Below are 72,089 nucleotides of genomic sequence, written 5' to 3' on the forward strand. Positions count from 1 at the left end.
TTGCTGGTTTTTTATTCTTCCTAAACCAGCATTCATGGGGCAACTGAGTTTGCTTCACAACCAACATGTTTAACTTCAACACTCTGTCTTGGATGCACCTGAAATGTGGAGCTTTTCTCCCTCATTTTTTTTTAAACACATCGGAGTTGAAAATGTTAATTAACTCAAGAAATAGTGTGTCCCAGAGCTGAGGCCACATTTGAGATATGCTTTGACTCAAAGAGAGCAGTGGTGATAAGCTAGGTACTTAATTATCTCTGCTCCACTCTTGCATTTGGGTCCGATAACACTGACAGAATTAACAAATGTGTTTGGGGAGTGATATTCAAAGCAGGAGTATGTCAGCGGTTTTTTTTTCTTTTTTTTTTTTTACTTCATGTTAATCACACTTTTAAGTTTTGTATCAAATCAATACATTAGTTTCATTGCAGCTACGAAGACTAAAACACCTTCTTCTCTGTTTATACGAAACATGTTGCATACATTCAACATGGTCTCACCATCTGTCAATCCAGCACCTCAAATATCTGAGACCAGCTGAGGTGTCAACACCACTGTGGATGCTAACTGAATCTTAATAATGTTGCCTTAAGATTTTACGATTTTGGCATTGTTACGGCATTGTTTATATATACATATATATACATATATATATATATCCCCAGCTATGGGTTAAATAGTGCCACTGCCTAGTGGGTACCTCGGGAGAGGACTAGGCTACGGGAGTAAACCCCTACAGAAAATCAACATCTACAGTGCTGCTGTTATTTGTTTTTCTTGCCCTTTTGTATGTGTTTAAGTGGGAGACTTCTGCTGGCGTCGTGTGTGGCCTGTAGTAGCCGCCCCCCCCCGCCCTTCCCATCCACCCCTGTATGTCTGTGTTACGTTTATCTGCTGTCTTGTTTCACCGCCGTTTATTGTAAAGTGACTGTGATTGTTAGAAAAGCGCTATATTTTTATTTTATTATTTTTTTTAAACAGAGGGATTGAGAGAGAGAGAGAAAGAGAGATAGCGGCTCAAATACACATTTGAAGCAGCCTCACCCAGTACCAGTGTGGGAAGAGGGCGGCGTGAATTCTGGTTTGCAATGACCTCACCAAGTACCATCCATACAGTGTCTTTGTCCACATCTGCATCTAATTTTGTCTTCGTTTGATGGCTGGGAGAGCTGGCGCTGGATCGGCTGGGAGAGCTTGGTCTGCTGCATCCTGTGGGCCCAGGGACCACGGCCCTGCCTGGAGCTGTGCCCGAACCGGTAAAACCGAGGGTGGTCTGACAGGACGCAGAAGCGGGGCAGGCTAAGCTAACTGCTAGCCCATGCAGACCGGCAGTTCCGACAGTCATCCTGGCTGGTGTTCGTTCTCCTGGACAGTGATTTCTTTTTTTTGCTTTTTTTGGTTTAGATATATGTTTTAGTTTGGATATATGTGTTCTTGTAGTTCTTGTAGTTTTTAGATATGTGTTTTTGTCTTTGTGTTGCACTGCTGTGGGCTGGGGAAACGATGATTCGTTTTATTTCATTTGTGCAAGTGCATGAAATGAAATGATAAAGTGTTTCTGATTCTGATATATATGCATCATATATACATGCATACATATATACAGACATACAGACATACTTACAGACATACATATATAGCTTTATTCCTATATATACTTAGCTAAAGAAAGTCAGAGGGTTCACATGCTCATTTTTAACAAGATCCTGCTTCACACTAATACAGTTACACACATTTATACTTGGAAGCTTCCCAGAACAACAAAAGGCTTCTATTTTTGGACGCTGAGTTTGTCTTTGGATCAGTTTGGGAGTTGAGTGCTCTCCACAGCCACATCCATTGCAGTTTCTTAGGGCGAGGTGAGCATGACTTGTTCACTGTCTGCACATACCCTTCTCATTGCATTCCCAGCTCATTACATATTTAGGCTCAGAAATTTCTTGTAATAATGCTGAAAGTTCTGACACCCTAATCACAAACCTCCCTCATTAATGTCTTCATGCATTTGTGTCCGACCCTCTGGTAACAGTGCATCATGGTGTTCTTTATGGCGGGGGATTCTGACCTGTTTACACAGAGTCGATTTAGCATGTCATATTTCTCTGGATAAATTATGTGTGCACCTGCAACAGTGGGACAGGGATATGACTCCTGTTATATGCCGTTATCAGGCAAATGCATTTCTGCCAAACAAAACCATGCCCATGCTCATGTGGCAGACAGGTTTAACTATTTGTAGCAGTGAATAATTCTGATTATAATGACCCCTGATCAAAATAACCTTTTTTGTTGTGCTGATTAATTTCACCTCTGCATTTGAAAAATTATGCCACACGTAGTTGGGGGTTTTTTTTGCCATGAAATCAGCATTAATGGGTACTGTCAATAATTTATTATTGTGTTTATTGTTTTTTGGTTTTTTTGGGGGGGGGGTTCGGCCTATGGTATGTCCACCGCCTTAGCCTGCCATATTTAAATAACATCCTTGTAGGGTCGGAGGAAGCAGGGTGGACAGGGGGGACATGCCTCCTCCAATTTTGGGAACTTGTCCCCCACAATAATTGTACTTGGGGGAAAAAAGCTGGCTGTGTGGACTTGCAATCTGAAAGATGTGCTGCAGGAGGCAGGAATGCAGTCAACAAGTCATCTGTCATTTGAGTATTAAAGACAGTTGTAAGGCGGCCTACTTCAAGGTATTTTTCACATATGAACAAATAACCTTAACATCGTATTAGTATGAGCACTCTTAAAGATAATTCTGTTCTGTATTGGGATTCTACTACACTGCTCAAAAAAATAAAGGGAACACATAAGCAATGCAATGTAGCTCCAAGTCAATCACACTTTTGAGATATCAACCTGTCCAGTTAGGAAGCAACACTGATTTGTGAATCAATTTCACCTGTTGGTAAATTGTCTAATTTCCACCTGGCCACAGACCATTTGCCTGTCCTCATCTTTTCTGGCCGATCTTTGGTTAGTTTTTCATTTTGCTAGTGCCCTCACCACTAGAGGTGGCATGAGGCGGTATCTGCAACCTACAGAAGTTGCTCAGGTAGTGCAGCTCATCCAGGATGGCACATCAATGCGTGCTGTGGCAAGAAGATTTGATGTGTCTCCCAGCACAGTGTCCAGAGCATGGAGGAGGTACCAGGAGACAGGCCAGTACACCAGGAGATGTGGAGGGGGCCGCAGGAGGACAACAACCCCGCAGCAGGACCGCTATCTGGTCCTTTGTGCAAGGAGGAACAGGAGGAGCACTGCCGGAGCCCTACAAAACGACCTTCAACAGGCCACAAATGTGCAGGTTTCTGCTCAAACAGTGAGAAACAGAATGCATGAGGATGGTATGAGGGCCCGACGTCCACAATTGGGGCCTGTGCTCACAGCCCAACACCGTGCAGCCCGATTGACCTTTGCCAGAGAACATCTTGGTTGGCAGATTCGCCATTGGCGCCCTGTGCTCTTCACAGATGAGAGCAGGTTCACACTGAACACATGTGACAGACGTGAGAGAGTCTGGAGACGCTGTGGAGAACGTTCTGCTGCCTGCAACATCCTCCAGCATGACCGGTTTGGCGGTGGGTCAGTGATGGTCTGGGGAGGCATATCCTTGGAGGGCCGCACAGACCTCTACGTGCTAGCCAGAGGTACCATGACTGCCATTAGGTACCGGGATGAGATCCTCAGACCCATTGTCAGACCATATGCTGGTGCAGTGGGCCCTGGGTTCCTGCTCATGCATGACAATGCTCGTCCTCATGTGGCCAGAGTGTGTCAGCAGTTCCTGTATGTCGAGGGCATTGATGCTATGGACTGGCCTGCACGTTCCCCAGACCTGAATCCAATCGAGCACCTCTGGGACATCATGTCTCGTACCATCCGCCAACGCGATGTCGCACCACAGACTGTCCAGGAGTTGACCGATGCCCTGATCCAGGTCTGGGAGGAGATCCCTCAGGAGACCATCCGTCGTCTCATCAGGAGCATGCCCAGACGTTGTAGGGAGTGCATACAGGCACGTGGAGGCCACACACACTACTGAGCCTCATTTTGAATCGTCTTGAAGAATTTCCACAGAAGTTGGATCAGCCTATGTTCTCATTTTCCACTTTGATTTTGAGTATGATTCTGAATCCAGACCTTAATGGGCTAATGATTTTGATTTCCATTGATCATTCTTAGGTTATTTTGCTCTAAACACATTCCTCTGTCTAATAAATAAAGATTTTCAGCTGAAATATTTCATTCATCGAGGTCTATATTGTGTTTTTAGGTGTTCCCTTTATTTTTTTGAGCAGTGTAAAATGAGTTACTCTGATAGATTTTAACATAAGCGCTAATGTGAACTGTAGGCTACTAATGTTGGCTATAGCCAGCCATCTAGCTAACCTATCCTCCAGGTCAACTCAGGTCAAGTTCATTATCAAAGCCTGCCCCTTGCTCGAGTAAATGGTAAATGGACTGCATTTATATAACGCTTTTCTAGTCTACCGACCACTCAAAGTATACTTTACAGTGTATGCCTCACATTCACCCATTCACACACACATTCATACACTGATGGTGGAGGCTGCCATGCAAGACTCCAACCTGCTCATCAGGAGCAGTTAGGGGTTCAGTGTCTTGCTCAAGGACACTTCGACACGCTCTCTGGAGGAGCCGGGGATCGAACCAGTGACCTTTCAATTACTGGATGACCCACTCTACCTCCTGAGTCATGCCGCCCTGAACATGTTCTGATCTTTTTCAACCAACCAATTGCACTAAAAAATGTAATTTCAGTATTAATTTCAGTATTAATGCAGCCAATAATAAATTACAATAATAATAAGACTTGACATAGGAATGTGTGTTTAAAAAGTTAAGTGTGAGTATGCATTTGTCACACGTCTCAAAGTAAATGCACAACAACTCAAAGTTTAAGTAAACTAGCTTACTTTGCTCTAAGTATGTTGCATTATTGGAGAATGTTGATACTGCTAACAACAGTATACTACAATAATAGTTCTACTTACGTCCTAGGCGCACTCTTCGGGCTCTTCACTGTGTAAAGCCTTCTATTCTACTGCATAGTACACAGTAGTACACATGTCCATAATTACACACGGGCACACTTTGCATATTTTTGAACATACCTTATATCGTAGACTCAGTGCTCGAGTCGAGATCTTTGATATGATAGTGGTGAGATAAATAAGGGTCTGTGCGTGTGGGCCCTAAACTGGTTTGGGCCCCAATGCAGCGGCATTACCTGCATATATGGTAGTTTCGCCATTGAGTGTGATTCATGTAGGAAGTGTTACATTGGCCGATTGTTGGTTTTTAAACTTTTTTTCCTTTAATTTTTATTTTGTTTGAATCTCCCCTTGTTACTTGAGAAAAGTGCTATGGTTTGAATTCATTTGAATGCATTCCAGACAGACCATCTCTCAGACATGTCAAGTGGCAAGTGAGTTTGAAATAATGATTCCTGCTAGGACAGCCAGGTTCCCCCTTAATTAAGCTTGTGATGCTGAAAGGACAAGAGCTTTCAGGCTCACAGGTATTCTTCCAACCTTTGCTGCTCTTTTTACAACTCAGCCTAATGGTGTGTGGCACCCCCTTGCTTGAACTGAACCACTTATGTGCTGGTGGGAAACCTGGCTAGCACCCCACTTTCTGTGGCTGCATGCTAGCCCTTGGGGCTGTTGATCAACAGCTTCTTTCACGACTTTGAACTGACTATCCCAGTGGTTGGTGAACTTCCATCTACTTCAGTTGGCGCATAAGACTTTGGGCAGGCATTCACCACCTTCTCCAGAAAAATTATCTCCTTTGCCCCACATGAGATGCTGCAGAATGAACAAGCCTGCGGTGCCACCCCAGACACAGGAAGGGCTATGGTTTTCCTATGCCCTTGCAGCCGACCCAGGCAAAATAGTTTCATTGCAGGGTGTCGTGGCTCCTCCCCCTGGAGAACCATATCCTGGACTTGAACTTGAGGTCAAACAACAGCTTGGCAAATGCCTTAAAAAAGGATGTTCAAAGACAGCAGCTCCATGAGCTTTTCTATGACTTCCAACATATCTGGTTATGAGATAGCAATGATTGTGGCATCACAGAGCTCCACGTGGTGTGGGTCCCAACGGATCCAAATGTGCCATCAACATTCATGTGCCAGTACAAAATTCCCTTGGCTGCCTACGATTCCATCCAGGAAATGTTGGACACACTGCTGGAGAAGCAGATCATACGAGAATGCAACTCCACATACAAGTCACCCTTGTAGCCTGTGTTGAAGCCAAATGGCAAATGATGCCTGACCATCGACTACAGGCAGCTAAATAAACAAGTCCCTCTGTCTCGCTGGCCAATGAGCCATTTGGATCAGGAACTCTGGAAGGTGAGAGACACCAAATTATTTTCCACTGCCAACATGTGCAGTGGATTTTGGACCCTGAAGGTTGATCCAGCAGATCTATGCAAGCTGGCCTTTTCCTTTGCCAATCAGCATTTCACATGGAACCGGTGTCCACTTGGATACTCAAACTCCCCATCTGAGGTCATTAATTTCCTTTATAAGGTCATGAGTGATGCCGCAGCTCGCTGAAACTTGATCTATGTCAATGACCTTCTGATCCACTCACGGACCTTTGAAGCCCACCTGATCAAGATCAGACATGTGCTCAACCAACTCACCAATGCTGGAGTGAAAATGCCACTTATAAAAGGGCAGTGGTGTCACACCAAAGTTGTGTAGATTGGGCTACTTGTTGGTGCTTATTGCACTGAACCCCAGACAGTGAGAGTTCAGGCCATTCAAGATATAGATGCCCCAACCACCATCTCAGAGCTCTGAAGTGTCTTTGGCATCTGGAACTACTCCAGATAGTTCACTGACGACTACGCAGAGATCACCAGACCACTTACCGAGCTATTCTAAAAGGACAAAGTGTTTCAGTGGGGAAGCTCTCAAAATTAAGCTTTCCAAGAGCTGAAACAGAAACTCTGCTCAGCCCCGTGCCTCGTGTATCCTGACAAGGACAAGGAGTTCTATCTGGAAGGTAGCTTCTCAACCCATTGCCTAAGCACTGCCCTTATTGCATGTTCTCCCCGTGTTTGCATATTTTATGTATGACAAATACAGACGAGTCGTCACATGCACTAGTCATTCTCTGAGTAGCATAGAACGGAAATTTTCTGATTGCAGGAAAGCTCTGCTAGCTATAGTTTGAGCCATGGAACATTTCTGCAGTTACATTGGTGGTCAGAAAGTTGTCATAGAGACATGTTATCAGCCTGTCTCTTTATTGAACAGCCAGAGGTTAAGGAAAGGAAGCATGTCCAACAGCCACATTGCTGCATGGATGATGGCGCTAAAAGCCTATGATATCGAGGTAAAATACGCCCAGAACCACAGAATGGCTTTAAGCCAGGGCTTAGCAGAATGCCACCATTGTGATTGTGAAAAGGAACCAGAGTACCAATCTCTCCTCATCACCATCCCTTCTCTTTCTTGCAATCATTATCACTATGATGAAAATGTCTGTAAGGACCCTCCAAAGGTCTATGTAGATGAAAGAAAGCCACTTTATTTGACATTGTATTCTTACAACGAATTGTATTCTTACAATGAATTTTTTCTCTGCATTTAACCCATCTTTTTTGATGGTGGGAGGAAACCGGAGCACCCAGAGGAAACAGACATAGGGTGAACATGCAAACTCCACACAGAAAGGACCGGAGACAGTCTGGGGTTCAAACTTAGGACCTCCTTGCTGTAAGGAAACAGTGCTAACCACTGGGCTACCATGCTGCCAGATGGCTGCTCATTCAAACATGAGAGCAGGGTACAAGGAGGTGCAGGCTTTTTTTTTTTTTGGTGAATGGTGAGCCTGCCACCAAATGACTGCTGCAATAACAGCAGCCTCCCCGCGACCCTGAGAAGGATAAGTAGTTTGGATAATAGATGGATGGATTGGTGAGGTTGACACACCACAACAATACTGACTTGGGGTGAAGACAAGTCAGTATGCAGAGATAGCAGCAGTGCTCACTGTGTTGCAACAGGCCAGAAAAAAAAACAAAAAACAGATATTGTGCAGCTAGTCGTATGTTCCAACTCCATCTGTGCTCGCCAAAGTTTAATTTCCCATTTCCACACATGGAAACAAAATGGCATGAAAAATACCAGGAGCAAAGATGTAAAGCACTCTGAGCTTTTCCTGGCTTGTCACAAGAATGTAACAAATCATGGCATGACCATGTACTGGAAAAAGGTAAAGGGGCACTCTCAGACCCCAGGTCCCAATAAAACGGGCTGGCAAAGGCAGGAGCGGTGGATGGCCCTCTTTGGCAGAGTTGCGCAGTAAATGCTATTACTCGCTGACAGGCCAGGGAGAGTCGTGAAAATCCCAACTCACAGTTGCAAACAATCCGTCTATGCAGACAGCCTGGCAATGCTTACCTAATCGCTATGCAAGCAAGAGATCCAGTAGTTTGTAGCCGACCCCGAGAAGTTCCCCATTCCAAGACCCGAGCTACAACTGTCGAAGGACTTAAGCCACCTTCAGAACCTAAAGCTTTTTCGCGAAGATTGAGAAAGGACTGCTCATGTACATTCCCCATGGCCTGGCACCACACTGTTGGGTTGTCCCAACTGAACATAGGAGGGTCATGATGTTGCATGTTCATGACGCCCCATGTGGGGGCCATAGAAGCACAAACGCCACATACAAGACCCTCCAACCGGTAGTTTACTGGTCTTTCGTGATCACGGATGTAACCAAGTATGACAAAGGATGTTTAGTCTGCTGCCAGTTCCATCCATCTCAGCTGCTGAACCAAACCTCACTGCAAGTTAGAGGGATCGCCTTCCCTTGGTCCAACCTCTAAGTGGACTGGGTTGGCTCCATACCTAAGTCCTTGTGAGGTAACAGATACCTAGTCACCATCACCTGTGCGTTCACCAAGTAGATTTGGTGTCTACCAGCACCTAATGACACCGCCGAAACTATGGCTCGCCTGCTGGTGAACCATGTCTTCAGCTGTTGGGCCCTTCCCTTGTCCATTAACTCAGACAGAGGCACCCACTACATAGCCAGTGTGATGAAAATTTTGTGGGAGATGCTGAGGGTCAAGGCAAAGTTCCACATTGCCTACCACCCCTAGTCTTTTGGTCAAGTTGAATGCACTCATCAGACCATTGTAAGCATGCTCAGGAAGTATGTCAGCAGCAATTACAAAGATTAGGATGCAAAACTTCCCCTTGTACTGATGGCCATCAGGTCCACTCCACATCACACTACAGGAGTCACACCCTTTGAAATTATGACAGGCCAAGAGATGACTCTCCCACTGCATCTTGTGTACAGGCCAGAAGATGTGAGTGTAGCAAAAGCCTACACAGCACACCAATATGTAAGTGGACTCACAACCCCGTTATCAGTCCACTTTCTTTAACTGGCACTTGTAAATAAGACAGTAGTCCTGCTGTGTGAATAAGGATTTAGAATTTTCTATATTTTCTGCTTTTCCATGTTTTCTAATTCCAGCATTTATGTTAGAAGAAATTACTAATATGCTGTATGACAGGCTTATACTCTTTGGCAGTGTGGCTAACCCTATGCTGCTATTTTTACCCTGCAATTCTGTGGGTAAAGCGGTACTCTCCTGGGATATAAACAGGATTGTGCGAACAACCACCTCAAGTCATGAAAGCATCTGACTCTTGGCATTTACAGAAAAAAACCCAGATATATCTCAAAGTATGACAAGTGAGAGGAAGCGAATGGAACCTATATGCATTTACTCTGGACAGATCATGATAAAAGAGAAAATCAGAGGAAGAAGGCACTGTGTCTTGAGCTCAGTTTACCGTTTCCCCGGTTCAGTGGAGTGAGAAACAAATATGGTCTACAAGCTCTGTCTCTGCTGTCTGCAGGCTTACGTAACTTGTCTCAGTGTGTCTGTATTTAGGATCTGAATGTTAATTGTGTGTGTTTATGTGTGCACAATTATGATCCATACGCATATGTGCGGACGTGGTATTGACTCCCTGATTCTCTAAGAGTAACTACCAAAGTCATTTCCATGTCTGGGTGGATTGGAGGCTGGAGGTGCAACCTCCAACAGCAGCCTCTTTTATGACAAATTCATTGGATCTATGGATGTCTCCATTATTAATAATTCCAAATCTGATACTTTGCGCTCAGGATAGTCATACTTTTTGTTCTCAAATGCCACTTACGTGGTCAAAAGCTCATGGCATTTTCTCATCCATTCATTCAGAGATTTTGGAGAAATTCCAAAGCTACCTCTTACCTAAGAGGAAACGTATAAACCTTTGCCACATTATAACTGATGTGATAACTTTGACAGCTCTGCACTTACAAGTTACACGAGAATCAAATGGATGAGGCAGCAGTGGCTCAGGAGGTAGAGCAGGTCATCTGGTAACCGGAGGGTTGCCGGTTTGATCCTTGGCTCCTCCTTGTAAAAGTGTCTCGGTGTCCCTGAGCAAGACATTTGAACCCCCTAACTTCTCCCGATGAGCTGGTTGTTTGTTACCTTGCATGGCTGACACTGCCATCGGTGTATGAGTGTGCGCGTGGGTGGATGTGAAACATTAATTAATTATAAAAAAAGAGAAAAAAAGAAGTGCTTTGAGTAGCTGCTGCGGCTCGAAAAGTGCGATATAAAATGCTGCCCATTTACCATGGGGGACTCCACAGACTGACTAATAGATGGGGCTGTAGAATTCATTATTAGTTAGAATACATATATGCATCCACATTTCACAGTACACAATTCTGTGAATGACCATTTGATAATAATAGTAATAATATTAATAATGTGCTGTCCACAGTATAGGATAGCACTTTGAGCCTTGCCCTTTTGTTTCTGTCAGTTGAATCAAGAAAAAAACGTAATTTTTTATTGCACTCACCTCGAGAGGTAGGTGGCCGGGTAGTAGCTAGTTAAGCTATGACTAAGATATTGCTTTAAAACCCAACCAGTCCAAAATAAAGAATGTCATATTACATTAAGTGATGAGTACAGATTATTTAGATCAAATTAGTTTACCATTTCTCCAAGAGGTAGATTTCATAAGCAAATTGCTGAGGGTCCTTTCTGAGATACAGAGTACGGATATTACATTTGGGGTTGATGTTGTTGCTTATCTTTGTCTTTGTCTTCTTACATGACATTTTTATTTTAACCCTTCATTTCTGAGCCATCAATTATTATGTCAGAAATAAACGTACCACAATTTATCCCAGCGGCATTGATACAGATCAATATCAACATCTGCTGGAGGACATTGTGCGGTAATAGATGGGTAATTGCAGAGTACAATAGATACCATCGTTGTGTAATAATTGTCCACTTAACGTACCACTTTAGTATTTATGTTCACACTTCAGCAAGCTTATTACTATATTATTATAGCACTACACCAGTTGATAGAGCTAATCATTAACTAGACGATTAGACCAAATTATCAAATTAAATGATAATTTTGCCTGAAATTTAAATCCGGGGTTCTAGGTCTAAAACCATGGGATTATGGTATGGTGGGTCATTGTGGGTCACCCGTGACAAATTCTAAGCATATATGCACTGCAAGTTTATAGAGTGTGTGCATGTGCAGTGCTGAGTGAGAAAGCACATATACACAAAGGGAGGAGGGAGTGCAAAAGTGGGAGGGAAGGTGCAGCAGCGACAGTGGCTGGCTCGCACTCTCTGCAGTACGTAAGTGCTGAAGAGCACAGCTCCACTACACGGCACAGCCGCAGGGCTCCCACTGCAGCTCAGAGCAAAACCTACACACAACACACACTGAGCGAGAGAGAGAGAGAGAGAGAGAGAGAGAGAGAGAGAGAGAGAGAGAGAGAGAGAGAGAGAGAGAGAGAGTACTACAACACAGTTCACACAGACCACCAGAGGAACACACAGAAGACAAAGCAGACAGAGGAGGAGAACATAGGAGGGTTCAGTCAAATACAGTGGAGGTGAGACGAACTGGTTTGAGGCACTCCTGCTTTTCCGTGGACGTGCAGAACTTTCATTGCACGAGGCTCCTCACGCACTCCCTCTGGAGTTGTTTAATTATTTACCTTCTTCCTCATCTGTGTCTGTGGAACACATCTTTGCCTTTGAAAAGTTTAAGACAAAGGTCTTTTTTTCCCAATCAATACTGCTTCCTGTCTGGGCACTCTTGGCTATTTTTTGTGCCTGTTTAACCGATTAGACATCTGGACCTCACCGGAGCATGTGTGTCTCTTTAGGTGCGTAAGTGTCTTTCTCTGGCAGAGTGAATAAAATTTACTGGAGAGTTTGGTGACTTAACAGGTACTAACTTAACGGACTTGCTCGTTGTGTGTGCATGAATATAGAACTTCATTACAAGGTTTGAAAAACTGCAGGAAAAAAAAAATCCTAGTGACTCAATTGCATTGCAGTTACAAAACCCACTTGAGTTTTTGCCATGAGGACTACCATTGGTGGACTTTAATATTGCATATTGCAGAAGCAGTTCAAGCTTATTTCTGTTTGCAGTAAGGATCCTTGCAAACACTCACACACACAGGAGCCGCATTTTCTCAAGTGACATTCCTTTCTTCTTTGGGGCACCTGGAAAAGCCAACAATATTTGGAGTTGTACTGGAGGATACTGGACTGATTTCTCTGGTCTGAAGCCTCCATCCTGTCTGCCCCTGCCTTAACCTCAGGATGGCTGGCTGTACCAGCCGCTGCAGACAGGGAGTGCTCAAATTAATCCAGTCCCTGCAGAGACTGGTCTCAGGAACCCTCACAAAAGGTACTGTAACATCTAAACTCAGCCATATTGACTTTCACTTAAGTACCCATTCACGCAATTCATAGTTGTTGATAACTTGTGTTGTTGATGAAATACTGTGACGAAATATATGACGTTCCAGAAAGACAGGTTATGTCTACATCAGGTAGCCCCCTGCTTTAAAATCAACATGTGATGGTTACCTTATTAAATAAAAAGTATTGGAAGCCCAGAAGCAGTGGCACCTGTAGTTCAATAAACACACGGGACTTGAAACACCTACACGCCTGACATGTCAACGCAAATGCCAAAATGCCATGTTTAGTGATGCTGGCATGTTCAGAGTGTGCTGATTTGATTGGACGAAACAAGTAGCGTGCATGTGTACATTTTGCTATCAGTAAAATTTTGACATCTCTAATAGCTGTCAAACTCCCAGTGAGTTGAGTGCTTTGTGCCCAGTCCTTTTCATATGATTTTGATTGCTCTGGTTGGATGAGTACATTGCCAGACAGCATGTCAGCTTCCTTAATGCGTTTCATGGGAGGTGGGTCCCAAAGCTGTAAAAAATCTCTTCTTCTATACTATCTCATCCTTTCCTTTGTCAACTGGAAATTGCACCGCCATATTGCCAGCTTTTTTTTTTTTTGCGGAGCAGGCCAGGGAAACTGCATGAAACATCCACTGAAATATCCTTCAACAGATGAGACACAGGTGTATCCTCTCCGGGAAGTATTTTCTGTTTTGGGGGATGACTTCACTGAAATCACAGTCCATAGGATAAGAAAGAAGAAATTCCCGCACCCAGAATCACATTGCATCATCTCTTTTTTTAAATATTGATGATTCAGTGTCCCTTTTAGCACAGACCCCAAAATAGCTCCACAGACCTAAAAATGACATAGGACGGTCAAAGAAGAGCTAAGGTGCATACTGATGCTTGGGATGAGTCAAAGTTATGTTTGGGATATTTCAGTTATTGTCTATTTTTGATGATAAGAAATCACATTTATTGCACCTAATGGAATCCAGATTCCCCTATTTCCTCCTCTCCTGAAATGTTTTCCTCCTAGTTCTCCTGCAGGTTAGTTCCTCGTAGGAGAGGCATGGGAATGATGAATGGGAGTGAAGGACGAGTAGTGAATGCACATAGACACTCCTGCGCTTTGGGTTTTACTAGTTCTAGCCCTCTTTCTTCCTTGTTTAAATCAGAAACCATAGCATTACTATTAATATGTACGGATTGATATGTACAGAAATTGGTTTTTTTTATACCCCATTGATAAATTAACACAGGAAAAATAAAAGAAAAAAACTCACCAGGTATTGGAGTTTACTTGACAAACTTCCAAATATTTTACTCTGTCTTTTCAGGAGCAACACCAAGAGAATCATGTTGTTTTCTCCTCCTGGCGCTCTGTATACAGAAGAGCTGAGAGCTTATCTATACAGAAACAGTGGCTTGGCTCCATTTATGTAACCCGTCTAAAATAAACTGTGTTAGGGTCCATGAAACAGTGCTTTTTTTCTGCACAATACTGCCTTTTAATGTTTTGGGGACCTTTTTTCCAGTTGCACATATCATCCAGTACTCACAAGGCCCCTTTAGTCTAAAGGAGTTACATTTGGATTTTTCTCATGTGATCACCACGTGGAAAATTACTTCTGTATATTCAGCATAAGGTATCTTGAAACATAACATGGCATTTTATCTCATCGCACAATTAAACTGTGATATACATCCTCTCGGCTTTGAGATTGTTTTATTTAAAAAACTGCTAATCTTCCCCTTCCACCATCAACAGATTGCATAGCATATCATATAACTGAAAGGTAAAAGGTTGTTTTCCCAACAGCTAATGTGGATCTGTCAACACTGTTTAGTGCCAAAGTGCCCTTTAGCAAGACACCGACCCCCTGCTTAGTGCTTAGTCTGAACCACACAGGATAAATAAATACTTAAAGTGGGCATTACCTTGCATTTGTAAATCCAGTCATCTGCTCATATACCATGCTAGTTACTTCTAAATCTCACAAGCCACTCATCATTCAGGATTAACTGTATCACAGTTAAAGTCATTCAGGATCAAAGTGGACATGACTCAGTAAATCAAGTTAACATGATTTTCTTAATGTATCCCCACTCTAAACAATTTTAAAACAAACATGACAAATATAAGCACAAAAGGAAAAAAAGAAGCCTCATGATATCTTTCGTGCCAAGGGCACCACCATCTTGCAGTACTGTAACCTATGACGTCACAGGTTTGTTGCCTTGGCTGAGTTCAACAGATACAATGGTAGAGACAGTGAAAGAACAGAAGAAGACAAAATGGAGGCCAGCATTGTATTGCTCCTGGATGTAAAAATGAGTTCCACGGGGTTACGGCCAAGGACAAAACAGTCCATTTTCATAAACTGCAGCAGTACTGAATCATTTCTGTACTGTCAGAATTCTTCATTCTGTCAGATTCCAGAATACGCCCACTGTGTACTGATGATCTCACTCAGAAGAGATTGAGGATTAACCCGGCTGAATGTATGACCATCCAACATAAACTGTCTACACCACGGGGTTTTGACTGTGGTGTCCTAAATGTTGGTGACCTAACATGCTGCTCATCGTTGATTTAAAAACACACACACACACACACGTTACGTGTTCATGTGGCATCATATTGTCACGTCAGACTTCTCACACATATGTTGCATCACACTGGCTCCTTCACCGGAAGTATGTTACTGTTTCGTGTTCTCATTAATGACGCAGAGTCACTGATCTACAGTCGTCGGATATGTGAACCCGCGAACACCTAACATTTGGTACCGTCATCTCAGGCTAACAGCTGTGTAAACTACTAATAAGACAAATTAGCCCCTAGCTAACGGGTCTGACCCTTTAGTCGAGCGGTTAGTGATGTCGCCTTGTGGCGCAGTACACGCCGTATCGAATCCCGCACAGGCAAGAAAATAACCGGTTACAGCTGTTAGCATCAACTAGCTAACTCGAGGTTTTGCCTAGTAACTATGCTGCGTTCCAGACAACTCGGAAAGCGAGAATTTCCGACCTCCTAATAGGAAAAAGTAACGGAACGCCACTCAGAGTCGGAGTTCCTACTTATAAACTCGGGGCAAATCCATCTACCCCAACCTCATGGAGAAACGGATGTCTGACAGCTGTCTGGAGAAACAGTTGATGGCGGCGCGAATTCACATTTGCGGTGGCCTCCCCCAATACCGTCCATGCGGTGTCTTTGTCCACGTCTGCGTCTGAGTTCTGTCTTCGTCTGCTGGCTGGGAGAGCGGGGTGGGTTACGCTAACTGCTAGCCCATACAGACCGGCGGTTCCGACAGTCCTCCTGGCTGGCGTTCGGTCCCTTGGACAGTGATTTTTTTTGTTTTAGTTTGGATATGTTAGTTTGGATATGTGTGTTCTTTTAGGGTTTTTATGTTCTGTGTTTTGGTCTTTGTGTTGAACTGCTGTGGGCTGGGGGGAAACGGCATTTCGTTTCATTTCATGTACGCAAGTGCAGGAAGTGAGATGACAAAGTGTTCCTGATTCCTGATTCTTTACTGACGTCACAAAACAATGGCAGCACCCATTGAGGCGCAGTGTTAATGGTAAACTATTGTAACGTGCATGGACTTACACTATCAACAAAGGCAACATAAAGTATATTTGCCAGTATTTGATTACAAGAATACTGTCATATAGTAAAACCTGTTCTGCATCTAAATTGATGTCAAAATATGTCGACAATGTTATTAAATAGTTGGTTATCTCTGAAAGTTATCTCTGCACAAAAGCTATTCCTCCGTTTATATATATATATATATATATATATATATATATATATATATATATATATATATATATGTGTGTGTGTGTGTGTGTGTGTGACACATAGGACTACTAATAGTCATTGATTTAGAGGTGTAGTGACATGCCGCTCCTTAAGGGGCGCACTATGCAACTCGGTAGGGTAGAGACTGCTACACGCAGTCGTAATTTTTTCCCCTCTTTTCTTTTTGTGAACATCCTGGGAATTGTGCTTTTGAACCGACGACTGAATATCATTATACATAGTCTTAGAAAGTTAGAGTATTGACATTTTTTGATTCTGAAAAGTGTTATGTATAATCAGAATCTCATCTGTGAGCTTACGAGACGAAGGTCTGTCGAGTTTTAAGTATTTGGAACTGCGGTGAGTAAAGCAGGTTTTTGTGCTAGCTAGCTTATTGCTAACCACTGAAGGGAAAAGATAACGCTGGGTCATCATATAGCTGTTAAGATACTCTTCATAAGACCAGTCGGGGTTATAAGAATGTCTAATGTTTGAATAGCCCGTACTTTGGTACGTATTGCATCATTGTGTCATGTTGAATGTTTTAGAAGATAGCTCACGCCAATAGTTAGCTAGTGCTAAGCGCTAGCTTAGCCAGTGAAGCATTGGGGAGTTGTGTAGCATTAAAGATGTGTGGCACTTATCCTGTTGACGTTAAAGCCGTTCGGTTTAAGTGGTTAGCACACTTAAATGGTTTTTATTCAGGCTACAATGTGATTGCACGGATTTTGTGTAACAGAATTATATATATATAGTGACTAAGTAATGATATTGCAATTCATATATACATGTTAATGGAAAGCATATTGTAAGATGTTCTGAATGAAAAGAAATTAATGAGTTCTCATGTTAGAAACAGATATAGAATGAAATACTTACTATTCTGCACTATTTGTGTAGATTGTTTTTTTTAACTACTAGATAGAATTTGGAAGATTGTGATGGCGAGCCCAGCCCAGTGAGACTGTGGACGATCATAGAAGCGGTGGCCTACCATAGGATCTGTCCCAGGAAACGTCTGACAAGCCTGAATCATTCATCCAGACACCAGATAAGAACTCATACACACTAGCCTATTTCCTCTACCAGGGTAGAAATGGTCATCGTTGAAGTATATTCAATACACTCACGGATCAGGAACTGAACTCTTGGACCAACACATACACTCAAGGACAAGGACCTGAATTTTTCTTTCATCTCAAACTGCTAACACTCATTGAGGGTTGTTATTTGAATGAGGTTTTCTTTGGTTTATTATTTTATTTACTTTAAAGAGCTCTATTTTGTTTTATTTCCATTCTTTTATGTAAAAGTCAGCGTTGTGTATTTTTTGCTGTTGTGAGGCAATACAATTGTCAACTGTTCAACTAGCAATCAACTCCTCTCGTGAGTTAGTCAAGGCAAACCCCTCACCGAACCTAGTTAGATGTTAGCACCCTTACTGATACTCCTAGTTTGCACTGGAGGCGCTACATATAGTATATATGCAAGCAGGCTGCACTGCTGACAATTCAGTTGTTGATACACTTACCGATAAAAACACGGTCAGCCATGTTTTTTGTTTACGTTTGGCATTATGCACCTGGAGGTCGGAAATTGGAAATTCCAACCTTTGACTTTGAAAGGAACGCAGCATTAGTACCGGGGGAAGGGGGGAGACAAACAAAAACGCGTCGGTCAGAACATCTAGTCCCCGGGTTACAAACGAGTTCCGTTTTTGAGTCTGTTCTTATGTCGAATTTGTATGTAAATCGGAACGGTTACGTACAGTTCACATCCAGCGTCAGTTAGTCAAATGTTTGTCTTAGTATATAGTATATTTTTTACCTAAAACTTTAAAGAAACATTTCTTACATTTCAAACTCCCCATCTGCCACTGCGGGTTGTGATTGGCGGAGGCCGGCCGTTTGACGCCAGAAACGTGAGCCCACTCGGGGCTCGCCTCACCGGGTAAGTGAAACCTCTTAGATTGCTTTATTGTGTCCACTTTCGTTTCAGTCGTGATCGTTTTCCTTTTCTTCGATGCATCATCATTGTCACTTGCATCAGACTTGAAGCCATGATTATGAAGGTAAACACGCAAATTTTTTAAGTCCATCCTTTAGCCCGATTTAAAAAAATTTTTTATTTAATAATAGGCTTTACAGAGGTCGGTTCGTAAGTACAGGAGTTCATAACCCGGGGACTACCTGTAATTCATTTTCAATGAGAGGCGAGCGGGCAAGTAGGGAGGCACGGGCAATCTGTCAAGCGGAGCGACAAGTCATGCTCATCTCACGCACATGCCCACCCGCTGCCAGAGCTGAACTGTCTGGAGCTAGAAGACGGGAGGCCATGCCAAAACCTACAGGTTACCTCACTATGTTCTGTCTTGTCTACCTGTGTTTTAATTTTTTATTCTTATCCTCTTTGATTCTATAGAGTTCGACGGGTTTGTGAAATATTCTGTTCCCTATTGGTTTAATATATGTATGTTGTATTTTGAATGTTTTTTCGAGAAAATAACAGTGAAAAAAGTCTATAACTTTTTTTCTACGTGACGTGCAGTGTCAACCCCCAAAATGGATGAGGGATTGAGCCTTGCCGTGTGTGTTAGTTATGTTATTTAGTTATAGACTCTTTCTTTCAATATTTCTAAAAGATATATTTTAATATGTTGCTATAGCCTAAAAATACAGTTGCACTGGTCCGGCAGGGATACAGTAGTGCACAGAAGCCGTTTCCGTTGTTACCACACGTAAAGCGCCTGGCAATTACTTGCGGCATGCTTGTCTGTCGGTCTATTCACATGATGAATGCAATTGAGACCCTACAGATGACCCCCAGCGACCCATGCAGGTGGAGGGCCACTTACCGTCTGAAAAGACCATTATTCCAAATGGTTCCTACACCATGACCGTATCAGCTCAAATGAATACGTAACCTGACAAAATGAAGAATTCTGACAGAACAGAAATTATTCAGTTCGGTTTTCCATTTCAGCAGCACTTTATGAAAATTGACTGTTTTGTCCTTGGCCGTAAGCGTATAAAACTCATTTTTACATCCAGGAGCAATACAATAGCGACCTCCGTTTCGTCTTCTGTCCTGTGGCCCCTCAGTCTCCAACTTTTTCTTTTACCGCTGTATGATGAACTCAGCCAAGCCGACCTCTCCGTGACGTCATAGGTTATAGTACTGCAAGATGGTGGTGCCCTTGCCACGAAAGATATAATGGGGCTTCTTTTTCTTCTTCTTATGTATGTTTAAATTTAGGCTCCAGCATCCCGCGACCCCAATTGGGATAAGCGGTTTGGATAATGGATGGATGGATGTTTAAATTTGTAATGTTTGTTATATAAATGTTGATTAGAATGGAAAAACATTTAGTAAATCAGGTTAACTTGATTGACTGCTTCATGCCCACTTTAAAAGAGGTAGATATCCGAGCAAAACCTCCATTCTCCTCTTGGACACAGTCACTCAGACACTGTGAACTTCAGGGGCTCGATGGTGAGCTCAAAGTGCAAGTCCTTCACTGCTGCATCTTTAAGAAACAGCTACATACCTTAATTAACAATTATAATGTGCTTTTATTCTCCCGATTCTCTGGTTATCTGACCCCGGTTCTCTTTTTCCTAATTAGTCAGAACCTTCATATTTCTTGCTTCTGACCGTAGCAGAAGAAAAACTATTGTAGTTGCTGAGTCATTGTGTTGCAAAATAGTAGGTATTCTGTATCAGAAGATAACATGTAAGGGATATTAGTCAGCACTGATCTTCAAACAACTGTGTAGGACATTTAAAGTCTCTGTAAAGGTATCAAGGTCGATGCAGAGTACACCGGCACTGTGCATTTTATGTCACGTTTGGATATGTATTTGCATCTACAGGTCTGGCATCTATCAGCTTAAAGCAAAGGAAGAAAGATGAAATGAATGGAGTGTAAATGCCTCTATGTCCTTGAACTTCACTATAGTCTACATATTTTTTTTCTAGTCGGAATTAATGAATAGCTCAGTTTAGAACTTGGAAGGAATCTGTGAAGGGATTTTACTTCCACTGGACATGCAGCTCTGCAGATTCAGCTGATTATTTGTCTTCTGTTTATCTGTGTATTTGTCTTCTGTTAAACAAAAATAGTCCTCACCCATTTTGCAGTGCTCTACTTTGTCTCACAACACATCCCTGGTCTTTTGTGTCACTCTCCTTCTTATAGTCCATACCAAGGTCTTTCCAGTCTGGAACACACGAGAGCAAACTTCCTACATGTGTAGAAAGTCAAGAGAATGTGTGAAAATTTGAATCAATTCAAGACTCAAAGTCTTCATAAGGAAATATTTCCAACTTTCCCGTAGTAATCAATACATTATATAGTATAGCTCATTTGTTATAAGGAAGTTTGAGGAGTGTGGAAGAGCGGTGAAGAAGAGAGTGGAGGCAGGGTGGAGTGGGAGGAGAAGAGTGTCAGGAGTGATTTGCAACAGAAGGGTACCAGCAACAGCGAAAGGGAAGGTTTACAAGATGGTAGTGAGACCAGCTATGGAGACGGTGGCACTGCGGAAAATACAGGAGGTAAAGCTGGAGGTGACAGAGTTGAAGATGCTAAGATTTTTGTTGGGAGTGACGAAGAAGGACAGGAGTAGGAATGAGTATATCAGAGGGACAGCTCATGTTGGCCGAGTTGGAGACAAAGCAAGAGAGGCAAGATTGAGACGGTTTGGACATATGTGGAGGAGAGATGCTGGGTATATTGGGAGAAGGATACTAAAGATGAAGCTGCCAGGCAAGAAGAAAAGAGGAAGGCCATAGATGAGGTCTTTGGATGTGGTGAGGGAGGACATGCAGGTGGCTGGCATGACAGAGGAAGATGCAAAGGACAGAAAGAGATGGAAACGGATTATCTACTGTGGCGACCCCTAACAGGAGCAGCCAAAGGAAGAACAAGCTCCTTTGTTATAAATCACTGTCGTAATCAGTGCATTTTGAATTGGCTCTACTTCCAAAACCTTGGTATTTCTTTTAAGTAAACTTTTTTTATCCTCATAATATGGTATTGGACCATTTGGCATTATTAATGCAGAGACATCTGGTGTTTAGTGTGGTTGTCTCACAACCAGAGGGCTCAGGTCTCCTCTAATGTGAGGCTATAGCTGTCAAAGCAACAGATCTCTGCCTTAACCAGAGGTATCAAACTTGCTGGTTGACCAAAACCTGGAGCAAAAATGGCATTTACCTGAAAGGGGTTAACAAAGTATGTCAAATGAATGTTAATTTCTTGTGTAAGTCATTCATTCTTTAAAAAAAAGAAAAGAAAAAGATCACAAGTATAACTCAAGTAATCAACTGTGATGTCTATTTACAAAGTACATTGATCTGAACTGTTTCATATACAGCTTAAAAGCTTAAATGTTTACCCCAGGCAGACAACGGGGAGGAGCGACAGATCCAAAATGAACTTCAATCTTGTGTGTTTGAAGAAATTATCTGAAGCTTTTAGCATTTCGATGTGAAGGAAATACAAAAAAAGGATGAGCAAAAAAAAATAAAAATCCTACACTTTTACATTCTCCCCCCTACACTTGATGCAACAGCTTTGGTGCACTAAGTAACACATTTTGACATTTGTAGGAAGTCGTGACGTGTTGAGAGAAATTTTTGCCCTTTGCTAGAAAACTGTAAGAGGATATCTCATAATGGACTGGGGCAGATACAACTATGAGCAGCTGAGAAACACTCGACAGTTATAATTGGATCTCATTCTTTGGTAACAGCGTATCTGAAGGCATACACTCTCTCTCATAGGTTTCGGGTCTTACAGTATTAAAGTTAGAGTCAAGTTTCTGCCATCCTTAACAGATCCAGTGGCTTAACTTATAAAGCCTCACATTTGCTGACAGACAATGTGGTGGTGGAAAAAAAAATCCCTGCCTTCATTCACTCCATGTCCAGAGCCGTCTACATAAGAACAAATAGCACATAAAAAAATTCAACAAATGTTTTTGGCCAATGATCTTGTGACATTTTTTTACATGGTGCAATACGTCTACCAAGCTGACGGTGACAGATTGCAGGCTTCCCTGGTGGCCCAGGCACTGCCTCCAGTGTGCTGACTGAAAAAAACACTTTACTTATGACTGACTGACTGCGTGAGCTGGTGTTCTGAGCCACGCTGCAGTACCCGGTCCCTCTCCTCTCTCCGTCCACGTCACCTTTGCAGCATCTGAAAATTGAAGTAAAAATTATAAGCGGTTAATTATCAAGAAGTTGGGTCTTTTGCAACTGGCACGGCGTCGTGTACCTACCTACCTGTATGCCCCTCTGAAAGTATAAAAGCAAAACTCGTCAGAAGTTTCTCCGTTGGTTCTCCTGTAGCTCTTTATAATGTGTGAGTCAAGCTGATAAAAATACCATCGCTACAGTCTGCGAAGGATCCGGTATGCTTTGAAAAATGAAAAGCTGAAAGAAAGTGAATAGTCTGGTCTGGCAAAACAAACAAATATGTTAACTCAATACCGAACCTGCTCCCAGACGGCTTACAGTATATCAAGACTCAATAAAAAGACTAACAATGACAAATGTTGTTTATAATAAAGCTTGGGTCTCACTGTCTGGGTTTTGCTCCTTTTATCTCTTTCGCTATTCTGCAGGGAAACTATCTCTTCCTTTGTCTTTCTTCCCTTAACCTCTGTTTTCTCGAAGGATGAGTTGGATTGTGAATTCCCAAGAGATCTTAATTCCTTTGTCAACGTTGTGTGTGTGTGCATGTGTGTGTGTGTTTATTTTCAACAACTATTTGTTCATCCTTGTTTGAGTTCTGTGTTCGGCCTTACTGACTGTGACATGTTGTCTAGAGGCATTAACATGCCTACTATTCTAGCTCGGAGTTTACCTTGTGCAACATAATTTGGTGAAGTTTAGGTGCAGGTGCCCTTCGCATCGAAGAAGATACTTTTTTCCTCCTGTATAATTGAATATCGCAGCGTTGTTGAAGTGGCTGTTATGAAAAATACAAAACTAGATGCCCAAGGATACTGGAGTCGTTAACACCCCCCCCCCCCACACACACACACACACATGCACACTCGCCCGCCTGGAGCCAAGAGCCAGCAGAGCGTTCTAAGTGCCCTCCCAGAATTGTTTTCCTGTTCTGACAAAAAAATGTGTTTTGCTTCACTCAGACATTTACCATATGAAACCGATCGTTGGTTTTGATCGTTGTGCCACTGTGTTGTTTATAAGGGTGGGGATACCTATAGTCAGTTTAGACTGAGGAGGTCACTTAGATGAGTGGTGTCGTGGCAATTATTTAATTCCACTCTGACATTAAATGTTCAATGAACAGACGCACAAGCTCAGGCACTTGTGCATGCCCCGATCTCAGAGCACACCATCTTTATACCATGCAGTAGAACAATGCCCATTGCTTTGATCACAATGATATGTACCCAGAGTCTCTTTTGTTGTGAGCAGGAGGTATTTCTGTCACAATGGTACATACTTAGTCTGTCCCTCATCCTGTCTTGGAGGAGGCAACTTATCTTGGTGGACTGTCCTCCTGCTGGGTAACAGAACTTGTTTATTGTTCCAAGAGGTCATCTCGCTCTGTCCTCAGCTTCTGCCAGGACCAGTTACTGTGACACTCAAAGGGCTTTCACGCCTCCCTCTGTTATCAGACCCTTACCATTTGGCAGAAGAAGAAGCACCTTTAAACCCTCTCCTTGTCCTACTACACATGAGCCCCCAGGCATCTGTTAAAACAATGTAACCATAGTATAGCTGATCAGTAGTCAAAGATTAAAAGTAAGCAACATGCATATATGAATTGCCCTCGCAATCTCCCCTTTTGATTCCTTTTAATCAACAACAAATCATGTAGATAAAGCATTGAAGAAAACATATCCATGGCTATATCTCTTGGGGAACATCTTACCTCACACAGAATGACTGTGAGGCCTGTCAGTTGTAAGCCAACTGAAACGCATCAGATTTACATCAACACACTCCATACATACTCAGCAGTCTGGCAGAAGTCACAATTACCCCATGTCCTTGCGAGCCAAACGTCTCACATCCCTCTTTCCACATCTTCAATGCTTTCCAAACCACTTTACCTATCCTTTTTATTTTACTTTCATAGTTTCCCATCTTTTCCTTATCCTGCAGTTAATTACTTGTTTGCATCTGTTTTTTCTTCTTCTTTTTTTCCAGCTGCTCTACAGTAAAACTACCAGTTTCAGGAAATCCAAATGTCTTTTTCCACATTGAAAGCTGATTACAGGAGTCGTCACCATGTCTTTCACACATAATTTTTACACATCCTGTCAGACAAGACTTCTCAGTTAAAAGTTTGCTCTGTTTCTTCCCCATTCTTCTAATCTGCAGTCACTCTTGCCTGGAAATTTCATATCATGATAATTCAATTGACATTATTCATTATTCCCTTGGCCAATGGGTCGTCACTCCTAAGTGAATGTCATTACCTTCAGACGTCTTCACGTGGTCTTCAATACTATATCCTCATTAAATAAAAAGCTGTGTCACACAATCCCTTTCCCCACAATCTGCTTTGATCACAATGATATGTACCCAGAGTCTCTCATGAACAGGAGGTTTTCTATCACAATGGTGCATACTTAGAGTCTGTCCCTCATCCTGTCTTGGAGGACACAACTTATCTTGGTGGACTGTCCTCCTGCTGGGTAACAGAACATCTTTATTGTTCTAAGACGTCATCTCCCTTTGTCCTCACCTTCTGGCAGGACCCTCCAGGATCACTTGCTGTGACACTCAAAGGACTTTCCCACCTCCCTCTCTTATCAGGCCCTTGCCGTTTGGCAGAAGAGGCACTTTTAAACCCCCCCTTGTCCTACTACACATGAGCCCCCAGGCATCTGTTAAAACCATCATATAGCTGATCAGTGGTCAAAGATTAAAAGTAAGTAACATACATATATGAATTGCCCTTACAGTGGTGAAACGTTTCTCCCAATAAATGTTGTATCCAGATGAACTGATTCAACTTTCTTTGATCAGACATTTACTGTTCTGCTTTACATTGTTTTGATGTGATGCTTTGTGTGTGTGTATGTATACAACAAAAATTCAGGTTTTCACTATATTCATATTGCATTGCAGTATACATATTTATTGTAAGTAATAATCATTAAAAAAAAAAATGCACGAGGCGTCCGGGTGGCATGATGGTCTATTCTGTTGCCTACCAACATGGGGATCGCCAGTTCGAATCCCCGTGTTGCCTCCATACACAATTGGCTGTGTCTACGAATGGAAAGCCGGGTGTGTCCTGGTCACTGCATTAGCGCCTCCTCTGGTCAGTCAGAGCGCCTGTCAGGGGCGTCGGGGAAATGGGGGGAATGGCGTGATCATCCCACGTGGTACATCCCCCTGGCGAAACTCCTCACTGTCAGGTGAAAAGAAGCGGCTGGTGACTCCACATGTATCAGAGGAGGCATGTGGTAGTCTGTAGCCTTCCCCGGATCAGCAGAGGGGGTAAAGCAGCGACCGGGACAGCTCGGAAGAGTGGGGAAATTGGTCAAGTACAACTGGGGAGAAAAAGGGGGGAAAAACATGCACACAAGCATTTTATGAAAACTGCAGTATGGCCAATGTACCCATCAGAAGTACATTAGTGTAGAACATTTTGTCTGCAAAGTTAGCCCTGTGTGTTGTGTTGATGTAGTCTCTGGGTTACCTAACGGGAGAAAAAATGGCTGGCTCTTCATTTAAAACATTCTTTTACAGTTTTTTGTTTCTCTTGAGATTAAACGCTATGTCTTCATTGCAGCTGTCTTGTACACTTCAGGGAAGTTAGGAGTGCAAGACTACTTCCCACTCATACACAGAGGGAATCCTTGTGCAACAAGAGTGGGTTTCTCCCCCCTCAGGGCAGTGTGTGTGTGGATTTGTGTGGGTGGTGGGTTGAACTTGGTGGGTGATGATGGTGGAGGATGGCGTTATGTATGATGTTCTGAATATGGGTTTCACACTGTGGGTGATGCAGCATCAGCCGATCAGTGTCACATTTAAACATGAATGAGTGCAGCGTTTTTGCGATGCACTGTATAAGTGAAACGAGGGCCATGATGGCCGTAGCTTGGCAATTATAACAGATAGAAAAACAGCTTGCAAAAATCCAATTCCCAATTGCTTGGTTTTATTGAGAAATATTTACTTGCATCATAGGGTGCTACACTTCTACATAATTTGTCTTCAGATTTATGTCCAAGTTAAAGACTTTGCTCCCCCTAATGTGACATTTTTTCATAAGACCACGGTATGCTACACTGTACATTACCACGAACAAAATTTAGAGGCAAAGAAAGTAACATTCAAACAAAATCAAACAATGGAAAGTGCAGTGAAGATATTGGAAAAGCGGTGCTGCTTAAAGCAGGTTTATTGCTTGTGGGATGAACGAGATCTCCATTTGATTTAGATTGTGGCTGCCTGAGCCCTCTGGGTCTGTCCAATATATCACAACCCCGTACCGGCTATGTGTGCATCACGGCAGAATATACATACACTTTTATATGCAATTATATGCATGGCCACAGATCTGCAAGTACCCGCACGCACACGTGTTCATCTTCCTCAAATTAGCACACATGAGGTAAACTCAGGCAAGTGTGCAGTCACATGAAAACGCATGTCGAGTCCCCGAATATGAACGTCTCACCACCATCTCTCATCAATTCGAGGTTAATTTTTCACTTTATTACATTGTGTGCCCATTTAAGTACCCACACACACACAAATGTCTGTATCTAAAACTAGGCATGAACTCAGTTTTTAAATCTAATAATAAGTAAACAAACCGTCTATCATTTTACCTCATATCGACCTTTTTCTGTCTTCCAAACATTGTGCAAGTGTGCACACGTAAACGAGCTGATGTCCCACACCTGGTTGACTTACTGTATACATAGTTAAAAAATAATGTTGTAATGTTCAATATTTACTGGGTTTCCAAAGCCCCTACGTCTTTAACATTGCAAGCAATGAAGTCAACCATGTTAAGTCATGTTGGTCCATGGAGCTGACCTAGAATCCATGGGGGGGAAAGAAAAAGGTTAATGTCTTGAGGACCTTTATTCTTCACTAAGCCTACTTACGGGAGATAATATGTGAAATGGTCACAAGAACTAATCTCACTAGCAAATTTAAATTAACACACATCCGCACTAAAGGCAACCACTATCCCCTAACAGAAGCACAATGCACAAACGTAATGTGTGATAACGAAAGAAACGTCATTACTGCCTTGAGTATAGGCGCTTAGGTCATTATAAAAACAACAGTATCTTATGCACTATTTCAAGAACTAACCAACTGCCTTTTTGAATGGCCGTTGTGCATAAAAGAGGAGTGCAGGGGTGACATGAGAGGATCACCAAGTCCATCCTTGTCCACCCGCTGTTCCTGTATTTACTTATTATACAGCCATCACATTCACTTACACTGTGACATTTTCCTCTAACTCAATATCCTTGTGGCAGCAGTGACATCACCCTACACTGCAGTCTGGCAAGATGGAGATCTGTGGCCCCCGACTACTTCTACTATACCCCTTCCATCACTGCAACCACAGAGCAGCATTTGTGCTCCGAATCCCTCTTTTTTTCATGATCTGTCTGTTCTTTCCCCCAAACTCTTCGTACCATATCTGCCCCCCCCCCTCTCTCTCTCTGCAGCAGTAAAAGGAGAGGATTGGAGCTGACAGTGTGTGTCTCTGCTTTTAATTTTTAAATCACCCATCCACTCCTTTTTATATAACCGCCTTCAACTCGGTTTATTTTTATCTCTTGCCTCCTCTCGTTCCGTGTTTCGTTCTCTGTGTTCAGTTCCATTGTGTGCTCTCCAAATTTACAATCACGAGCCTCTGTTGACTGACAGGTGTGTTACGGTCTGGCGAGGCGTGGTGTGTAGTTCGGTACTTTTCTACAGGGTGGTGGGCTTTATCCACACCAGCACGTGTTGTCTTGGTGAACCCGGCTGATCTGGTTCTGTGTAGTCGGAGGCAAAATAAATGCGCCCCCCCTGCACGAGCAGCCAACGCCACCATGCAGGATTATACAATGCTGCCACCTGCTGTTGTATATAGAGAACGGCCACTTTACAGACGATTGCAGAGGGATTTGAACTTGGGCCATGATCAATAAGCAAAGCTGAGTTCTGCTGAATCCCAAGACGTGTTTCTAATTCTATTTGAATTGTTTCTTTTCATCAATATCACACTATCGTGCCACAGCATAACCTTTGGTGCAACGGAAACAGTTCATTTAATTTGCACTTACCATGGTTGTGGTTACTAATAACAACAACAATAATAATAATAATAATAATAATAATGACTTGTATTTATATACCACTTTACAAGTTACAAAGTGCTTTACAGACAAATAAAACCAGACAAGGCAAAAATGAGAATAAGACCAAATAACAAAGATTAAAAATAAAAACAAATATCAAACCTCTGTAAAAGCGTTCATAAACAAAAGTTTTAAGACGAGATTTAAAAGGAGCTAGAGACTATGTTTGTCTTAGCTCAACAGGAAGAGAGGTCCATAGTGTGGGGGCTCTCACGGCAAAAGGCCGATCACCCTTTGTGACAAACCGAGACCTGGGAATAACCAGCAGGGCTCCATCTGCAGATCTCAGTGGTCGAGAGGGTGTATACCTGGTCAATAAATCACAAATATATTTGTGATTTATCTTGGAGGAGCAAGACCGTTTAAGGCCTTAAGAGGAGGAATATAACAGGGAGCCAGTGTAGTGAGGCAAATTGAGTCAATTTTATTTGTATAGCCTAATATCACAAATTACAAATTTTCCTCAGTGGGCTCCACAGCAATACAACATCCGGTCCTTAGATCCTCCCATCGGATAAGAAGCAACTCCCTAAAAGAAAAGGGAAAAAAAACTTAACAGGGAGGAAAAAATTGGAAGAAACCTCCGGGAGAGCAACAGAGGAGGCATCTCTCTCCCAAGATGACAACGTGCAATGGATGTTGTGTGTACACAATTTACACAATACAACATTGAAAGAGGATAACAGAATTATAATGAAATTATAAAATATATGAAGAATGTGATGAGGAGGATGCCAAGCACTGTCCAGATGCCGCCGGAAAAGCCCAGAGCCTGAGCCATGTGACCGGCATCACCATGTAGACAAAAAAAACCAAAATAAAAATGGTCACACGTCTGAGTGAGAGAGCGATATAACATTGGAACAGGATAACAAAATCATGTTGATTTATAAGCTATATAAAAAGAAAATGTGATGAGGGGGATGCCAAGCAGTGTCCAGGTGGCAACCACTATCACCATGGAGACCTGGGAGGAGGACAGACTACATGTGTACAGAGGGGAGACTCACATCACACCACTCACACACACACAGAAGAACAGAAAAGAGAAGACATCATTCAGAGAGAGAAACGACATGTGAGAGAACAGTTTGCAATAGTCAATAATCTATACTCTATAATCTCGTCAGCAGGAGGAAGCTGATCTCACATCCTTAACTGCCTCCTGGTAAATTAACATTAAATTTTACTCTTTACGTGGTCTGTCAAACATTTATATAGAAAAAAATCTGTTTTTATGTGAATAAAAAAGATTGTATTAACTGATAATGTAATAACAGCCAGATAAGGCAATAATATGGCAATAAATACTAAAATGTCCCTTTAATTAGGTTGAAGTTCAACACGTGCCTTGCAGTACATTTCATACACAGGGAAACTTGATGTGCTTTATGTAAAACAATACACATGGTTGTACAAACCAACAACAAAACTGGCTGCCGAAAGGGCCATTTGCGAATCCAGGCCCTATCAAATTAAATGAAGCGTGAGAAGACATAATAAAACTAATCAACGAGGGAAGACAGGAGTCGTACACAAAAATGCTGAGATGTGAAGAAAGACAACTAAACTCATTTCAGCTCCTTTTGGGAAGACTTTTGCTTTCACACAGCGGTAATATTTGACATAAATCCGTTTGCTAACTTGATATGATCAGCTGAGGGGCTGAATAAAGGAGGACATGTTTGTGCATATTTGCATTGAAACCTTGAGAAGACATTTCCAGGAGACTGGCAAACTAATTTTCCACGTCTGATGTACTGTTGCAAAAACTGCATACTGTGGCTCAGAAAACTGTTTATATTATGTTTTGATGCACTGTGAACAAATGTCTACAGACTGTGTAGTTTTATAATTCCTTTGTAAACTGAGGCATTGCTCCAAAATGTGGAGAGAAAGAAGATCCTTTTGAAATTTTAACAAAGAAGTAATTTAAATAACAAATATAAATCCCTTCTTTCACAAAACTATAATACAAAAAGGATCATCCTTTTACAGATGGCACACCTCTGTTGTTTATGTATTATATCAAAGCATCAGTTCTGTTTCTTCTTTGATATTTTAACCAAAATCCCCCCCCCCAAAAAATGCATTTTGAGATACACTTGGAACACTTCAGAATGGGCAAAAGGTTAAAAGTGGCTCAGTTATGATTTTGTTCTTGTTTATGTTCATTAAATGTATTTATATCCAGGACCAGGTTCAAAATACATTAATCTTGAACAATGAAAAGATGCCTCGTAACAGATTTATCTACTAGCTATTTTCCATCTGTAGTCCCTGGGCAGATGAGCAGAAATAGTAAAACACACAGCAAAACCCATCATCTCCACTACAACATATTCTCTCACACACACACACACACACACACACACACACACACACACACACACACACACACACACACACACACACTAACATATTTCGTAAAAAATAAACGAAGCAGAATACAAATATCAAAATATTACATACATATATCCAAAGTTATAAAGACAAGTAGTCAATATGTCAGGTTAATGCTGACAGGGCTGGTCACTTAAAATCCATTTTTTAACTTCACGGGAGGAAATATAGAAATCTGTGCAGGTTTTCAGATTGACGGGCAGCTTATTCTATTCTTTGATTCTGTGCTTTAAAGGAAAAACCAGATTGTGCAATGCTGGAGCCTCCTTTAGGGACACCACCTTTTGCTCTGAGCGGAGCTGAACAAAGCGTTGAGTGGTGGATGAGCAGCATTATCAATCTTATGCACTAAATGGACCCCTGAATACAAAATTGAGCTCTCATAGCTTAACATTTTATATTTACCAAGTATATCACAATGATGGGACCGTCATGATTTCCTGTCCAGGACTTTTAGGGCTTGTTTATGATGTGGCCTAATTAGTTGTAATGCAGTCTTTTTTGCCTGAGACCAATATGATATGCAGTAATGAAAGCAGAAAAAAAATCATTGCATGCAAACAAGTCTTTAAGTAGCTGTATAACTAATTGATATACCTCAGGACCTTTATAGCTGCAATACTTCAGAGGACTTGCTAATTATTGATGCATTCATGGTGTAGCACTGTTAACCCCGCCTGTTGCATGTTCATCTCTGACAGGACTGGGTAATAAAAGAGAAGAAATATGAGGAGTAAAGGGGAAATATAAGAGAGTTAATAATTAAATGAAGGAATTGATAATAAAATAATGAAAGAAGAGCAGTTTTTTTTTAACTTGTAGAACTTGATATAGGTTTATTTTCTGCCAAATGGTGGACATTTATTCGCACAATTACTGTTTCATTCATTCATTATCCGAACCGCTTATCCTGCTCTCAGGGTCACGGGGATGCTGGAGCCTATCCCAGCAGCATCCCAGCAGTCATAGGACAGCTGGGATGGACACGCTGACACACACACACACACACACACACACACATTCATACCTAGAGGCAATTTTGTACGGCTGATTAACCTGACCTACATGTCTTTGGACTGTGGGAGGAAACCAGAGCCCCTGGAGAAAACCCACGCAGACATGGGGAGAACATGCAAACTCCACACAGAAAACGATCTGGGATGACCCCCAAGGTTGGACTATCCCCGGGGCTCGAACCCAGAACCTTCTTGCTGTGAGGCAACCACTGTGCCACACATCCATGTTATCCATGAACAATTACTGTGATTTCATATATTTTCATTGACAGTGGCCCTAGTGGATATCAGACCTTTACCCCAGCCATATTAATGCCAGGCACTATAACCATTCAGTTTTACAAGAAAACACTGCCACTTGTCGTGCTTTGTTTTACATGTTTCTCATTTTATGAATGTTTTTTGTCTCTCACCATCATTTCTTTCATCTTTCAAATGAGAAGCTAATCGCCTTTCTGTTTTTGGAGCAAATGCATAATTTCAAGGATGTGGAAAATGCAAAAGGATGTCTTGCATTTTGGTGGTTCACCTGATTTGAGATAAAGTGTAAATATAATCTTTTTTTATAAACTTACATCACATTGTCACCATTAACCCCACCATTCCCTTCCCCTGCCTTGATTCCTCCCTCACTATCACTGGTACTGCCCCCTCCTAGCTAAAATCATATCTCACAAAAAGACAGCAATTAATCAGCATCAACAACTGCACCTGCTTCACCACTCCTCTGTCTTAAGGTGTCCCTCAGGGTTAGGTGCTTGGTCCTCTCCTGTTCATACATTACATGCTCCCTCTTGGTAACATCATACGTCGTCATGGTCTCCACTTCCACTGTTACGCTGATGATGTCCAGCTCTACATCTCCACTAAATCTATCACCACTACAACTTTGTCCAATCTGACCAACTGCCCCACTGAAATCAAATCATGGATGCAAGCCAACTTCCTCAAACTACATTCTGATAAACCTGACATGATCATCATCGGTCCCAAATCCTTTACTAAAACCACAACTTCTGCCTTACCATCAATAACTCCATTCTGTCCTCCTCCCAACATATCAGTAACCTCAAAATCATTTTCGACAGCAACCTCTCCTTTGAACACTATCTCAACCAAATTACAAGAAGTGCCCTTTTCCACCTAAAAAACATAGCTCGTCTCCGCCCATCACTCCCCTCTCTGCTGCTGAAACTTTGGTCCATGTCTTCATCACATCCAGAATTGACTACTGCCACAGCATTCTCTATGGCTCAGCATCCAAAGTACTAAATAAATTCCAATACATCCATAACTCTGCTGTTCGCCTGCTCAGCCACTCCTGCTCTGATGGCCATATCAAACCTGTCCTCCAGAACCTCTACTGGTTCCCTGTCCCACAACAGATCCAATTTAACTATTCTCCAATTCAATTCTTCTCCTCACTCACAGAGCCCTCCTTAACCAGGCCCCCTCCTTCTGCACCAACCTGCTCCAGTACCATACTCCTTCCTGCAACCCTCGCTCCTCCGATGCCAACCTCCTGTCCCCATCATACAGGACCAAGCACCAAACCTGGGGCAACAGAGCCTTCTCCATAGCTGCTCCCTCCCTCTGGAACCCACTCCCCAAACACATCAGAGATGGCTGAGAAGAGTGGGGTAATTGGCCAAGTACAATTGGGGAGATAAAATGGGTGGGCGTGGAGGGGGGGGCGAGAGAGGAGGTGGTCAAGTTATCTATTCACGACTACCTGTGACTGGCTGTTGGGTTGCTAACACCATCCAAAGTGTGCCAGAAGTGGAGGTTGTCAGTGTGGCGGGGACCACCGTCCAGTGTTTGCATGGTGTAAAAAGACAGGTCCAGATGGTAGCATCCATCAGTGGTGGAGCGGAGGCGCTTTTTTTCAATAATGAGCAACCTCAATAATTGATTTCCCATCTGTCCATATGGGTGTGTGTGTGTGTGTGTGTGTGTGTGTGTGTGTGTGTGTGTGTGTGTGTGTGTGTGTGTGTGTGTGTGTGTGTGTGTGTGTGTGTAGGCCCGCGTGCACACATATGTGTGTTTACAGTGTCGATGTTTCATTTTATAGCCTGGCTTTTCCTGACGAAGTTACGTTCAGTCTATTCTTACCTCCACAGCTCTATTTGTCCTTTACTTCTCTCATCATGTATTTTTCATTGTTTGTCCTGCCATTGGTTTTGTTTTCCGTTTTGCTCAATTAATTTGTCCCATGTCTGATTTACTGTGACGCATTTCAGACTGCATGTCTGAGAGGCGCTATCTAAACACATATCATAAAGTGTTTTAATACAAACTAGGTTGTTGTTGTTGGGTTTTTTTAATTGTCCAAAAAAAATTTACTGCATGTTAAAAATGGAGAGAGTGGAGCTGGAGGAGGCAAACGAAAGACACTGAATATACGTTGAGCAAAAGTAATACAGGAAGAGTAGCGTGTACGAGTCGGATAGATATCAAAATTATTCATGACCTGCTGTTTTATTAACCACCCCTGTTTGCGTAGTTTTCACATCAGCTCCACCTTCACGGTCACAAGACTGCTCACTTTCAGACAGCACTCACCTACACACGCATGCATGCGGTCAAACACACACACACAAGCATGAATGCATGCATACGCACATGCACACACGCGCACAAATGCATGGGCGCATGTGTGCACACAAAACCTCACACCAACATCCAGATGAGTTTGGCAACCCATCTCTCACAGTGTGTTATGTTTGCCTGTCACCTGGAAGAGCTCTTGCTGCTGCTACCGATGCTGAAACCAAACACGTTTCTGTGGCCGAACACACTCTGAAGCCGCGCCTGAAACAGCTGCCTACGATTACAAGACTGTGATATGCTCGTGCAACTTTATCCACGTGAATATTCTGACCATGCATGAACGGCTGAAGGTTTTGATCACCCTCCGTAGCACGAAGTCGTCATTACATAGTGTGGATGTTGCGGAATAGAAGGAATCCGGGGTATTGTGTTATACACCACCCACTCACTCCTACCACCGCCCTTTGCCCTGAGTACTGCTCACTCAGAGATGGAGAGGAAATGCAGCTTTCAGGAGGAAAGAGATGGCAGTGTAAAAATAAAAGGAGTTCATTAATTTTTTAAATCAAGAGGTTTTGCGTACCAGTGACAGTAAGCACACACACACACATACACACAAACATACACATACATACAAACATACACAACATCTGGGTATGGAGCCAGTGGAGTGGGAAAAAAAATTGCATACCACCACTCTATCCCCATCCCCATCCTCATCCTCATCCCCATCCATTCACACACACACACACACACACACACACACACACACACACACGCGCACACACACGCGCGACCCGCTATTCTGTGCCTTTATCCTGCCCACGTCTGCTGAGAAAGCCTCTCTGGTCTTACTGTACTACCTCAGGTGGATGACGGAGGGCTGTGATCCCCAGCTGCGTGTGGACCTGTTTGGTCCGGCACGCCGCGGGTAGCTAGGCCCCTGCTCCCAGGAAGGAGTTTTTCCGTCGCTGAGCTCGTCACGTCTTTTATGGTTTCCTGATACAAGCCTTTCCTGCTGAGAGAGGAAGGAATAACCCTCTCCTTGTAAGCTCTCACGGCCTCTTTGCACCACAATATGTTCTTCCTCTACTGCCGTTAGGGCGGAATCCTAACTGATCTCATCAGCATTACGGTGTTCATGTATAATTACAAACTCTATGTCGTCCTTCAGAAGAGCAGAAGGACCTGAGTTGTCTCATCTCCGTCTGCGTGGATGGGCTGCATTACTTCTCGCTTGATGACCATAATGCACTCTGACAGGATATCTGTCTCTCAATAATTGCTTTTTTTTGTATCCCCCCCCCCCAGTCTTGTCAAGTTTGCCCCAAAATTTATCTGCCGTTAATGGGGTCAGCTTAATCCCCCAAAATTAGAGCAAATAAGCTCTTCAGAGGACTGACTGGAGGTCATGTTGGAAATACGTCCTTGTCCTCTGTCATGTTTTCCAGCATGCGGCTGTGTGAGGTAGTAGGGGGAGTAAGCAGAAGGGAGGAAAAAGAGAGAGGGGGGAGGGAGGGGGGTGAGATGTGAACAGTGGTGCAGGTAAAGAACACAAGAGGTCTCAGCTTCACTTGTTAAATGCCTTACACTTGCCACCATTGGCTTGTCTGGGGAGCGCTGCATCAATTACCAACTCCATAAAGCAGCAGGGCAGGAGGAGGCATGGGGGGGGGGGGGTAAAGGCAGAGAGATGACTGGAGAGGAGTGAGGCACAGAAGGGAGGGAGTGGCGTGGGAAGGCAGGAACAGCTTTGTGTGCGTGTGTGTGTGTTTGGGAGAAGGGGATCAGAAAACCAAGAGGAATAGCCGAAAGAAGAGGGGCTTTTCCTCAGTGACAGATTGTATGCCGGTGGGAGGAGGTAACGGGGCAAATCCTCTTGAAGACAAGAGGTGGGGGGGGTCACACAAGGAGATAAAGGCGGAACGGGGAGGTTGACTAAGTCGTGAGATAAACAGAGGACCACTCAGCGGGTTGTTTGCCCAGGCTGGTTTCCACGGCGACAACATGGGTGCAGTGGTGGGCACTTTGACCATGCAAACCAGGCAGAGGAGACCATCTAGAGGTACGTCAACAGGACTCGGGAAGGGATGGAGAGGTAATAGTGTTGGTCAACGGGAACTGGCTGTTTGCTGTGATTCATGTTTGCGTCTGTTGGGACAGGGGCTCAACAGCTGACCCTAAAGTGTCGTTGAATTAATGTCACGGCATGTTTCCTGGTCACTATGACAAGACGGCCTCTCCATCATCAGCCCTGGACCGGTTGGAGAGATGGGAACTTAGAAGTATGGGAAGACAGGAGCAGGGGCAGCGGCAGGGAAACAAAGTGAACGTGGGAATGGGGTAGATTGTCCGCCGGCAGATGACGGGTCACCCCAAAAAGGGTGAGAGACGAGGGGCTGGGGAGACCTCGGCTCGATCCTGTGGTGCGAGGCGGCACGGGCGTCAGGACATGGGCTTTGATTGAATGGTTTACAGTGCGTCATAGACGCCCTTGAAAAAGCACAGATCAAAATAATTGCAACCCACCCCCACCCACCCCCACCTCCTCACCCCACCCCCCAAGCAACCACCCCCCTCACACTGTGTTGCTGTTGTTGTTGTTGTGTATGTGAAAGGGAGTTGGTGGAGGATGCGGGGGAAGGGGGGTGGGGGGGTTTCATGTGCATTAACACTCAGCTCACATATCATACCTCTCCCTACCCTTATGCTTGAGAACCCCGTTGTCATGGAGACTGGGTAGTGGCAGCAGAGGAGGAAAATGGGAACGGTACTCGGCTGAAGTTGTGGCCGCGTGCTGTAGAAGGGCAAAGTTATCCTCCTTTATGTGTTGTTGCAGCGATTTGTCGTTAGCTCTCGTTGAACACAACGATTGGCTGATGGCTGGTTTTTCTGCTCGCGTGCCCAGCTTTTCTTTTTTATTGTTTTTTTTTACCGTTTCAGAGTTCGTTGTTTCTCGTATTATCGAGGTAGGTGGATGGTGAAGATGTGCAGGTTATCAGCTCTCTCACAAGTTATACGTGTTGTGCGTCCGGGTAGCATAGGGGTCTATTCCATTGCCTACCAACACGGGCATCGGCGGTTCGAGCCCCCGTGTTGCCTCCGGCTTGGTCGGGCGTCCCTACAGACACAACTGGCCGTGTCTGCGGGTGGGAAGCCGGATGTGGGTAAGTGTCCTGGTCGCTGCACTAGCGCCTCCTCTGGTCGGTTGAGGCGGCTGTTCAGGGAGACGTACGCGTGATCCGCCCACGCGTACGTCCCCCTGGTGAAACTCCTCACTGTCAGGTGAAAAGAAACGGCTGGCTACTCCATATGTTTCAGAGGAGGCATGTGGTAGCCTGCAGCCGAGGAGGCATGTGGTAGCCTGCAGCCCTCCCCGGATCGGCAGAGGGGGGGGGAGCAGCGACCGGAACAGCTCGGAAGAGTGGGAGTGGGGGGGGGGGAGTTATCTTATGTTTACATTTCAAACTAAGACATTAAACGTACACTGCTGTAAGGAATCATCCATATTAAAACGGCCTTCAGTAGTAAAGGGCTTCTCTTTCATGGATGAGGAAAAATAATGACATAATTTTCTTTTTTGACATCTTATTTTATCAAATTATTTCACTTAGTGGTGCTGCTGGTGTTAGCGCATATCGTGGCTGCCTATCTCCATGACAACGCAAGTTGGAGAGGTCGCAGCAAGAGCTCCGAGGAGATGGAGGAAAAGTGGTGTATAATTCATGAGCAAAATGTATTCTGGATGATAATCAACATTATATTTGTATTGTCCAGTACCCCTGATTACCAGTATTCTGGATCACTAGAAGGCAAACAACTGTCTTCGGCATCAGCACGGGAAAGTTTATGAAAAGTACTTGAAGAGAAGATAAAGTTTGAATTTGAGGGGGCACGTGCCCTTCTATTTCACCGGGCATGAAGCACCTGTCTATTTCTATGGTTTGCAATAGATGACCTCACATTATTACAGAAAGATTTGGTTTTTCTTCTTGATTTTTTTTTTGAGTTAGATCTTCTCCCAGTTTTGACATGTTCAGTTCCCTGTGCTTCAGATGTCTTGCTTTGTGCGACCCAGATGGTGGTTGGGAAGAGTGTGTTGGAGAAACAGCAGTTGCAGAGGCTCATGGTTTTCTCCCCAGAGGGCCCTGCAGCTGTACAGGCACCTGTGAGAGTCACTCATTGCAACGTTGGGCCACACAACCCCCTCCACCCCCCCACCCCCCCAGGAACATTGCAAACTGTGTTCCCTTTGGCGCCTAGCAATGCTAGTGTTCAAATGCTAGCATGTTATTTTGCTGCGCCACTCAAGCGCCTCCGGACAGGTTCGGTTTTGTTCTTTTTGCCAAGGATGAAGAATTGCTCATGAGGCAGCTCTGCATACTATAGTGGGCCTTATTGATTCGGTCACACTCTTAACACCAGCTATCCAATGTCAAACACATAGATCCTTTGCCAGGCCTGTGCACGTCCACGTTCTTCAAGTACTTGGATTCTTCGCTGTTGGCACATATATATTCTAGAGGGAGATAAGTGATCGTTCTTGTCCGTCGTAGCTGTATACTTCCCGATGTCCCCAATGACATGTCAGATTTCCCAGTGACGTCACACAAGTATGCTGCAGTGAAACAGGGCTTTATTAACCTCTGCAGAACCCCGGCATGATTGGTGCTGTGGCTTGCACGCAAGCATATTAGGCATCCATCAGTTCATACCTTGCTTCTAAATAGAGTGAGGTATCACTACGTTAATGTAGATTTAAACTGTTTTGCCTCTATGCAGTCATGTTCCCTGTTTCAGTTTTAGGTCAAACCATTTTCATTCAACTCAAGCAACATGGCACTCTTTAAGGGACACTGCATTAACCTCCCTTATGGTTCCCTTCCAGAAGCAGACCAACAGACAGTTGGCATGCAAGACTTGCCACAATGGAGCAGCTTTTAGCAAGCATTTGACTGTTGACCCGTAACCTAAAATCTCACTGTTTTAGGGTCTGTGTGCCATCATAGTATTAATAAAAAAAATTTGCCTTACACAGACAGACCTTCAATGTCATCAGAGAAATAGTTAGCATGTTTGGGGTTTTTTTTACAACTTTTTGAATACATAAATACATATCCTTGTGAGGGACACATTAAAAGGCTGGTTTCTTGTCCCCGGTGGTCCAGTGGCTGGTCTCAGTGACTAACACTCTCTTGCAGTGCAGCCAAGTCATCGTGTAATGACCCACCATCCATCTCCGGGAGCATAATGTTGCCATCAGTAAGGTCCCTTATCTCCCAAAGGGAAGCTCAATTTGTCATTCTGCTCTCTGCCATTCGTTCTGCCTTCATGGCAACCTTGGGAAAGCCACAAAAAACCCCATCTTTTCTTTTACCCTTCCTCCTCTTTATTACCCTGCTAAGTTACGTACAGCGCCTGTCCTTCTCTCTGCTCTCATTATCATTTCTACAACTTTCCTGCTGACTTAACATCCCCAAGTTTCTTATTTCTCTGCTTTCCATGGGGTAAAGTCCCTGTGGTTTTAAACCATTTTAAGACAATTTGTCAAAAGAGGGATTACATGAGTCATCAAATAATGTTATGCAGACACAGATTTTCTCTCTCTCTCTCTCTCTCTCTCTCTCTCTCTCTCTCTCTCTCTCTCTCTCTCTCGCTCTCTCTCTCCCCCCCCCTCTATCTTTAGATAAGCTGGATGATGATCTGGAGTTAACCATGGTCTGTCACCGGCCTGAGGGTCTGGAGCAGCTGGAAGCCCAGACGAACTTCAGCAAGCAGGAGCTACAGATCCTGTATCGTGGTTTCAAGAATGTAAGTATGCAGCCTGTTTTCTATCAGTGCTTTGCTACAGTCAGCATTTGGTTGTTTCTTCACTTACATGTCCCTTATCATTTCACATTCCCTTATTTTTTCAGACCTTATGTTTTTCCACTCTTCTGTCTTATGATAAACCTTAAATGAAAGACGTAGCTAGCTATATATCCTAACTACGGACATACCTGTATGAACAATATGTTACATAAAGGAATCAATTTTATGAAAAAAAATCACAATGAAACAAAGACAAGGAAAACAATGAAAAGATGTCACTACTCTAAATTGTGTTCAGGCGCATCGATTACTTTATATTCGTACATAACTTATGGCAGCATGGCACAAACAAAGGCTGACCTCTCTGCAGCTATCTCCTCGTTATTTACACTTTCTTACAGCAGTAATGGGCAGTCATGTGCCACTGCGGGCCACACAAAATGTTAAATCCTACATCAGCAGATTGTTGTAGTTAGCACACCTTCAAGCCAAAGAGGTGCTAGCTTATCAGCTGGCATGCTGTTCGACTGGAATGAAACTCTTCTCTTCATGAAGGCTTACTCTTTACTCCAAATAGTGCAGGACTGTCCACCTCTGCATCACAGGATTGTTAATTGTAGCAATTTCTGATTGATTTTAGGGAAATGCAAGGATAGGTGATTTTTATATGATTTTGAAATATGCACCTGGGGGATAATCCTAAATACTGTATATGTTGACGTATTTTGTAGAGGATATCTTTACAGCTGATACACTGTACATACTAACCACTTGGCCACTGTGCCGCCCAGTGGTTAGTACTGTTTCCTCACAGCAAGAAGGTCCTGGGTTCAAACCCCAGACCATCCCAGTTCCTTTTTGTGTGGAGTTTGCATGTTCTCCCATGTCTGTATGGGATTCCTCTGGTTGCTCTGGTTTCCTCCCGCTTAAAAAAGAAAAAAAAAGACATGCATGTTAGGGTTAATACTCCTGTCTGTGCCCCTGAGCAAGGCAGTGGAAAGAAGAACTGGAGTTGGTCCCCGGGCACTGCAGCTGCCCACTGCTCCTATACAATAGGATAGGTTAAGTGCAGAGAACTCATTTGACTGCAAGAATACAATGTCAAAGAAAGTGGCTTTCATTTTCATTTCATTCATACTAGGCAATGTTTTGCATCTTGTACAAAATTTTTACTTTTTGGGGACAAAACGAACAGCTGCTGATAATCATTTTTTAACAACTTCTTCACCGTTAACGTTTGTGATGGACATGGGATCGATTGCATACGCCAACATAAATAATAATACTCATCCATGTTGTGTTGATGCAAAGTAACCGTTGATCAAGCTACATCTCGGTTTCCGCAGGAGTGTCCAAGTGGCGTGGTGAATGAGGAGACTTTTAAACTCATCTACGCACAGTTCTTCCCTCACGGAGGTAGGACGAAAATCCTCTTTCATCGCTTTCACCAACAACCTTAACAAGATTGGGAGACTCTACTTGCCTTTTCCTTTCTTTGTTGCAGATGCAAGCACATATGCACATTACCTTTTCAACGCATTTGACTCAACAAACAACGGATCGATTAAGTTTGAGGTACGATTCAGGATCAAGGTCATCATCTCATCAGTGAAATTCATATTCAGTCCATGGCCGAGATTACTTAGTATACATATTACCTCATTTATTTATTTATTTATTGGTTGTTATAACATTTAGCTGTTAACTTCTCCTTTCCTTAAATACTTTCTTGACTTGATGCCCACTTCTCCCCCCTTTTCTTGTTACCAGGACTTTGTAATGGGGTTGTCTACGCTGCTGCGGGGAACGCTGAGGGAGAAGCTGGAGTGGACATTTCACCTTTACGACATTAACAGAGACGGTTACATAAGCAAAGAGGTCCTGATGTTCCCAGTTTACCAGATGTTATGTGTTTTTTTTTTATCATTTAACATCTGCAGTGTCTATGCTTTCCATCACAATGTGAGCCTTGACTCCACACAGGAGATGACTGAGATTGTAAGGGCCATTTATGACATGATGGGCAAATACACCTACCCTGCACTTAAAGGAGATATCCCTCAACAGCACGTGGATTCATTTTTCCAGGTAAATTCTCTCACACATATGAAAACACTAAGACATGAAATCAAGTTACTCACCCCAAGTTTATTACCTTTAATAGTATATGTAAATCCAGAGTCTTACTCTTTCTCTTGTGATTTCACATGAACCTCCCTCTGGACTATTTCTGCTATTGCTGAGACCAAAGATTGTCAGCCATAAGCATACACGTTTTTAAACAGGTGGTCTTCCTTCATAAAGCATTATAACACCTTCTTTATTAGACAGCTGTAAACAGCTGTGAATCCAGCCACTGAGGATGCACAAGCCAAGTGCATTCTTAGTGCCAGTCCCAAGTGCAGCTAAATGGGGAGGGTTTTACCAGGGAGGGCATTTGGCGTAAAACTTTTGCCAAACCAAATATGCGGCTCATAAATCAAATTTCCATATCAGCTCAGTCGAGGCCCGGGTTACCAACAAGGTGAGAGTTGGAACTTTGAACGTTGGCACTATGACTGGTAAAGGGAGAGAGCTGGCTGATATGATGGAGATATGAAAGGTAGGCATACTGTGTGTTCAAGAGACCAGGAGGAAGGGGAGTAAGGCCAGGAGAATCGGAGGTGGGTGCAAACTCTTCTACCATGGTGCAGGAGGGAGGAGAAATGGGGTAGGGGTAATTCTGAAGGAAGAGTGTCAAGAGTCTGTTGGAGGTGCAGAGAGTGTCAGACAGAGAGATGAGTATGAAGCTGGAAACTGAAGGTGTGTTGATGAATGTTATCAGCACATATGCCCCCGCAAGTTGGGTGTGAGATGGAAGAGAAAGAATAATTCAGGAGTGAGTTGGATGAAGTGTTGGTGAGTATACCTAAGGAGGAGAGAGTGGTGATTGGAGCGGACTTCAGTGGGCATGTTGGTGAAGGGAACAGAGGGATGAGGAGGTGACGGGTTGGTATGGTGTCAAGGAGAGAAATGTTGAAGGACAGATGGTGGTGGATTTTGCAAATAGGATGAAAATGGCTGTGGTGAATACATATTTCAAGAAGAGGGAGGAACACAGGGTGACATGGAGGAAAGTGCACACAGGTGGACTATATCTTATGTAGAAGGCACAATCTGAAAGGGATTGGAGACTGCAAGGTGGTGATAGGTGAAAATGTAGCTAGGCAGCACTGGATGGTGGTCTGTAGGATGACTTTGGGGAGCAAGAAGAGGAAGAGAGTGAAGGTAGAGCCAAGGATCAAATGGTGGAAGTTGAAGAAGGAAGACTGTTGTGTGGAGTTCAGGGAGGAGTTAAGACAGGCACTGGGTGGAAGTGAAGAGTTACCAGATGGCTGGGCAACCACTGCAGATATAGTGAAGGAGACAGCTAGGAAGGTACTTGGTGTGTCATCTGGACAGAGGAAGGAAGACAAGGAGACTTGGTGGTGAAATGAGGAAGTACAGAAAATTATACAGAGGAAGAGGGTGGCAAAGACAAAGTGGGATAGTCAGAGAGATGAAGGAAGTAAACAGTAGTACAAGGAGATGTGTCATAAAGCGAAGAGAGAGGTGGCAAAGGCAAAGGAAAAGGCGTATGGTGAGTTGTATGAGAGGTTAGACATTAAAGAAGGAGAAAAGGACTTGTGCCGACTGGCTAGACAGAGGGAGCAAGCTGAGAAGGATGTGCAGCAGGATAGAGCACTGAAGGTGTGATGTTTGCTTTGAGAGCGTTGATGGAGAAGTATAGAGAAGGTCAGAAGTAATTACATTGTGTCTTTGTGGATTTAGAGAAAGCATATGACAGGGTGCCGAGAGAGGAGGTGTGGTATTGTATGAGGAAGTCGGGAGTGGCAGAAAAGTATATAAGAGTGTTGCAGGATATGTATGAGGGCAGTGTGACAGTGAGGAGGTGTGCATTAGGAATGACGGTGAGTTCAAGGTGGAGGTGGGATTACATCAAGGATCGGCTCTGAGCCCTTTCTTGTTTGCAATGGTGATGGGTAGTTTGACACGAGATCAGGCAGGAGTCTCTGTGGATTATGATGTACGCAGATGACATAGTGATCTGTAGCGAGAGTAGGGTGCAGGTTGAGGAGAGCCTGAAGAGGTGGAGGTATGCACTGGAGAGAAGAGGAATGAAAGTTAGTAGGAGCAAGACGGAATACATATGCGCGAACAAGAGGGAGGACAGTGGAATGGTGAGGATGCAAGGAGTAGAGGTGATGAAGGTGTATGAGTTTAAATACTTAGGGTCAACTGTTCAAAGTAATGAGGAATACAGAAGAGAAGTGAAGAAGAGAATGCAGGCAGGGTGGGGTGGGTGGAGAAGAGTGTCAGGAGTGATTTGCGACAGAAGGGTACCAGCAAGAGTTAAAGGGAAGGTTTACAAGATGGTTGTGACACCAGCTATGTTATTTGGTTTGGAGACAGTGGCACTGATGAAAAGACAGGAGGTGGAGCTGGAGGTGGCAGAGTTGAAGATGCCAAGATTTTCACTGGGTGTGACGAAGAAGGACAGGATTAGGAACGAGTATATTAGAGGGACAGCTCAGGTTGGACGGTTTGGAGACAAAGCAAGCGAGGCAAGATTGAGATGGTTTGGACATGTGTGGAGGAGAGATGCTGGGTATATTGGGAGAAGGATGCTGAACATGGAGCTGCCAGGGAAGAGGAAAAGAGGAAGGCCAAAGAGGAGGTTTATGGATGTGTATTTATTATGCATGCTCAGTAATCCAGGTAAGAAAATCAAAGAAAGTTGAATCAGTTTATCTGGACAGAATGTTTATTGACAGAAACGTTTTATCACTCATCTAAGTGACCTGTACAGTCTAAACTGACTGCAGGTATCCCCACCCTTATAAACAATACAGTTACATAATGACCAAAACCAACGATCAGTTTCATATGCAAATATGTGTGATGATCAACTAGAGTTTCAGTGGCCATATGTACTAGTCACATAGGATTTGGGAATGTTTGCAATCACAGCATTGTAAGATGGTGACAGCTGTACTGCTGGGGGGGGGGTAAGAGTACATCTGTCGCTATCTTACAATACTGTGATTGTTAGTGGCTAAAATGAGTTTCCTCCGTAGGGTGTCTGGGCTCAGCCTTGGAGATAGGGTGAGGAGCTCGGGCATCCGGAGGGAGCTCGGAGTATAGCCACTGCTCCTTCGCATTGAAAGGAGCCAGTTGAGGTGGTTCAGGCATCTGATTAGGATGCCCCCTGGGTGCCTTCCTTTGGAAGTTTTCCAGGCATGTCCAATTGGGGGGGGAGACCCCAGGGTAGACCCAGAACTCTCTGGAGGGACTACATGTCCAATCTGGCCAGGGAACACCTTGGGATCCCCCAGGGGGAGCTGGAGGGTGTTGCTGGGGAGAGGGATGGAGTGCCCTGCTTAGCTTGCTGCCACCGCGACCCGACCCCGGAGAAGTGGCTGATGATGAGATGAGATCTCTTACTCTCTGAAACTAATATACATTTTGTTTTGTTTTCTCCTTAGAAGATGGACAAAAATAAAGATGGAGTTGTGACTTTGGATGAGTTCATTATAGCTTGCCAGGAAGTAAGTATTTCACTGCAGGTGTGTTCTCTTTCTCTCTTTATATCATCAGAAAGCATGCATACACTTACCCGTTTGCAGTTGATGACCCCTGTCTGGTTGAAGGTGTGCTGAATACTCATGCACAGGCATTGCTTGGAACCAAATGCTTTCCCCCTACGGCTTAGAAAAAGAAGACTGGCCACACCGCTGCATGTTGTCACGCAGAGCAATGCATCTAGATGTCAATGATGAATGGTTTTTCTATAAACAAGCTTTTTCTGTGCTTGCTCTAATGTGGACTGGGCCAGCAGAACTGAACAATCTTAAGTTTTGTGACTGTCATCGTGGAGCAACAGCTTCATAAAGCTTGGCTTGCTTTACTCTCTCTTCACTTGTTTTTAAAGCTTATTCATCCTTTCTTTCTTTGTGTCCTACCCCCCCCCCCACACACACCTCTCTCCCCCAGGATGAAATCATGATGAGATCCATGCAGCTATTTGAAAATGTTATGTAGGCAAAAGCAGATGATAGCAAAGCAGAGATGGAAAATGAGAGAACTCAGTGTGTGTGTGTGCATGTGTGTGGACTCAGATGAACAATACATCCAATCTCTCATCCTCCGCCCATCGTACCCAGTTTGGGGGTTGCACAATGTGGACACAAATAAAATCCCTACAACGGCTTCAGTGCAGGGACTGGACTGGGAGAGAAACCAGTTACTCTTTTCAACCTGGACTGTGCTTTCAGCCTTCCCCGCGGAGTTGTGCAACACAGTACAACATGCCCCGTCTGACAGATGAGACTAAAAACGTTGCTCCCAGTCCCTTCAGCGAGACAGACCTGTTGAAAATGGAGACACCCCCCACTTTAAAGGCCACGTCCTGCAAACAAAGAGCTCTCCTTCAACAAGCCAAACCATCTCATTTCTGCAGAAAGACCTCGCATGCTGGAACTGGCGCCTTTCAAATAATCTCTCTGAACATTTATCTGATCAGGACTTTGGCTATTTTTAGCATATCCGGCTCTAAAAGCCAATGGCTGAGAGAAACGTCTTAAGCTGAGATCTCTCTTTTTCTTTTCTTTTTTCTTCTTCCTTTCTTTTTTTTTTGCCCTGCTGCCGCTTGCTTGTCTAATCTGTTTGACGCTAGTTATGATGCAAATGTAATTTCAACAAATTTAAAAAAACGGTGTACTGTACTTTATGCAATGAAGTGTGTGTGTGTGCGTGTGTGCGTGCGTGCGTGTGTGTGTGTGTGTGTAAAAGAGTACTTCTACCTGTGTTTTAGTGAAAAGATAGCGGAAAAAAATGTGATTCCTTGTCGTGTCCTGCAACTGTGACGTATTGCTTCGCGTGTAGTGTACCAATATGTGTGTAGTCAGCGATCTAAAAACGCTTTTTTGGGAAAAAGAAAGGCAAGTGTGCAATTTGAGTACCAGGGTGACATGCCCGTGAAACATAAACCGATATGTTGTCTTTTGAATAAATCAGGATGTGTCTTGTTTTCGGATAATCGACACCATGTTTGAACAGGTGAACGCTGGTTGAGTCCATATTTGCATATCCTGACTGTTTCTCGGACGCACATGATTATGTGATGACGGTCCGGTGATAAACACCAACATAACTGACAAAGTTCCGTTTTATTGTGCGGCTGGTAACAAAGCACGGACGGGGCCTGAGGGGGAGAACAAAGGTGTAAGAAAGAAGGGACATTTCTGTTCATTGTAATGGGAAAACTAAATAAATATCATGTTTGAGGGGAAATCCACGGCATTTCAGCTGCGGGATGTGCTTTTCTTTTTTTCCACACGACAATTCTGTCTGTCTGTCTTGTCTGTCTGTCTGTCTGTCTGAAGCCACGCCCCGGAAACGCAGACTGGCCAGTCACAGCGCAGCATAGGTCCGGTTCCGACGGAGGTCCGACACTGTCATGGCGGCGCTCCGTTGACTCCGATGCAAAAGGTTTAGATTTTCTTCATTTTCGAGCTGGTTTTGTGGACTTTTAGCTAGTTATGGTTACACGTTGTGCCTGGGGCACTTGTAACAGTGACACTCGTTACCCGGGGAGGTTGGAAGGAGATGTACGGTTTTTTTCCCTTTCCAAAACCAAAATCAAACCCTGAAAAGTGTAGGCTGTGGATGTGGACTATTGTATTTAGAAATCACGTCAGGACACAGCGCTGTCGCTCGACACAACCTCTCCGTGGCATTCTTTATTTAGACTGACACAGCATCAAAGGCAGACCCGATCAAACAACCCAGAGCCCGCAGGCATCACCAATCGATCCCAGCACAATAGAACAGCACCAAATCAAATGCAGCACTGTCGATGTGTGCATACATAACATTTCCCCCCCCCCCCCGGCAGGATTTCAAACATGAAAGGTTGACACAAAGTCCTCTAGGTGGCCAGGGCGTAAACGTGTGCGAACAGGTCGCGGGGCGGCCTGAGGCTGGTCAGGCCGAGGTGGGGAGGGAGATGGCAGGGGAAGCTGAGGCCCAGAAATGTCTGGGGCCCGTGTAGGAGCTGCATGAAGCCCCGGGGCGTCTCGCCATGCTGAGGGAATGGCTATGGTTGTGTCACCAGCTGTGTGTGGCGGAGCTGACACCTTCCGTAGACGACTGGAGTGCCACCGAGTGCCATCGCTGAGGAGGTAAGTGGCTGGGCCCAGCTGACGGGTGACTTGGAGAGGAGAGGACCAGTATGAAGCCATTTTATTGTCCCTGTGGGGCCTGCGGACCCTGACCCAGTCTGACACATTGATGTCTGGCACCCTGGTTCGTTTTGACTGGTCAAACTGTTGCTTCATCCGCGTCTGCTGACGAGTGACTGAGGCTCTGACCCCAGAGGGAGGTGCCTGAGGTGTGGAGGGGCGGAGCCTGTCAAGGGGCATGCACAGTTCCCGGCCTAGCATGAGAGAGGCTGGGGAGACGCCTGTGGTCGAGTGCTGTGTGGCCCGATAGTGCAGCAGAGTGTGACGGATGGCCTGCGTGAAAGAGCACCCTTGGGCCATGTGTGCTCTGAGGCCGTTCTTCAGTGACTGGTGAAAACGTTCAACGCCGCCATTGGCCTGGGGGTGGTAGTACGCAGTGCGTATATGACGGATGCCCTTGCTGTCGAGATAAGCAGTGAACTCAGCAGAGACCAGCTGAGGGCCGTTGTCAGTGGTGATGGCCTTTGGGAGGCCCCAGCGAGAGAAAAGAGAGTCCAGGAAGTCGATGATGATCTGTGAGGTCACAGTGCCGGAAGTGGTGAGTTCAGGCCATTTTGAGTGTAGATCGTAGGCGACCACCATGAAGCGTTGGTGGTGGGGAACTCCATGGATCTCACCACAAATGTCCAACTGCAGGTGTTCCCAGGGCTGAGAGGGCCAGGCGAGAGGTTGCAGGGGTGGGGGAGCCTGGTGGCCAGTCTTGCCACTCACAAGGCAGGCAGAACAGTCCTTCACCAGAGCCTCAATATCTCTGTCTATCCCCGGCCACCACACCAGGTCTCGGCAGCGCTGTTTCAGTTTCACAATGCCCAGGTGGCCTTCATGCGCCGTATTCAAAACACGTGCACGGAGAGCAGCTGGGACCACTGTGCAAAACCCACGTGCCACGCAGGTGTCGTTCCAGCAGGAGAGCTCCTGTCTGACTCGGGCGAACGCAGCCAGCTCCTCTGGGACCTTGTGAGGCCAGCCGTTCTGGATGTAGGTGCGGAGCTGGGAGAGGACAGGGTCCTGTTCGGAGGCTGCCCTCAGCTCCTGCAGAGAGACAGTGGCCTGGAGGGGTGTGTGTAGCATTTGGACAATGTCCTTTTCCACACAGTCAGTGTCCGTCTGTGGAGCTGGGGTGGAGACAGAGCGAGAGAGCAGGTCGGCGACAACATTGTCTCTGCCTGGGGTGAACTGCAGGCTGAAGTTGTACTGGCGGAGGCGGTCAGACCAGCGGTGCAGCCTCAGGGGTTTGTGGCCTGTCCCAGATGTGGACAGCAGCGCTGTCAGGGCCTGGTGATCTGTCCTGAGGGTGAAGGAGCGGCCATAGAGGTAGAGGTGCCACCTTTCACAAGCCCAGATACAGGCTAACGCCTCACGCTCACCCACGGAGTACCGCTGCTCGGTCAGGTTGAGGGCACGGGAGGCGAAGGCAATGGGCTTCTCCACACCGTTCTGGGTTTGAGACAGCACGGCCCCTATCGCTGTGGCTGATGCGTCACAGGTCACAAAGGTGGAGCTGGAGATGTCGAAGTGAGCCAACACTGGTGGTGAAGTCAGTTGAGTCTTAAGATCACGCACAGCGTCACTGCATGCCTTTGACCACACCCATGGCTCGTCCTTACGCAGCAGCTGGCGCAGGGGGGCTGTGGTCGCAGAGTACTGGGGAAGAAACCTCAGGTAGTAACTTGTCATACCCAGGAAGGAGGCGACCTGGGCGGCCGAGCTGGGCTCAGGGATGGCCTGAATGGCGTCCACGTTGGATTGTAGTGGAGTTACACCGCTCGCTGACAGCCGGAACCCAACGAAGTCGATGGCTGGTACAGAGAGGACACATTTCTCAGCACTGAGAGTTAGCTTGTGCTTGGACAGGGCTGCGAAGACCATGTTAAGGCGCTTGTCGTGGATTTCACTGGTGGGCCCGTGTACCACTATATCGTCCAGATAAATGGCCACGCCCAGTATGCCAGCCAGCACGGAGACCATGATTTTCTGGAAGCAGCTAGGGGCGGAGCTGAGACCGAAAGGCATCCTGGTGTAGCGAAACACTCCTGCATGTGTCACAAAGGCTGTGAGGTTTCGGCTGCTGGGGTGGAGGGGCACCTGTAAGTACCCCTGTCTGAGGTCGAGCTTGGAGAACACCTCAGAGCCATAGAACTGAGCAGTGAGTTCTTCTGAGGTGGGCAGTGGATACTTATCAGGGACCACTGCCTTATTTACTGCACGTAGATCGACGCAGACACGCAGGCCCCCCGACTTCTTCTTAGCCACCACGAGGTTTGAGACCCAAGGTGACGCGTCCACCGGTTCAATGATGCCAGCTTCCAGTAGTTGTTGCAGCTCGGCGGAGACCCCATCACGGAGAGCCAACGGGATGCGGCGCAGTGGTTGGATGACAGATTTCACAGCAGGGTTGAGGAGAGGTTGATGGGTGAAGGCAGAGAGGCAGCCCAGCCCCATAAACAGCGATGGCCACTTCTGCTGCCAAGGTGTGGCGACAGTCAGGATTGCTGCCCCCCTTGTGTCTAAGAGGGAAAACCCCAGAGCGGAGAACAGGTCCAGGCCCATCAGGTTGGCCCCACGGCGTGCCACATGAAAAACTGCATTGGGCACCAGCTTGGTTCCATAGCGGACAGTCAGTTGGAGAGAGCCAACCAGATCGATTTTGGAGTCACCATACCCACAGAGGACAGCTGAGGGTGCGGACAGTGGCAGTGAACCGAAAAATTGACTGTAGGTATCAACATTCAGGAGAGACACACTTGCACCGGTGTCCAACAGCAGGGGGATGCACACATCATTAATGTTGACTGTGCATGATTTGAATGACACTGGCCCAGAGCTCACCTTGTGAATGACGGCGGTTGAAGACTGGGGGGTGTGGCCCTCTGACCCAGCCGGGGAAGATCGACAGACGTTGGCAAAGTGATTGTGCTTACCGCAGCTACGGCATGTCTGGCCACGGGCAGGGCAGTTCTGAGCCCTTGAAACATGAGACCGAGACCCACAGTTACCACAGGACTGTTGAGGGCGGGGCCGAGAACGCCGTCGTTGCAGTTGCAAGACGTCCCCAGTGGAGTCGGCGCCCGCCTCGCTCTGGCTGGGTTGCGTCCCGAGGGGCAGCCGTGAGTAGAGGGAGGAGTCGTTGGCAGCTTGACTGGAGGTAGCCACTTGCTGTGTATTTAGCATAGCAGCATACTCAGCTGCTCCCTCAACCTGTAGTGCGATGGTAATTGCTCTGGACAGCAGCAGATCATCTTTTTCCAGCAGGAGAGTCTCACGCACCTTTGCGTTGTTGGTGTGTTCGATTAGCTGGTCGCGAACCATCTCGTCCTGAAGCGCGCCAAACTTGCATGAGCTAGCTAGCCCTCGCAAATTAGCTACGTACTGCCGCACAGACTCACCAGGCAGTTGGTGTCGCTGACGGAATATAAATCGCCGAAGGAGGGCACTCTGTGGAGCAGCGAAATGGGTGCTCATAAGTCCCACAGCTTCGGCAAAGTTTGTGACGTTCCCCAGAGTCCCGAGCACACGATGACCCTCTGCTCCCAAGCAGTGAAGCAACAGAGCCGTCTTCCTAGCCTGGCTCACGTCGTCGAGCCCTGAGGCGATGATGTAATTTTCAAAACTATGTAGCCAGCGAGTCCATGGTACCGGAGGCTCGCCAGGTAATGCCAGGAAGGGGGCAGGTGGTGGGAGAGAGATATCAGCCATCCTCGTCGCCAATATTGTATTTAGAAATCACGTCAGGACACAGCGCTGTCGCTCGACACAACCTCTCCGTGGCATTCTTTATTTAGACTGACACAGCATCAAAGGCAGACCCGATCAAACAACCCAGAGCCCGCAGGCATCACCAATCGATCCCAGCACAATAGAACAGCACCAAATCAAATGCAGCACTGTCGATGTGTGCATACATAACATGGACGTCCTCAAATCCAGTTGAACCCCTCAAAGATCAACCAGCGCAGCTTTGTCTGCTCCAAGGTAAGTAATTACTTTTATTAACCGTAAAAAAATGTTAAAGCTTGACGGACTTAGCAACAGTAACTAAGGGGGGCGGGCCTTAGCGAAGGGTCACATTCCGAGCCGTCTCGGTCTCTGCTCCACCCCCTCTGTCGAACCGGGGAGGGCTGCAGACTACCACATGCCTCCTCTGACACGTGGAGTCGCCAGCCGCTTCTTTTCACCTGACGGTGAGGAGTTTCATCAGGGCGACGTAGCTATTCCCCCCAGTTCCCCCCTGAACAGGCGCCCCGACCGACCAGAGGAGGCGCTAGTGAAGCGACCAGGACACATACCCACATCCGGCTTCCCACCCGCGCACACCGCCAATAGTGTCTGTAGCGATGCCCGACCAAACAGGAAGTAACACTGGGACTCGAACCGCCGATCCCCTTGTTGGTAGGCAACGGAATAGACCGCTATGCTACCCGGACGTACCGTCTCTTCTCCTCCAAAACAGATGAGTTTGTTTTTACCAAAAATGTGTGAGGATCCGATGATGAACAGACACAGACAAAATAAATAGGAAAGTTGACTTCAATAGGATCCAGGATGTGTTTCTGTGGATCAGAGTGTTTTTTTTGTTGTTTGTTTGTTTGTTTTTGTTTTTTTTTTAATTCGGGACAAACACATAAGTGCAACCACACTCTGAAACACGGACGCAATGATTCATGGTCTATTTTCTTTTTTTACAGAATGTTTATTAGTCTTTTTCAAATTTGAATTCAAAACAACTATTAATACACCAAGACATGTGAAAACATAAAAAGAAAGCTAATAACAACAACATCAATAATGATAATTATAATGTTGATGATGATAATGATGATGATCATACAAATCTTCCAGGAGCGGCACAGTGACCCAGTGGTTAGCGCGGTCGCCTCACAGCAAGAAGGTCCTTGGTTCCTGCCCCAGGGTAGTCCAGCCTTGGGGGTCATCCCGATTCATCCTCTGTGTGGAGTTTGCATGTTCTCCCCATGTCTGCGTAGGTTTCCTTTGGCGGCTCCGGTTTCCTCCCACAGTCCAAAGACATGTAGGTCAGGTGAATCAGCCGTACCAAATTGTCCCTAGGTATGAATGTGAGTGTGTGTGTGTGTGATGATCTGGCGGCCTGTCTAGGGTGTCTTCCCGCCTGCCGCCCAATGACTGCTGGGATAGGCTCCGGTATCCCCACGACCCTGAGAGTAGGATAAGCGGTTTGGATGATGGATGGATGGATGGACAAATCTCCCAAGTCAAAAACTTGGTAAAACTAAGGCACCTTAGGTCATCCACCCAAAGCCACATAGCCTGTTAATATATATATAATACTGTCCTATCCCATATCAGTTTTAACACAGCCAGATGTTTCCATTCTACAGAGTATTGTCCTTTTAACAATGTATTATAAATATCAGCTCTTAGACAGTTCAAAAGGGGCCTTCAAAGCTTCATATTGTTCATTACCTTCAAGTTCAGACCTAATTCTTTCATGTGGAAACACAGTAAATTAAATGAAATCAAACATCTTTATTCCGATCATGCAAAATAAAAGAAAAAATTATCAAGCATAAACAAAACAAAACAAAACGAAACAACACAACACAACAAATTTGCATCCGGGTGGCATGGTGGTCTATTCTGTTGCCTACCAACACAGGGATCGGCGGTTCAAATCCTCGTGTTACCTCCGGCTTGGTCGGGCGTCCCTACAGACAATTGGCCGTGTCTGTGAGTGGGAAGCCGGATGTGGGTATGTGTCCTGGTCACTGCACTAACACCTCCTCTGGTCGGTTGGGGCGCCTGATCGGCAGGGAGGGGGGGACTGGGGAGAATAGCGTGACCCCCCATGCACTTTGTCCCCCTGGTGAAACTCCTCACTGTCAGGTGAAAAGAAGCGGCTGGTGACTCCACATATATCGGAGGAGGCATGTGGTAGTCTGCAGCCCCCCCCCCCGGATCAGAAGAGGGGGTGGAGCAGTGACTGGGACAGCTTGGAAGAGTGGGGAAATTGGCCCGATACAATTGGGGAGAAAAGGGGGAAAACAACAACAAATAATAAAAATAAAACCAAAAGAATTCAATGAAAGAATTTTCAATAGAGAATCAATCCAACAAATATTATATGTTCAAAAAGGAGCAGGAGGAAGTTACTGCTTATAATTTCCTGCCCCTGTCTAATGCTCAATTGATAAACCTAAATAATAAACTGGCACACATCAGAGTATGCCATTCTCAGTATCTATAGAAATCTCTCTAAACCTCAACATCATTTTTTTCCATCTTGGTTCCTATGGGGCGCCATTTGTAAACAGGTGCACCTTCTGCTGAGTTTTTGCACATTTAGCACTGCCAAATGCAAAAAAAAAAAAGCCATGCAATTTTCAACAATGAGGGGAGTAGGGGGGAGATAGAGTGTACAAGCCCGACCCGGCGGTGGGGGGGGGGGATTTCAGTCTGAACAGGTGTCTCTCCCCTGACTCTATCTCCCTCATACTTCTATCACTTTTTCCACTTTACTTTTATCTGTCATTAGGCCCAATAAATAAGGATGAATTGATTGAATATTAAGACAAATGTGAAGCATAAATACAGAGTGCCCAGAAGAACATAAACATGAGGAGAATTTTGCGCAGTCACTCTGGAGAGCTCTTGGACTGTTTAGGATAAAGGCCCCTCTAGGAAACGGCTGTTAGCCAACATCACCAAACAGGCAGAGGTGGCATGCCGGTGGATCAGGATAAAGCAGAATGAGCGGTGGCAGAACCAGCCTGGTGACAAGCTAACAAAATCACAGCATTGTAAGATGGCAACAGATGTACTCTCTGGCCCCCTAAGTGTAAACCAGTGGTGATTCTGTATGTGGCAAGAGTGTCGGAAAAGTTGAGACGTGTATTTTCCAAACATGGCGTCTCCGTTGCTTTTAAACCCCAAAACACACTGCACCAGAAGTTGGTCCACCCCGAGGATCGGGTCCTCCGGCACAAACAGAGCAATATAGTGTACACTGTTAAGTGCCAGGAGGATTGCCATGACTTGAAGATTAGGGAAACCAAACAGGTGCTGGCCAAAAGGATGGCACAACATGTCAGGCCAGGACTTCACAGTCTACACCATCTACAGACCAGTGGCCACTTTCAAGGATGAGGATGTGCACATCCTTGATAGGGAGGAATGCTGGTTTGAATGGGGAGTCAAAGAGGCCATCTATGATAAGAAGGAACGACCATCTCTGAACCGAGGGGGAAGGGAGGGGGCGACTAAGAGTACCTCTGTCGTCACCTTACAATGCTGTGAGTGATTGCAAACGTTCCCAAATCCTGTGAATAGTACACATGGCCATTGAAGCTCTAGTTAATGGTCACACCCATATTTGCATATGAAACTGATTGATGGTTTCGGTCATTATGTAACTATGTTGTTTATAAGGGTGTGGATACCTGCAGTCAGTTAAGACTGGAGGTCACTTAGATGAGTGATGAAACGTATCTGTCAATAAATGTTGTATCCAGACGAACTGATTCAACCTTATTTGATATTAATTGTGCACTTTTAAAATAAATTTTGATTTCTTGAAATGGCTTTTGCATGCCTTATTTGTATTCTCTTGGCAAACTGTTGTTCAGTGTCACCTGTAAAATAAGCTGTGGGTCCAAAATGGGCTCTCTGTGGGCCCACATACCACCTATAAAATAAGCTGTGGGCCCAAAGTGGCTCCTCAGTTGGCCAACGCCACCAGTGAAATGGACTCTTAGTGTCCAGCCCACACTATGCCCACCCTTTTGGGCTTGGTGTAGGCTGCCCACTAGGACCCCATAACTTGGGTCCCACATGTGGCCACCATTTCACAATGCATGCCCCTTCAGTGGCCCCACAGGGGACTCAAACAGGGTTGTTTTCTGGTAAGGAGCACTGCACTTTAAAAAGGGCCTTTCTCTGTCAAAAGGAATTGGTGGTGGGAAAGCATACATATCACTGTTTTAGACAGAAAGCAGCCACCATATATAGACGCCAACGTGCTGCAGCACAGTGGTTAGTGCAGTCACCTCACAACAAGAAGGCCCTGGGTTCGAGCCCCGGGGTAATCCAAACCTGGGGGTCATCCCAGGGTATCTTTTGTGTGGAGTTTGCATGTTCTCCCCATGTCTGTGTGGGTTTCCTCCGTGTGCTCCGGTTTCCTCTCACAGTCCAAAGACATGTAGGTCGTGAAATTGGCCGTACGAAATTGTCCCTAGGTGTGACTGTGTGTGTCGGCCCTGTGATGGCCTGGTGGCCTGTCCAGGGTGTCTCCCTGCCTGCTGCCCAGTGACTGCTGGGATAGTCTCCAGCATCCCCGCAACCCTGAGAGCAGAATAAGCAGTTTCGATAATGAGATGGACGGATGGTTCCTGATGTGGTGAATTATGATATAATATTTCACTGGTTTCAGTTTATTTGTCCCAAATACTACAAATGTCATACAATCTGATTTTTCCACCTTCTTAACTTGGTCAAAAAAGGAATTACAGAGGCAAACATTTTCTATGGCTTGTTCATATAAGGCAGACATAATAGGAATATGTAGAAGTGGTAGGATGTGTTTATAATGCCCAATTATTCAACAACACCCAGTAGTAAAAGAGATGTCTGCTTCACCCTGGACCAAGAACACAAAGAAGCAGTGCTGTATATTTCAGTAAAGGTAAAATATTGCTTCTTAACGGGTGAACTGATCAGTGTTAAATCCATATTGTATGTTCATCTTATGTTGGGATGTCACAAACCAGACTTAAAGCAAGATCTGACAAGTATTAAAAAAAATAAAGGTGAAAAACAATATGTAATTTTTGCTCTTGATTTTTTTCCCATCTCTATTTTTGCTAATGAAGCTGAGAAGAAGGTGCAGTAGGAGACTATGCTCCAACCCATCATTGCATTGACCCAAATCCCAGTGATTCCCTTCAATACTGGCGTTGCAATGTGATCCTGAAAAAAAAGTTTTTTCGCAGCGAAATATTTTGATAACATGACTGAACGAATGTCTGTAGTTATTTTCCATTCCAGTGGCTCAAAGCACAACCAGAGTGCATGTACAAAATCCTCAAGTTTGTTTGCACAGCGCCGTGTGTCGGCAGCTCGGTGTCACAGCCCGGTGTTCTTCCACACCGTTACGGTAGATGGCGGTGTTGTTTCATCCTGCCCTGAGACCTGCCGCGTTTCACCCGAAGAAGAGACGGGGTCGACGGATTGCCGCTGCGCATACGCGAGCATAAGTCACGTTCGTGGTTTCTCTCCAACAGGCAGCAGCTAGCAAACGCCCGTCGAAGTTCTCAAAATGAACCGCTCAGAGGAAGAACAGATGACGCCAGAGACGTTTCTGTATGGTAAGACCATTTCTGTCAACGTTTCTTTACAAGCTGGGGAAAATGCGATGCTTGTACCGATTCGACTCCACAGGCAGAGACTGGTAGACACGTCTCTTTGACTTCTTAATGGAGCCTAAGTGTAAGTAAGACCTTTCCTCGGGCTGTGGAATAAAAGAGGGGGCATTTTTGTCACACCAGACGGTGAGATGAGTCAAAAGGACTAAGCATTTTTCGCATGTTGGAGGATCAGCCTTGGCTGGCGGCACGCTTCCCTTCCAGCCTGTAATGTAGCATACACGTGGTTGGCTGTCAATATGGCGGCGCGCATGTTACCCCATATTTTCGGGTATTTGTGCGATTATTTTCAACGACAACGTCTGAATGCGTTCAAAATCACTTTGAACCATAAATAGGTAGCCAAGGGTAAACTCCATTGTCGGCTTGGTCATCAACCGTACTTTTTGTTGAAATAATTGGTGGGATGTGTCTTCTCAATGTGCGCTCATCCACATGCGGGGTTCACCTCAGCCGACCCCTCCGCTTGAACGCAGATCTGCTTGGCCGTTTTCATTTGTATAGATTTCAAACTTGAGCAGTCATGCGACTTCGCAACCGCATGCTGGTGAAGGCCCTGTGACTATAGTTTCTTTCTTGGTGCTGAGTTTCGGCAGAAGTGGGAGGATTGAATAACGCGCGTCGTGGACGTCAGACATGGCAGAAAGCCTTCATCTCTAAAATAGGATGTCTTATCCCCCATCCGCCAAACGCTTCCCTTGATCTCGGAATAATAAATGGTGTGCTGTAACAGGTATTTTCTGCCTGCTGATATTATTACATAGAGTTTCCAAATTGTTAAAATGTCAAGTAACTTCAAACTTGGAACTGCTAATTCCAACCGTCATGGCACCCATATCCAGAATCCCAGGGGTTAATAACTTTCCCGTAGCTACCTTTACAGTTCAGTGTCCTCCACATTTGGGTCAGTCTTTCGCAATAATGACATAGAACACAGTTGTGATTGCTTTTATATATATATATATGTGTGTGTGTGTGTATGTATACTACGTTCAAAATTGGCAAACATGGCTCATATCTTTCCGGATGGAAACGTGCAAAAATGCCATGCCTTTTTTTTTTTTAAACATGAGGGGCTTTCCTGTTTGAGTCGACGTCTTCCTAGCAATAATGAGTATATAGCGCCCTCTTGTGTGCAGTTTAGATATTGCCAACCTCATCCCCAAAGTTTGTTTTATGGCCACAAAAGTAAACCAAATAGGTTTAAATGATACATTTCATTTCCATGCGAACGAGTTAAGAACTTAAACACATGAATAGCCTTTCTTCCAACACTGCCATACAGTTCTTGACCTCTCACTGGTTAAAACGCTTACCACTCCTATTTGAACAAATGGCTGTATTTGCTTTTATCATTTAATCAAAAGGCTGTTTTCTCTCACCAGGGTGCGTGTTGGAACCCGAGAAGGATGTCGTCTTTAATCCAGAGAATGATGACTTCGAACATCAATTAGACTTAAGAATGGTGAGTCGTCGTCCCCCCCCCAGTTCAAGGATGGTGGTTCCCTGTTCACATAGATGGCCTCTTTGACTCCCTTGAGGGGGGGCTAGGAGTACATCTGTTGCCATCTTACAATGCTGTGATTGCGAAAATTCCCAATTCCTCAGCGAATAGTACACATGGCCATTGTAATTCTAGTTAATGGTCACACCCATATTTGCATGATTAAACGTATACAGATGAATTGAGTCAACTCTTGATTTTCTTACCTGTGTTATTGATCATGCATAAAGACATGTTTCCAACATACTCCTCAGTGTTCCTCGGCCCGTGTGTGTATTCTCACTGGCAGCAGTGAACTCAAAAAATGGCTTGGCATGTTTAAGGTTAAACATGACACTGAAGTCTTGAGGTTATAAGGAAAATAATTCTAACACAAGTAAATTATTGGCCTCGATTTTATTGGAGTTACGGGGGTGTAATTTCACTAACTATGTTACTTTGACATAACTTTAATATGATTAAGAAGCATTTGGTGCTCAGCCTGTTTTAAGCGGAAGAGTGGGTATGTGCAGAAAGGTCCTAGTTAACACTTACCAGTTTTATAAACGCCATGGGCAACTCGCATTTAAGCCAGAATTGTGGGTATTTGCAACAATCATCAAATCACTTCTTCTTTTCTTTAGGCATGTGTGGACTCTACTACTAAAGATGAGCTTCACACAGTTGAGGTGGAGGGACAGGACATTGAAGGGCAAAAAGTCAAGGCTCTGCTGGTTTCACTTAAACCCTCTACCCTGCCTAGTGTGAGTAAATGCAACCTCCTCTTTTAAATTGCCTGCTAATATACTGATGCACAAAAATACATTTTGTCACCTTTTAATTAAGTTATGCCACAATAATAAAACATCAAAACAGACAGATCGTGGTTTCTCATAAGCTTCCAGCCAAGTGTCATGGAATTCTGAGAAACTGAATCTCCACCATACCAGAGCCATTTTGGATGAGTAATATCACTTTAGTATTTTTTTGTAAATTACTAAATGGTGCCTATAAATGTCACTTTTTTATTGTGCCGATACAGAGTGAATTAACAAACCATCTAGTTACTGCAATAACAACTAGCAAATTCTACTCCACAGAATGTTGTTTGAAATTGGCACGTCAGGAATCAGGAACACTCATTTCACTTCATGCACTTGTGTACATGAAATGAAATATTTCCCACAGCAGTACAACACAAAGACAAAAACACATATCCAAAAACTACAAGAACCACATATACATACACGTTTTACTGCTTTTAAGGTCTCTTGGGTTCCTAGAAGTAGGTCCATTTTTTTCAGTAAGCGTGAGTCATTATTGTTCAATCTTTCGTCACAGGCATCTCTTGGTGGTTTTATGATCACTCCCCCAGCTGTATTCCGTCTAAAGACTGGTTCTGGTCCCATCCATCTTAGCGGGCAGCATCTTGTCAGTGAGTATTATTTTCTTTGTCACTATGACTGTGGGAATATGAAGTCATGTAAAGAGCAGTAAGGAAAGGACGTGATGTTACCTTTTAATTAGAGTTGGGCCCAATATCGGTATCGGGTGCCAATACGGATGTAATTCACTCATCGGATATCGGGCTGATGTTGCTGATCCAGATTCCATAGTCTAATGTTTTTATGAATTATGAATATGTAGTTAATAATGCAATTTTAAGCCCATAGCCAAAATGTTGTATGTAAGTTCAGGTAGTACGAAGTGTTTTTAGTGTGGGGGCATGAGAGACAAGCTCTTCGCTTGCCCGCATTTTCTATTTGAAATGAGAGCATTCGTTCGAATGCGGGGGGAAATTTAATATTCGAATTCGAATTCAAAATGGTTGCGACGGACTGAAGTAGTTTGCCTTGTGATCCAGCACTCTGAAAATTCACTATCAACTTGACCTGTTGCATGTGCTATTGACCTATCAGTAAACAAGCTAGTAATGTTCTTGCTATTGTCTTCCATTTACCTTTTAATTATTTGTCATAGAGATGTGTACATGAGCCAAGAGTCACAACACAGGGTGTGTTGTAAAGCAGAGGAACTCTTTAAACACCTCATGCTACAACTTTTTGCTGCTTGATATAAAAGGAAAACTCACACAGTTCCATTTCCATGACTAATTTACAAGAGAAGTCTGTCTGATTTAACATAATTTAGTCTGATTTAAAAGTTCTTGGATACACTGAGTTTGTTGCTGTTGAGTGACGTGCATGCTCTGCTCAATGCCGTTCCTGGTCACACCTGTGATGTGGGGGTTAGATTGGAATGCAGTAGCGAGGGGCTCAGTGGCTATGATGGCAAGGAGCATAGGGGACATCTGGCATCCCCCTTTCTCGTGCTTCTAAAGAGAGGGAAGTAGTCTGAGTGGTTCTTGTTCGTTCCAACAGATGCAATTGGAGAGGTATACAATAATTTAACCCAAGCAGTAAACCTCTTGCCAAAGCCGAATTTCCCCAAAACACGGAAAAGATGGCCCTACTCCACTCTATCAAAAGCCTTATCGGCGTTTAAGGAGATTACAATTTCGGGGTCCTTTAAGTTTAAGGGGTTGTACATAACATTGAATAAGCAAAAAGCGCCCCTCCCCCATTTTTCTCCCAAATTGTACCCGGCCAAATACCCCACTCTTCCGAGCTGCCCGGGTCACTGCTCCACCTGTCCAGGTAGGGCTGCAGACTACCACATGCCTCTTCTGTTACATCTGGAGTCGCCAGCCGCGCTCCTTTTCACAAGAAGTTTCGCCAGGGGGACGTAGCGCGTGGGAGGATCACGCTGTCCCCCCCGCCCCCAAAGAGGCACCCCAACCGACCAGAGGAGGCGCTAGTGCAGCGATTAGGACACTTATCCACAGCCGTCTTCCCACCCTCAGACACAGCCAACTGTGTCTGTAGGGATGCCCAACCAAGCTGGAGGTAACACGGGGATTCAAACCGGTGAGCCCCGTGTTTGAAGGCAACGGAATAGATTGACCACGCCACCTGGATGCCCAGGGTGTCCATTTTTAATAAAGCCTGTCTGGTCAGGGGAAATTAAGATGACAAGAACCCCCCCAAACATATAGCCGGTAGCTTAACTAGTATTTTATAGGCCATTTTAAGTCATGAAATTGGGCGGTAGGATCCGCAGGAAAGGGGGGCCTTCATTCTTTTGTAGTATTAAAATGGAGGCCTGTGACACGGATGGAGGGAGAGAGGGGCTGTCCAGTGAATAGGTGAACGTATTAATCAGTAAAACTTGACCGGAAACCCATCTGGTGTGGGGCACTTGGAGCATTGCACCCGCCACTTGTGAAATGTCCTCAATCGTTATTGCCTACTCTGGTTGAAGTTTGGAAGCTGCATCAGTGGTGGGGGCAGTAAGAGTGCTGAAATAGTCAAATTGAGGGTTCAGCTGACTGTTTGGAAGTATAGAGCGGCATAGAAGCCCCTAAATTGATCATTAATTGTTGCAGGATCAGTCGTTATCTCCTAAGGAGTTTGAATTTGAGGCTGCCTGGTGAAGTCGGTTGGAAAGTAATTTACTAGCCTCATCTTCATTGTATGTTGTGATTTGAGTGCCATGTCTTCAGCTTCAACTGTTGACAAGCTCAAACTCCACCTGTAAAGACAGATGATCCTTGTACACCATTGGGGAAGGTGAAGTTGCGTGTATGTCATCAGCTTGGACGGTCTTTTTCCTGTTTCATATCAAAACTAGTGTATGACATAATTTGTCCCCTAATATAGGCCTTAAGGTCTCCCAGAGAAGAGACGGTGAGACACCAGGTGTCTCATTTGTGGCTCTAAAAAAAAAAAAATCAATTTGAGTGGTTAGAAATGAGACAAATTTGTCATCAGACAACAAGCGTGGGTTAAAATGCCAGAGTGCGCGGGACTCAAGTCCTCTACCTACTGCGAAAATCAGAGGGCCACGGTCTGATATGACAATAGAATTGCGAGAACATGAATGAACAGATGGTACGAGTATTGTCAAAGAAAAAGTAATCAATGCATGTGTAATTATGATGGACAGGGGGGAAATACGTATACTCTCTACATGTGGGGTTAAAAAAAAACTGTCAGGAGTCTGTCACAGAAAATTCCTGAATAATAACTTTACCTGCTCTACCAACCATATCTTGTGTTGCATGCCAGCCATGTATTCTGAAGAGATTTCAAATTCTACAGGGTTTGGAAATGTATGCTTTATTAACTGGTATTGAATTAATTAGATCATTTTAACTACAGGATCATGGCTATGCTTTGATTTATCTTAATGTGCAATGAAAAAAACCCCACAAGGTTGCACTGCTGCGTCGCATTGCCTCTGGTACAAAGAGGTGTATTTATTTTAATCATTTTTAAACAGATTGTGCTCATTTTACACAGTTCTATGTTGTTTTTGCCTGTTGGAGGGCTGCGTAGAGAGCAAAAAAACCCAGACTGCATGTATTATGGTAGTGAATAGGAGGTGCGCACATTCGAATTAATTCGGAAGAATTGCGTGTAAATTCAAATTCCTTCGAACTTGATTTTTGTGTAGAAAAAGTGACAGCCCGAGACAATGTCACATAACCGGCATAGAATACTGCAGGGACGAAAATGGCAACTCTGGTAACAAAATCAACACACTGAGGAGACGAGCAAAGGAAACGAGAGGGCAGTTGCTAGTTCTTATGGTAAAATTGATAAGACGGTTGATGAGCTGCGACACGTGTCATGAGAGACATAGCGTCCTTTGACAAATGGGATGAAAGAAACATGTTTGTGCCAGAGAGGGTCTGAAAAGGAAGTGTACTTAGATTTGGTTTAGATTTGTCAATTTTTGCCCTATCTCTATAGTGCCCTCTTATGTGTATTTGATACTGTTGTTTTCCATTTGAATGGGTCTCGCTGCATAGTTGAACATGAAGGCTGTCAGCTAATTTGTACAGAAAGTTGCTTTTCTATTAGTATTCAATAAAACTCAAAAACAGTGTATACCTTTTTTTGGGGGGGGGCATGGAAATGGTACTTTTTTCCATTTGTAGTTGATTCTTTATTCTCACAAGTCGTATCACGTGATCGCAATGCATCCGCCATGTTGGAAGACAATGGCTCCATTCCATAGGATACTGTGTTACTCACTGCGCAACGCTAAACATTTTCTAAACAGTCAGAGTGGACTGGACAGAATTGGTTTCAAGGTTTGAGTCATACAGAATAGCTATCGTGGTTAGATACATTACAAAGGTTAATTTCTGCACTGTTTTTGGTTGTTCCAATCGAGCTGACAGAGAGCGGGACAAGTCCTACTTTAACTTTCCAAAGATAATCAGCCATTAAGGAGAAGAAACTCGGAAGGTTGTCAGAGGAACGAAGAAAATGGATATCGAGGATAAGTCAGGAAGATCTTACAGGAAGCAGACATTTTTTTATTTTTTTTTTTAAATAAGGTGGCCCTCTGCACAGCTGTAGCCCAGAATTCATGGTCTGGAAGAATCCTTTCAGTTAATGTCGTTTTCTGTCCAAACTACAAATTCGTCATATTGCTTCACTGCAAACATTTGGCTTTGAACTTGGTAATAATATGTACGCTCTCCAGAAAGTTGCATTTCACCACGATCATTCTTGATCAAACAAAATCCCTTTTCATTTAGACCATCTTCAATGGGAAAATCTTTGACACAGAATGGGCATTTAACTTCAACGCAACCTTCACCACAGCGCCTACAATCAACACTATCTGGGGAAACGCCAATGAATGGATTTTCTTTTGAAATCACAAAGCCAGGCTCGAAGAAAAAAATCTTCATGCTTCTCAGACATTAATTTACTATAGGCATTCAAGGCAAGCGTTTCATGAGCACAACCCCACCTTGTTTGCTTTGACGTAAATTTAAGCTTTCTGGATAGCAGATTCTCTTAGTGGTGTAGAGGTTGTGAGGGCAAGTCGGCATTTGTATGACAACATGCCTTCATTAGAGGCACATATTCTGCCTGCCTTGTGAGAAAACAAAAGTCCACGAGGATGCTTGCTTCCTGGTGTCATTTTGAACCATCTCTACCTGCTCTTTAGTAACATTTATCTCGAATTTTCTCACATTGCTTCAACAGATCACTGAAATTTAAGTGGAAGGTATCTGGGTCAGTCAGTTCTGTCATAACAGTTGGATAATTTCTTGCTAGTATCATTCTCCTATAACTGTTTAATGACATTAAATTTCAAGCAGTTGCTAATTATAAGTAATTAGACTGCATGCTTACTCATGAAAAAACGACTGCAATATTTTCCTTCACATTTTTCACTCTGGTGTCTTTGACCCATCCTTCTAGACACTCTTCAGATCATCAGTAGTATAGGGGCTCGGATTGAAAATCAAATTGCTCACTATATCTGGGTATGATATACTGGGGTATTCATCAGCATTTGAAGTCCTTATTCATCGGGATAGTGTAAGGGTCTAACATATTTATAAGTGTGAGTTTTTCCGTATATTTCTCAGTTTTTCCATCTAGAGCTTGTACATTTAATGACCTTTTTACTGTGACACTTTACGTGGTTTTATAGGATAACCTTTAGTCATCCCTGAAGGGAAATTCGGATGTAGATAGCTGCACAGAGGGTAAAAAAAAAAGACAACAGAGTAGAGTAACAGGTAGGTAGGTAGGTAGGTAGATAATAGAGGTCAGTCACCTCGGGATCAGGACAATACTTAACCGAACATTAATACCAACAATACTAAACAACATCATAGATATGAGATCAACATCTACACACACACACACACATATATATATACACACACACACACGTGAACAATAGCAACTTGTACACTGTAAAACAGTACACCGTATGCAATATGCAAGTTGTGGTCAGGTGGGTAACTAGATCAAGTCAGCCTAATCATAAGTCTGAGGGCTCAGTGGCGGTCTATGGAGGTCAAGGAATCGATCCTAGTCAGTCCTTATGTGGGGGGGGGGTTCAAGAAATTGGTCTTAGTCCTTGTGCGGGAGGGGGACGGGGCAGGGGGTGGGCCTTGTTGTGGAGCCTGATTGCTGTTGGTACAGAAGACTGGCTGAGGCGTTTCGTGGTTTGCCGGAGGGCAATGAGTGACTGAATGTGCTCCTCCACCCCACTCTCTCGTCGTGGAGGGGATGGGAAGAATTCATCAATCCGCAACCGACTCCTGGTCAACCCCCACTACTGAGCTAGCCTTCTTCACCAGCTTGTTCAGTTTGCTGGTATGTTTCGCGTTGGTGCCCCCCACACAACAAACCACAGCAAAGAATAAGACACTGGCAACTACAGACTGATAGAGCAGCAGTCTGCTGTACACATTGACAGATTCCACAGCAACCAATGGCAGCTGTAGAACAATGGTCTGGGTTTCAGGGGAAAAGTTCAGTAAAATTAATTTAAGTCGACATTTATCAAATCTCAGAACCAGTACGAAAGCAGAACTGGTTGTCAAACCCCAGCCCTAGGCGGCTCTCTGTCGGCTTTTCTTAACCCTGTCACTGAACAACCCACGATGGCGAGCATTAATTTGCAACGAACGATTTGCAATGTGAAAGTAAATTTTGTCTGAGACGGCCTTACGGTTGCTGTGAGTGTGTGTGTGTGTGTGTGGGGGGGGGGGTTAAGATTACACGTGGCAGCAGCGAGACTTGATGTTGTTTGCATCTCTGCCCACTAAGTGGAAGGTGCAGCATTTTTATGTGGCTACACATTCACTGGCAATGTCTGCTCTTGATTTTATGCATATTCAGGTGTCTTCTTAATGACATTTTTCTAAAATGTTGAGTGTTTATAATATCACGTCTCAATATATTGAATCATTACACTTGTATCGTGCTATAAATCATATCGCTAAAATTTAACACTAGAACAACCAAGATGGTCATTATGACTGTGTTGGATTTTCAAAATTTAATAACTTTGTGGGGGTAAAAAATACAGATCTGCCGCTCCCTGAATGCTCCTAGGGGCCCAAACACACCAAACCGACATAAGAGAACCAGCAGCGATGAAGGCCGACTGTTGTGTCGCTTCACGTCGCCTGCGTCTCGGCCAAAAAGTAGCACTTGAACACACCACAAAGACTACAGCCAGTGACCAACTAGCATGCATGTTCTGTGCCTGTGTGAGAGGAAATGACTCTCCATACCAGCAGGTGGCGGTAGTCTGTATTCATCATTCAAAATTTGAAACCGGAAGACCCAGGATATTTACTGTGTGCTAGTGAACAATAACATAAACAATTACACTTTCTAAAGAGCTCAGTGGCCAAAAAGAAAACCTTACCTGATATAACAAATTTATTTTCAATCTCACGCCACCAAAATTCTGTTTTCACCACTTGGTTGGCATAACTTTTTTCTGTAATGTCATACAGAGCTGGTCTCTCCTGAATCATGCTGATCAGCTGGTCTTCAGTTTCTTCATTCCAGATTGCCACGTTGTTGTGAAAGTATTAGCTTCTTGAGCCTTCGGTGTGTGGCCTCTCGACTTGCTTGCTTCGGTAACTTGCGTTTCTCTTCTCGAGCACTGATTCGCTAAGCTGAACAGCCAACCAGCGCAATCTCTCTCACTGATGGGTTCCGCCAACGCTTCAACATGCTGAAGCTGCCGACGGGTCCAACTAGTGCCAACGGTGCGGGACACTCCGCAAAAACTAGGGCCACAGATGCTCACCGACGGCCTGACATTGGCCAGTGGCCAACCGTCGGCCTGGTGTCACGGCCTTAAAATTGCATTAAAATTGGTTTTATGGGGATCACTTGCACATAAAAAAAGTTATTATAAGATCTACCTAAAAACGACCATGAGCGGTCAAAATGTCTGCTTGTAATATGCGTGTGATTATGCGCGTCACATCACTATTTATGACGTGTGTTGGTCGCATCATTGGTTTCGTGAAGTTCATTGCTCTGTCCTAGAACCAAACTAGCCTTCTCCAGTGCAGAGTAATAGTCTGAACTTGATTTTTGATTATTTCCAACATGTCTGGTTACAGACGCCGTTTCAGACGCACCATGACTACCACCGAGGTGTTGCAGTAGTTACAGGCATTGGACAGCAGCCATTTTAAATTGTTTGAAAAATAGTATTAACGTTGTTAAAATTTTAATTTTGGTGTCAGTTAGTTCAACAGACATACTAACATATGTAAAGCGTTAATATCTCAATTGGATATTTATCTTGACAGAATATAGAGTTTAAAAGCCGGCGGTCATGTTGACCGCCCATGGTTTTGTTTTTAGGTGGGAGTGAAATCCTGGTCGTTCTGGTGTTAATGTCAGTGCAGTGTTGAATAGTCATCAAACTTGTACTCTTCATTGCAATAAGGTGGAAGATTTGCCCCTTCATTTCAAGAATAAAAGTTGAGATTGAGGGAGAAAAACAAGATGACAGTTGGGACAGAGGAATTGACGAGTCCCTCAAATTTCAACAGTGCTGTGAAGAGCAGGCCTCTGTATAGGACTTGATGATTTGTGTTGTATAACATATGTTTCTTGCCTGTTGTCGTTCCTTTAGTCTTCCATGCCTTGTCTCCATTTTTTTTTCTAGTAATGGGAGGTGATCAGTCTTTTGATGAAGAAGATGATGATGATGAGGAGGAAGAACTCCAAATAACCAAGAAAAGGCCTGCTTCCTCACCTGCCCCCAAGGCCCAGGTTTGTTACAGTACTCTGCAGTTAGTTTGATTAATAGTCATCAGTGTAGAAAAGACTAGTTAACCCCGTTTGTTGTTCTGGCAGAAAAAAATGAAAGTGGCCATGGAGGAGGCGGAAGAAGATGATGAGGACGACGATGATGACGATGAGTAAGTGTAGAGCTTTATTCAGTCACACACCAATTTATGGCCAGTTAAGTTTTAACAATTTTCTTTTTGTCTGGATGTTTTCTAGTGATGATGAAGATGATGAAGAAGAGGAAGAGGAAGAAGAGACCCCTGTGAAGGCAAGGCATTGGATTATGTACTTAGTTGGCATTTCAGACTGAGTAAATGAGTTTTGAAATATTACCTACCAAAATATTTGCCTTTGCCAGTCAAGTTTACCATTCTCACACTTTGTTAAAGGCCAAAGCAGCTGCGTCCACACCCAAAGTCCCTGCTCAAAATGGAAAGAACGCAACGCCCAGTGCTACTCCAAAACAGGCAAGTGTGGTGTGAGATTTATTTAGCCTTTTGTTATCCTCAACAATAAAATGTAACCAACACAAGAGTAGTATGCAATACAAATGTTTTGGATTGTGTTTTCATTTCTGAAATCATTTATATGCTTAATTCCTAAATTATTCTCATGTTCCTAAAACTCATTCATTGTCTCTTACAGAAGAAAACCCCTAACAAGGGTGAGAAACCCAAGAAATCTCCACAAACTCCCAAGGCACCTTTAACAGTCCCTCAGATCAAATCCAAGTTGATGGAGACTATGAAGAAGGTCGGTGTCCATCGCCTTTAACACGGCACACTGTTGATTGAATGCATTTTTTGTTGACCGGAAAAAAAAAATTGGTAAAAGAATATGGGTGATGAACATTAATTGGATGTTTTTTTCGTCACAGGGAATATTACTTCCTAAAGCACAGCCCAAATTCGAGAACTTGGTGAAGAATGGATACAAAGTCACAGATGCCGAGGTAAGGTATAACTTCCTTTTTGAAGCATCAAGTCAAGCTCTCTTGGATGTAATATATACTTTGAAATGTGTATATTTGTAAATGTCATTCCAGATGTTTTCATTTTTGATATCGGGGATAAAGATGATGGCATGTTGACTGCAAGCTTTTGCCACATAGTAATCTATAATTTTATTCCATTGGTTTTTTTTTTATCTTCTAGGTAATGGCTGAGCTGTGGAAGTGGAGGCAGACGGTGAAAGATGCTAAATAAAAAATCGGTTTTTCTTAAATTTCCTGTCCCACCCATCCCTGATATCTTTTTATAAAACAACTGGAGTATGACTTGGTGCCTCACATTTTTTTGATCCATATAAATGCCAGGCAGGCATTTAAGGAAAGGAAGCATTTTGTTTTTTGGGGACGAGAAGTTGCAACTTTCCCTGTTTTGGTGACACAGGTGCCCTGTCCATAGGAGGTTGCCGGGCATAGATACCATTCCAGCTTGACTGGGTGGCCCTTGGATCACTTTAGAAATGTTATCGTCTTGAATTCTGAAGGATTTTTTTTGTTTTTTTTTTTGTCAGGTTTAGACTCAGCCATTGCAGTACATGTACCGCCACCCACCCATCAGAATTGTTTATTTTGGTTCGTTATCTTGTGCTCAACTATTTACACATTGCATTTACGAGACAAACTTGACTACATTTTGCCGTCCCAGAAATAGTCTAACGTAACAAGGTGTTTTTCTCAGGTATGGAGAATTGAGGAGAAATGCTCTTCAAAAAAAGAAAGCCAAATAGTACTTTTGTGATGGCCACAATATTTAATCTTTAACTGTTTGAGGCCTAATAAAATGATTAAATAAATACCATTCCATTAGGTGGGTAGGCTTTCCCCTGTTGTCAAATCTGGGTGGATGACAGACCGGTTATAAATGAGACAAATGTGGCTCAATTGTCTGGTTTTTCCACTTCACTGTTCTCAATTGGTTCACTTTAATTTTGGTTCTGATTTTTCTGATCCAGTGTAAACTGCAACATATACGTTTTGTTTAAATTTGACTTTGTATGCACACCTCTACATAAATGTGGCTGAAAAATGTCTTTTTTCCACCTTTCTACCGAATTACTGGTATTTGTTTGGAGATGATCCTTGGGCATCAAGTCCCAGATGATAAGTGTATAAATCTATGCTTTGATGCGTTGTAATTGACAGCCATAGGATTTCACAGTCCGTCGGTTATTAAACGTTCCCTTAAAGCTGTTACCTGCATTTCTTATTCATAACGTTCATTTGCACTACACAGAGTGGTACATTAGCCGCCTTTTGTACGGTTAGTTCCAGGTTCTCCGTCCTTGTCTGTAGCTGTCTTGTTCCAGTTGTCCATTTCCCATTGGGTTGCCCTGGTTCTCCAACACTTGATGCAGACCATGTTGACCGAGGTGATGTCTGAGCCAGTATGACTTAATTCATGTTCTTCTCACTCATATCTTGGTAGTTGGCTTGTACAGCATTAGCAGTCTGAGCCACAGACCCTTACTGGAGACCCCCCCCCCCCCAATCCGGCA

General features: G+C 44.2%; 2 protein-coding genes across 6 annotated transcripts; both read left to right on the plus strand.

Moving 5' to 3' along the window:
- The first annotated feature begins 12,717 nt into the window (after nucleotides 1–12,717).
- On the plus strand, nucleotides 12,718–46,861 carry kcnip1b (Kv channel interacting protein 1 b). Of its 4 annotated transcripts, none has more exons than XM_056284830.1 (8): nucleotides 12,718–12,805; nucleotides 40,656–40,780; nucleotides 42,127–42,196; nucleotides 42,285–42,355; nucleotides 42,551–42,658; nucleotides 42,764–42,868; nucleotides 46,306–46,368; nucleotides 46,814–46,861. In XM_056284830.1, exons 1-8 carry the CDS (start codon nucleotides 12,718–12,720, stop codon nucleotides 46,859–46,861), a joined length of 678 nt encoding a protein of 225 aa, XP_056140805.1. The 4 variants fall into 4 exon arrangements, with proteins under 4 accessions (XP_056140805.1, XP_056140804.1, XP_056140803.1 ...); XM_056284829.1 differs by lacking the exon at nucleotides 12,718–12,805 and adding an exon at nucleotides 36,977–37,067; XM_056284828.1 differs by lacking the exon at nucleotides 12,718–12,805 and adding an exon at nucleotides 36,977–37,034 and having other exon boundaries at nucleotides 42,127–42,217; nucleotides 42,255–42,355.
- Nucleotides 46,862–58,260: 11,399 nt separating this feature from the next.
- On the plus strand, nucleotides 58,261–71,639 carry npm1a (nucleophosmin 1a). Of its 2 annotated transcripts, none has more exons than XM_056284722.1 (11): nucleotides 58,261–58,397; nucleotides 59,840–59,919; nucleotides 60,582–60,701; nucleotides 61,279–61,372; nucleotides 69,463–69,569; nucleotides 69,654–69,718; nucleotides 69,804–69,855; nucleotides 69,977–70,054; nucleotides 70,233–70,340; nucleotides 70,465–70,539; nucleotides 70,742–71,639. In XM_056284722.1, exons 1-11 carry the CDS (start codon nucleotides 58,349–58,351, stop codon nucleotides 70,790–70,792), a joined length of 879 nt encoding a protein of 292 aa, XP_056140697.1. In that variant the 5' UTR covers nucleotides 58,261–58,348; the 3' UTR covers nucleotides 70,793–71,639. The 2 variants fall into 2 exon arrangements, with proteins under 2 accessions (XP_056140697.1, XP_056140698.1); XM_056284723.1 differs by having other exon boundaries at nucleotides 58,395–58,518.
- The last annotated feature ends 450 nt before the right edge of the window (nucleotides 71,640–72,089 follow it).

This window comes from Lampris incognitus, chromosome 8 (genome assembly GCF_029633865.1).
Source record: "Lampris incognitus isolate fLamInc1 chromosome 8, fLamInc1.hap2, whole genome shotgun sequence".
Taxonomy (NCBI): domain Eukaryota; kingdom Metazoa; phylum Chordata; class Actinopteri; order Lampriformes; family Lampridae; genus Lampris; species Lampris incognitus.

Bases quoted from the DNA above. Each gene is read 5' to 3' on its own strand.
- kcnip1b (XM_056284828.1), top strand. From the start codon at position 36,977: ATGGGTGCAGTGGTGGGCACTTTGACCATGCAAACCAGGCAGAGGAGA. The intron at 40,781-42,126 runs GTAAGTATGCAG...CGGTTTCCGCAG, and splicing joins TGTATCGTGGTTTCAAGAAT to GAGTGTCCAAGTGGCGTGGT. The intron at 42,659-42,763 runs GTCCTGATGTTC...GACTCCACACAG, and splicing joins ACGGTTACATAAGCAAAGAG to GAGATGACTGAGATTGTAAG.
- npm1a (XM_056284722.1), top strand. From the start codon at position 58,349: ATGAACCGCTCAGAGGAAGAACAGATGACGCCAGAGACGTTTCTGTAT. The intron at 59,920-60,581 runs GTGAGTCGTCGT...TCTTTTCTTTAG, and splicing joins ATCAATTAGACTTAAGAATG to GCATGTGTGGACTCTACTAC. The intron at 69,856-69,976 runs GCAAGGCATTGG...ACTTTGTTAAAG, and splicing joins AAGAAGAGACCCCTGTGAAG to GCCAAAGCAGCTGCGTCCAC.